The sequence below is a fragment of the Myxine glutinosa genome, chromosome 3 (genome assembly GCF_964187855.1).
Source record: "Myxine glutinosa chromosome 3, kmMyxGlut1.1, whole genome shotgun sequence".
Taxonomy (NCBI): domain Eukaryota; kingdom Metazoa; phylum Chordata; class Myxini; order Myxiniformes; family Myxinidae; genus Myxine; species Myxine glutinosa.
Window position 1 is genome coordinate 60,995,184 of NC_136263.1, and position 72,089 is coordinate 61,067,272.

The window sequence follows — 72,089 nt, forward strand, 5'->3', positions numbered from 1 at the left end:
AACAGGTTGAGATGGTTTGGTCATGTGTTGAGGAAGGATGAAAGTGACTGGTTGAGAAGAGTGATGGAAATGAATGTAGAAGGAAGTCGAGGATGGGGAAGGCCGAGAAAGACTTGGCTAAAGATGGTGGAAGAAGAAATGCGGGCAAGGGGGTTAACAAGAGGAGATGCAGAAAATAGGGCAAAATGGAGAAGATTGTCATGGGGACCGCAAGGCTAACCCCGGCTCTGGCAGGGAAAATGGCCTTAAAATGCATGTTGTTGTTGTTGTTGAAGTCGTCATGTGGGATAATTGTCAAAAAAAACTGGTCAGCTGGTACGGTTTGGGAAGCACAATTCCAATCCAGACACATTACATCCGGGTTCAAGGATTATCTCATTAACGATTGTGTCTAGCTCGTTTTTTCTTTTTGGAATCAATACAACGAAGAAGTGGTTCAGGATGATCTCACCATCACACATCTGACACAGCTACCAGTTTCTCGATCACAAAACGTTTTGAAATCTTACCTTTTAATCATCAGGTAGGACACGACTGCCATCCTATTTGGTGAAAACTATGCTCAGGCTTCCATAAGAATGGCACAACATATTATAGCAAGTAATTTACCATCTTGTGAAACAGACAGCTCAATAATGCCATATTCCAGATGTTCAAGCATTCCGTTTCCAGCCCACACACGGGAAATTCAATTATTTAGTCTTGGGATGGAAATTGCAGGTAAAAGAATCAAGTTTAAAGCAACAGTCGTCTACAAATTGAACCTCGACTCATAAAAGCATCCCTCTCCCTACCACATGGAAAAGCACTTTGGAACTCTAGGTTTGCACATCCACCAAGCTCTTCACTTCGCAAACCTTCACTACTCTCTTGCTCTATCCCAATCTTCACAAATTCATGAAATAGCTTCGTAAAAAAAATTAAAATAAATAAATATTAATAATGTAAAAGTAAGTCTCAAATAAATATAAGATATAAAATTGCTTCTTATTAGCTTGTCCAACTTCTTTTCTCCCTTACCGGGTTAATGGACGTAATGATCGTCTCAGCAGCCATCTCCGAATCCGGCGGCTCGATTTTCACCTCCAGTGGCATCACGTCTGCTTCCGAGGCAACGGCATCCATATTGACAGAAGTCATGCCTGCAGTCATTGCAGGTGGCAACATTTCCACCACAACTGCCTCAACTGCCTCCGACGTCGTTGTAAGCGGTGGGAGAGTTTTTGGAGGGAGCATGGCAGGTACAGTAAAATTAATGACAACCAAACTCGAGTTCGTATCTGTGCAAACGCTCTTCGGTGTTGTGGTGTCCGTCACAACATTGCTTCCAACCGTGGCCATGGTGGCTGACAGTTCTGCATTTCCTTGCGTGCCCATAACTGAGGGGGTAGGGTGTGTTACAAGTGACAATGCCATATATTACAAGAGCTGTTAGTTAGTCGTTATACATGCAATGTTACAATGTTTGGGTTCGAACACTCAAAGCACAAGTCTGAGTCGTGAAAATTTGCCTTTTATTTCATTTCTTATCTCATGACAGTTCATCGTGATTCAGTTGCCCTTATGCAGTGTCCATGCTAATAAAACACTTCCCACTTAAATTACATTTACGTTTAATTGAATCCTTACTCCGATAGTCTATACCATCTAATCACCCTTTCCACACCCCCTCCTCCAACACCCCTCCACCACCCGACCCCTCCTCCATCGCTCCCCCTCCCCTCCTCCATCGCTCCCCCTCCCCTCCTCCATCGCTCCCCCTCCCCTCCTCCATCGCTCCCCCTCCCCTCCTCCATCGCCCCCACCTCCTCCCTAAAGGACCACACCTCTCCCGTCGCCGTCAGACGTCAGTGCACCAACGCGGAGGCCCAGTACAGCCTCGTCAGTACAAAGCCTAAGGCCTGCAGGGCCGCACGACTTAATGCTTCCCCAAATCAGCGCACAGTATCGCCTAATTGTCTCATAAACTATGTACGAACAAGGTTTATCGTTTGTTAACAGATTTAAATCGCTAACGAAACCCGAACAAGCAGTACACCAAACAGGCCTAGGCTTCAAAACCTTTAAAAACAATCAAAATGGAGGCATACAATGAGAAACATCGATGCATTAATATCACGTGTAACGATACAAAAGTTTCCAGAATTCACTGAACATTAAACTTATGAAGAAACTTTTCTTCTTTTTTTTTACTGACGAGAAAATGGCGCCGGGCCTGGGTTGAGGCTCAGAGTCCGGCGCTTATCGCGCTCACCGCGGCGCCCTTTGCGCTCCTCGTCGCTCTTCTTTTGTTTCCCTCTTCGTTATAATAGCTTTCCTTCTTGCAACTCTTTCAACCTCCGCTCTCCCCTTTTCCTTACTCGTCAATGAGCCGATCAGGCCTCATAAATATTCCGGCCTACAAGGCCCGACAAAACAACAAGATGGCGCCTTGTAAGACAAATCGTACGTTCTGACGACTTTTCGTACGTTCTGACGACATTACGTACGTTGAGGAAGGGTGAACGCAAAATACATCACCGCGTTGGCGATCCCCGATTTAACGTAAAACGTAAACTTCTTCAAACAAAGGTAAATGTAGTGTAAGGCAAAAATAAATTAATTTATCACCCGAGACGTAATCGAGAACTTCATAAGAAAGGATCCACTCGAAATTGCTCTAAAGTCAACAGGTAACGGCGTTTACAGATTTCCTAGATCTACTATAATCTAGTTCTAACGCTACGACGCCATTAAGCGTGTTTTACAGTTGTGGAAAAACATTATCGCATCAGTCGTTTTACTGTGCAGTTTGAGATCAATCCCATGTTCCTACCAGTTTTGTTGAGAAATAATTGATAAGACCAGTGGTGTATCAAGTTTATATGGTGTGCGGACTTCGGATGGGAAATGCGGAGTGGGGTGTGCGGAGTGGGGTGTGCGGATGGGGAATGCGGAGTGGGGAATGCGGAGTGGGGTGTGCTGAGTTCGGATGGGGTAGAGGATTACGGTATGTATTGGGGTTGAGTTGGGGGTTTGTGGGATGGGGTTGTGGAGAGGAGATGGGGGTGGGGTGGGGTGGAGAGGAGATGGGGGTGGGGTGGGGTGGGGTGGAGAGGAGATGGGGGTGGGGTGGGGTGGAGATGGGGGTGGGGGGGAGAGAGGATTATGGGGGTGGGGAGTGGAGCATGGGGGAGGAGGAAAGGAGATGGGGGAGGAGGAAAGGAGATGGGGGAGGAGGAAAGGAGATGGGGGAGGAGGAGTGGAGATGGGGTTGGGGAGAGGAGATAGGGTGGAGGAGAGGAGAGGAGAATGGGGTAGGGGGAAAGGAGATGGGGTGGAGGAGAGGATATGGGGGTGGATGAGAGGAGAATGGGGGAGGGGGGAAGGAGATGGGGTGGAGGAGAGGAGAGGAGATGGGGGTGGATGAGAGGAGATGGGGGTGGATGAGAGGAGAATGGGGGAGGGGGAAAGGAGATGGGGTGGAGGAGAGGAGATGGGGTTGGGGAGAGGAGATGGGGGTGGATGAGAGGAGAATGGGGGAGGGGGAAAGGAGATGGGGTGGAGGAGAGGAGATGGGGTTGGGGAGAGGAGATGGGGGTGGATGAGAGGAGAATGGGGGAGGGGGAAAGGAGATGGGGTGGAGGGGTGGAGATGGGGCTGGGGAGAGGAGATGGGGTGGAGGAGAGGAGATGGGGTTGGGGGATTGGAGATGGGGTTGGGGAGAGGAGAGGAGATGGGGGTGGATGAGAGGAGAATGGGGGAGGGGGAAAGGAGATGGGGTGGAGATGGGGTTGGGGAGAGGAGATGGGGTGGAGGAGAGGAGATGGCGTTTGGGAGAGGAGATGGGGGTGGATGAGAGGAGAAAGGGGGAAATGAGATGGGTTGGATGAGAGGAGAATGGGGGAGGGGGGAAGGAGATGGGGTGGAGGAGAGGAGAGGAGATGGGGGTGGATGAGAGGAGATGGGGGTGGATGAGAGGAGAATGGGGGAGGGGGAAAGGAGATGGGGTGGAGGAGAGGAGATGGGGTTGGGGAGAGGAGATGGGGGTGGATGAGAGGAGAATGGGGGAGGGGGGAAAGGAGATGGGGTGGAGGAGAGGAGATGGGGTTGGGGAGAGGAGATGGGGGTGGATGAGAGGAGAATGGGGGAGGGGGAAAGGAGATGGGGTGGAGGGGTGGAGATGGGGCTGGGGAGAGGAGATGGGGTGGAGGAGAGGAGATGGGGTTGGGGGATTGGAGATGGGGTTGGGGAGAGGAGAGGAGATGGGGGTGGATGAGAGGAGAATGGGGGAGGGGGAAAGGAGATGGGGTGGAGATGGGGTTGGGGAGAGGAGATGGGGTGGAGGAGAGGAGATGGGGTTTGGGAGAGGAGATGGGGGTGGATGAGAGGAGAAAGGGGGAAATGAGATGGGTTGGATGAGAGGAGAATGGGGGAGGGGGAAAGGAGATGGGGTGGAGGAGAGGAGATGGGGTGGAGGAGATGGGGTTGGGGAGAGGAGAGGAGATGGGGGGAGGGGGAAAGGAGATGGGGTGGATGAGAGGAGAATGGGGGTGGAGGAGAGGAGATGGGGTAGAGGAGATGGGGTGGAGGAGAGGAGATGGGGGTGGGGAGAGGAGATGGGGGTGGGGAGAAGAGATGGGGGTGTGGAGAGGAGATGGGGGTGTGGAGATGGGGTTGGGGAGAGGAGAGGAGATGGGGGTGGGGAGAGGAGATGGGGGCGGGGAGAGGAGATGGGGGTGGGGAGAGGAGATGGGGGTGTGGAGAGGATATGGGGGTGGGGAGAGGAAATGGGGATGGGGAGAGGAGATGGGGATGGGGAGATGAGATGGGGAGATGGGGATGGGGAGAGGAGATGCCGGTGATAGAGAGAGGAGATGGGGTGGAGGAGAGGAGAGGACATGGGGGTGGGGAGAGGAGAGGATATGGGGGTGGGGAGAGGAGAGGATATGGGGGTGGGGAGAGGAGAGGATATGGGGGTGGGGAGAGGAGATGGGGATGGGGAGAGGAGATGGGAATGGGGAGAGGAGATGCCGGTGGTAGAGAGAGGAGATGGGGTTGGGGAGAGGAGATGGGGTTGTGGAGAGGAGATGGAGATGGGGTGGAGGAGAGGAGATGGGGTTGGGGAGAGGAGATGGGGTTGTGGAGAGGAGATGGAGATGGGGTGGAGGAGAGGAGATGGGGTTGGGGAGAGGAGAGGAGATGGGGGTGGGGAGAGGAGATGGGGGTGGGGAGAGGAGATGGGGGTGGGGAGAGGAGGGGATATGGGGGTGGGGAGAGGATATGGGGGTGGGGAGAGGATATGGGGGTGTGGAGAGGATATGGGGGTGGGGAGAGGATATGGGGGTGTGGAGAGGATATGGGGGTGGGGAGAAGAGAAGAGATGGGGTTGGGGAGAGGATATGCCGGTGGTAGAGAGAGGAGATGGGGTTGTGGAGAGGATATGGGGTTGGGGAGAGGAGATGGGGGTGGGGGGGTGGGGGGGGAGGAGATGCGGGTGAGGGGGAAAGGAGATGCTCGAGTACTTCAATGCATCAATTGGTATATCGTCCATGGGATAGGACGTTAAGCTGGCTGTCCGTTCTGCTGGAAATTAAAGCCCCAAAAGGGTCTTTTGAAAAGAGTAGGTAGACTGTCGTGTGCATGTGCGTCGCTAAATTCAAAAATCCTCCTCAAAATACAAAACTACCACTGGGAATGCCATGGTAAACCACATTCCTTGAGACTACCGTCCTCCACGCTACCTTCCTCGTGACTGATTATGATACCATGATACGCTACCTCCCTCCTGACTGATTATGATACCATGATACGCGACCTTCCTCCTGACTGATTATGATATCATGATACGCTACCTTCCTCGTGACTGATTTATGATACCATGATACGCTACCTCCCTCCTGACTGATTATGATAACCATGATACGCGACCTTCCTCCTGACTGATTATGATATCATGATACGCTACCTTCTCGTGACTGATTATGATACCATGATACGCGACCTTCCTCCTGACTGATTATGATATCATGATACGCTACCTTCCTCGTGACTGATTATGATACCATGATACGCGACCTTCCTCCTGACTGATTATGATACCATGATACGCTACTTCCTCGTGACTGATTATGATACCATGATACACTACCTCCCTCGTGGCTGATTATGATACCATGATACGCTACCTCCCTCGTGACTGATTATGATACCATGATACGCGACCTCCCTCGTGACTGATTATGATACCATGATACACTACCTCCCTCGTGACTGATTATGATACCATGATACGCGACCTTCCTCCTGACTGATTATGATACCATGATACGCTACCTCCCTCGTGACTGATTATGATACCATGATACGCTACCTCCCTCGTGACTGATTATGATACCATGATATGCGACCTTCCTCCTGACTGATTATGATATCATGATACGCTACCTTCCTCGTGACTGATTATGATACCATGATACGCGACCTTCCTCCTGACTGATTATGATACCATGATACGCTACCTCCCTCGTGACTGATTATGATACCATGATACGCGACCTCCCTCGTGACTGATTATGATACCATGATACGCTACCTCCCTCGTGACTGATTATGATACCATGATACGCGACCTTCCTCCTGACTGATTATGATACCATGATACACTACCTCCCTCGTGACTGATTATGATACCATGATACGCTACCTCCCTCGTGACTGATTATGATACCATGATACGCTACCTCCCTCGTGACTGATTATAATGATACCGTGATACGCTACCTCCCTCGTGACTGATTATGATATCATGATACGCTACCTTCCTCGTGACTGATTATATCATGATACGCTACCTTCCTCGTGACTGATTATGATACCATGATACGCTACCTCCCTCATGACTGATTATGATACCATGATACGCTACCTCCCTCGTGACTGATTATGATACCATGATACACTACCTTCCTCGTGACTGATTATGATACCATGATACGCTACCTCCCTCGTGACTGATTATGATACCATGATACACTACCTTCCTCGTGACTGATTATGATACCATGATACGCTACCTTCCTTGTGACTGATTATGATACCATGATACACTACCTTCCTCGTGACTGATTATGATAGCATGATACGCTACCTTCCTCGTGACTGATTATGATATCATGATATGCTACCTTCCTCGTGACTGATTATATCATGATACGCTACCTTCCTCGTGACTGATTATGATACCATGATACACTACCTCCCTCGTGACTGATTATGGTACCATGATATGCTACCTTCCTCGTGACTGATTATGGTACCATGATACACTACCTCCCTCGTGACTGATTATGGTACCATGATACACTACCTCCCTCGTGACTGATTATGGTACCATGATACACTACCTCCCTCGTGACTGATTATGGTACCATGATATGCTACCTTCCTCGTGACTGATTATGATACCATGATACACTACCTCCCTCGTGACTGATTATGATACCATGATACACTACCTTCCTCGTGACTGATTATGGTACCATGATATGCTACCTTCCTCGTGACTGATTATGATACCATGATACGCTACCTCCCTCGTGACTGATTATGATACCATGATACGCTACTTCCCTCGTGACTGATTATGATACCATGATACGCTACCTCCCTCGTGACTGATTATGACACCATGATACGCTACCTTCCTCGTGACTGATTAATCATATGATACCGTGATACGCTACCTCCCTCGTGACTGATTATGACACCATGATACGCTTCCTTCCTCGTGACTGATACGTTAAAAATATCTGCCGGCATGTTGGTGGATGTTAAAGATCCCACGGTGTCCTTCATGAAGAGTAGGCGAGTTATCTCCGGCACCTTGAACAAATTACAATTCCTGCCCGAACATACAGGGGGCACTGCATCAGCGGCACAGCCGAGCCCACAGTAATGCTGTAAACCAGCAGCCACCAAGCACCAGCCATGTAATTATATTAATTTATCATTATATTATATTAATAAACCGCATTATATTATGTTAAATAAACTAATAAAGTAAACCGCTTTACCGAGGCTGTCGACGTCACTCTTCCCTCCAGAGCTTCAACATTGTCAGCCCTCATTGCTACCAATGATCGACTTTTCTACCCACAATATCCATACGGAGTCCAACCCTCTCACTTGCAGATTGCCTGTTAATCTTCTCCCGTTCATTAATTCACTCGCTAATTGCTTATTTTGTTCAACTGTTACTCCACTGCCCCATTGTTAGTTTATTTACACTATCACCTTGCTCTTCCCTGATCCGCGATCTTATAAAGAAAATAACAAAAAGTGAGGGATGTTAAATGGGTCAAGGATCAAAATGTTATATACTCTGTTTGTCCGTCCGTCCGTTTGCTCCGCTATCCGTCAGTCCATCCGTCAGTCAACACTTGAAACTTCTTCTCCGAAACCTGCTGTTGGGATTGCGACCAAATTTGGCACAAATGATATTTGTTGTGTTTTGACTAAAATTTGTTCACGGCATTAAAAAAAATCGGGGCCTAAGGGGGTTTACCGGGGGTCAAAGTGGAATCCAGGTTTGCCCCCCCCCGCCCCCCCCCCCCCCCCCCAAAAGTAATTTCCTTTTTCCTCTGAAACTACACACACAATTTCGATGAAACTTGACCACAACCTTAATCACCCGTGTTGTAACAAAGTTTGTTCATAGCATTTAAAAAATCACCTTCTTATAGATGAAAGTCTACAAAAAGAACATAAATATTGTATACAAGCTCTACTATTGTCACACATACCTTATTTATACACAAATTATATGATGAAAATGATTAAAATATAACCATATAAAGGCCCACATATATGAAGGCCTACATATTCTACATAAATCCAGGTGTTTATTTCAGGATATTGTAGACGACTCTTAAATGAAAATATATGCAAGTAACTTCTAAATCGTTGAATCATTGTAGGCGTTGTTTGGGGTCTTCCGTTGCATTTAAAAAAAAAAATTTTGTATACAAGATCGAGGCTCGTGGAAGAGCTAACATGAATCACAAAAAGACAAACGGACACATAAGACAAAATGAAGGGAGCGGGAGACAAAATGGGGAGAGAGAGGGAAGCACACAAGTACAACATTTGAGACCAGAGACATCGGGAGATCTGTGGGAGGGAGAGGGCTTGGGGAGGAGGCACGGGAATGGGGGGGGTGGGGGGGTGGGGGGAGGGGAGAGGTAAAAACAAATGGACACTGATAGGACTTCAAGGAAAGAAGTCGGAATTTCAAAAAAGTGGATCTGGGGTGAATTAGCGGGGGTAGAAAAGATCAAGGTTTTGGATGGGGGAAGACAAGAGATAGTGGTGAACAGCTGTTTTAAAGACCTGGAGGGAGGAGTGGGATTGAAATTATTGATTGAAGTGGGATTTACACGCATTTGACCAGCAGACGTCGGCAGCATGAGGTGTTTCGAAACAGTGAATCATTTTCCGAAGCAATTGGTGCAATGCTTCAGAAAGCCTCGTTTCTTCCATTACTACCCAGGACCCGAAGATCTCAATTGTTTTGTGACGTCAGGGACGAAAGGTGATTCGTGAAGTGTTGCAAAGGTCGAAAGCAATAAAGGCAATGAGATAAGCTGAGTTATTAACCTTTAAAGCCCAAATCTTGAAACTCACGTAGGCTTACACGGGAATAGACAACAACCTGAGGATGGACCTTGGCAGGGCCAGATTTGGAGTTGTGGGGGCTCTGCGGCAGACAACTTGTGGCGGACCCTGCCATCAAAATTTTATTATCAAATTATTGATATAAAATTTAATGCACTTACCTATTATTTTTTTTCAAGGTTTTTGTATAAACATGAAAAACAAAACAAACCTTTTATATATTGCAAAATATGTTGTACCTTACTGCTTACACAGTAGGTATACATAAGCCATATACATGGCTGACACCAAACTCGGTGTGCGTGCTTTCCAAGAAGCAAATATTTGAATCACTTCTTTGAAATCAAATTCACGCAGCAAATGATACTCCATACTCAACAATTTGGGCCTTGAGAGACCACCTTGATTCAAATTGTTCTGTCTGTTCTTTATGATATTCTTCTTAGAAAAAGAACTGTTCGCTACTGCAATTGGACATCAGCACCAAGTACATTCTCAGAGCAATTTCAGCATCGGGAAATGTAGCTTTGAAATTTCTCAACTTTGTGGAAGAACATTTCCAATTTGGCATATTGTTATTGTAATCTTCTTTGTAAAGATTCACACTGGAAGGAAACTGCACTTATTCATTATCCAGGCAATGTCTGCCAGCCTCGGATATGCTGACAAGATTGGGTGTGGGGAGGGGGGCGCCCAGTCTTGTGGGAGCCCTGGGGATGACACCCCATGTGCCCCCCCACCCCTTTAAAACCTATTACTTACACAAGGGCTTCAACGGAATGAATAGACGTTCATCAGAACCCTGGCCTTGGACGGAGTGACATAATCAGCAGTGCCTGTGCAGACTACAGTAGGGGGTCTGGAGACTTGAAGTTGTTGTTGTTGCTGTTGTTGTTGTTGTACAGCCTCGACCAGTTTTCTTGAACAAGCCTGCGGCACCGAGACAGCTGATCGATCTGCCAGGTGTGACCCAGAGATTCCCCACATCCAAGATGGCGTACCTCGCCTTCACAAAGTCAAGGCCAGAGTTGGAGAGAGGGAGAAGAGACAAGAGGGAAAGGGACGGTCTGTGGGGACCGATCGGCACTCTGACAAATCCAAGCAGCAGGGAAGAAAGGGAAGGATTTGGCCCCCGACTTGCGTTGGGGAGGGGAGGGGGAACCGCAAGGAGGCATCCCTGATAAAGGAGGCTTGAAGTTGTTGATATGGCACAGGCCCGATGGAGGTAAATGGCCTCGTCTCAACTTGCAACGACCAAGTGATTTAAAAGAAATCGAACATGCCATAGAGAAAGTCCTTGTGATTAAAAACACGGAATGACATGGCCCATCTTTCACCTCCTGGATGACCACCAATCCTTTTTGCATCAAGTGCATAGGGCTGCCGAAGCAGTTTCTTGGCTTTTGGGAATAATCCTGCACAATCCCGCACAAAAATTGCAGCTTCTCCAAACCGACATATGAGCACATTCCCCACAAATTGACCTGCAAAGCTTGAAGGACAGGATAGGTTGGAGGGACGAATAAGCTCCAAGAGTATGCACCAGACAACCAGCCGAGTGTCTTCTTGAAAATGGCACCAACAAGGAGCAGCTTTGAAATTGTCGCCGATATGACAGCAGCGCAGTCTGACTGGTAGGTCCCATGAGTCCTGGGAGTTCCGCAAAGAATACCTCACAGGGTACAAGAAGCAAAGCTGAATCCTCCTTCACTGTATATTTTGGTTTTAAAATGATATGCACCACTTGAGGACCATTGAGTATAAGGGCTGTATCAGGTTTCAGAGCAATCAATTGGTAAATAAGGGGGTAGAACCCCTAAATTAAGGGGTAACCCCTCCCCCTACACTAGGAATCCCGAATGGTGGCAAAAAACCCAAAAACCAAAAAAAAACGAAGACTTAGCAATTGTATGGGCTACTCTTGTATTCAGGTGTCAGGTTTCAGAACAATCAGCCAGGTGATAAGGGAGGAGTAGCAAAAAAGTTTACGGACGGACATAACGACCCATTTTAAAGGTCATCTCTGAGATCAATACGAGTTGACCAGACCAGCTGCAGATTCAGCATCCCATCATTAAAATAGTTTGAAAAATCATAACTATTCACAGGCAGCAAGGGCTTCCTCCATCGTTCAAGCACCGCTCTCTCTTATTGGTCGTTCCACATCTTTCTCTCTCGGATTTTGTATGACTGGCATCTTCAACACAGAGGCAGAAGCACAATACCTGCACATTGATTTTACATTGCAAAAAAAAAAAACTTCCCAAAATCAATCACTGGGCACCTCCACGCCCTCGTTCATTTTTTTCCCCCACCCGTGGCACCAATATATCATCCCCCATCTGAAAACGTGACCTTTCCTCCTGTTAACCCTCACCAAGCACACCTCTTTTCAAGTTTCCAGTTTCTCCTTCCTGACAATTTGTGGCTGTATCCTTATTATTCACCCCATGTCCTCCAGCCCTCATCTATATAATAATAGCGTAAGGACTCGACTTTGTTATCCCTTTTACGCCGCACCCAGTGACCCGATGTCCATGGCACTAATGGATTTACGATCTACGAACCGCGCTCTTTGTTTATCACGTACAGACATACTCGAAAAATCTGAATTGGCCGACGTTGGGGCCCAAAAGCATCCGATTAACTGCATCTTACGACGCCATCGTATTGGCGTCTGCTGGGCGAAGGCGAAGCAAGCCGTCCGCTGATTGGACAGGCGAAGGTGAAAGCAAGCTGTCCACTGAGTGGACAATCCAGAGCATGTATTTGTGCCGGTGTCGGCGATCGTTGTTCATATACACACTCTTCATTCTCATCTTTCTTCCTAACTCTTACTCAGACAAGCAAATCCCCTATGCCATCCATAATGGTACTCTCTATCCATACAGCACATCCTCCCTTCCGTGGATGTTCCACGGGTTTCGGCTAGTATCCGTTATTTCTCCAAGTCTCACTCGATTTTGTTGGTTTAGGTTTGAACCTGGTGTTGGTTTAGCGGCTAGGGTGCCGGCTTAGGATCCGAGGATCCTGGGTTCGAATCCCGGTCGATCGCTGAATTAACGCCAGGGGGGTTGACTCAGCCTGTCATCCTTCTGAGGTAGGCTAATTTGAGTACCAGTTCACTGGTAATTCCCTGTTTGTTGTAAAAGGTGACAAACAGGGTTGGCGGCAGGAAGGGCATCCGGCCGTAAAACATTGCTTCAAAAAGGGGACCAACAACAACCACGGTGCCCGAAAAAGGCCAACCCCTGCTTTGCGGGGAAAAATGGCCTCTAAAGGTTGTTTTTTTTTTTGTTTTTTTTTCTCTCGATTTTGCCTCGATGCCTGCCGTTGGTGCTTCCCTACTCTTTAAAGTTCATTTTGCTGTTATGCCCTGATGAATTCCATGTTCGAGCTCTTCCACAAGCCTCATCAGTATATCCAAAAAATTAAAGGCCTCTCCTGTTTAATTAATTAATTAAATTGTTAAATTAATTAATTGTTAAATTAACTTAAATTGTTAATTAATTACAGACCATCTCATCCGATGGGAATTTGTCAACCAAGGTATGCAGGCATTTAGACACTTGTAGCATGATAATGAATGGACAAAATACTTTTGAACTTTGAAATACAATCTTTTTGTGCTTTAGTTGTTGGTGTTGTTTTGTTACATTATGTGTGTTTACGAGCAAAAAAAATTTTTTTAACCTACAGCATAAAATGAATTAACTTATTTAATGTGATTACATCTCCCTCCCAAATGCCCTCAAAGCATAACATTATGGATGGTGTGTACAACCATTTTTCTGAGCTGTTTCCTCAATTCGCCATTTTGATTCAATTCAATTGAGCTGTTTCTATTTCGAGAATATAAATTGATGTCATCGCTCACGTGGTCTGGCAGCCATATTGGATCCAAAAAAAAGAAACGTTCAAAAACAGAAGAGTTGGCTCACACCAAGTTGACTGCGCAGGGTATCTATTCTTTGAATACCATCTAGTTATTTATGTTGTAGTTAATGGGCCTTCCTCACTAGTGTCTATGGTGCAGTGCCAAAAGGGACAAAGGATAGATCACAGAGGTTTCACACACAGGAGAATTAACATAATCCCTACACTAGTTAACACGCCCCATTCTTTGTAATCGGCACAAATATACACTTAATCCGACATTCGGGCTCAACAGGTCCCTGACTTATGTACATCTAAATGGTTCTTTCTACCCCCGATCATCGGAGCATCAACCTATACAGATCTACCTGAATCTATAGATCACTACCCCAAATTCATAACAATACTTTCTCGATGTACTCACATTGTGGAGGTACAGCACTGTATATAATTTATAGATGTACTCACATTGTAGAGGTACAGCAGTGTATTTTCTTTACACACGATCAAACATCCTAATTAGTACATATGGTCAAATGTCTTTTGTGGCCCCCGCCCCCATCAGGCTGATTGACAGTCGTTGTCCCGCCCACCCCTCTTGGCACTTCATTGCCCAAAGTGTAAATATGCAGTTATGCTCACTTTACGTGGAATCCTACAGGTCGCTAATATTCCTACAGGTTGCACAAGATCTGCCTGCAACCCTCTTATGGTTAAACTGCCAAAATCAAGACTCTCTGATCACCTTCACTCCTTCATTCCTTCATTCCTCTTTTCTGCCACCTCTGGAACAAACTTCCTCACTCTCTTCAATCCCACTCCTCCCTCCAGGTCTTTAAAACAGCTGTTCACCACCATTTCTTATCTTCCCCCATCCAAAACCTTGATCTTTTCTACCCCCACTAATTTCACCCCAGATCCACTTTTTTTGAAATACCAACTTATTTCCTGGAAGTCCTTGCAGTGTCCTTGTGTTTTATACTCCTCTCCCCCCCCCCCCTTCCCACACCTCCTCCCCCCAAGCCCCTGCCCTCCCACAGATCTCCCGATGTCCCTGCTCTCAAATGTTGTGTTTGTGTGCTTCCCCTTCTCTCCCCATCTTGTATACCGCTCCCCTTATTATGTACTTTGTGTGTCTGTTTGATTTTTTGTGTGATAAATGTTAGCTCTTTCACGAGCCTCGATCCTGTATACAAGAAAGAAAGAAAAAAAATAAAAATTGTAATAAGGTATTATTTGATAAGCCAGAACAGAAAGAGTTTGCACACAAGTGAAACTGATTGGTACTGTACAATCAATTGTTAATTAATTAATTGTTAATTACTTAATTAAATTGTTAATTAATTGTTAAATTAATTGACTGTCCATTTTACCACTTCTCCAGTCTTGCCCCCACAGTTGTCTGACCTTCTCTCCAACTCCTCGAGCACACTCTTTCTTCCAGTAACCTCCACCTGATTAAGCTACTCTAATCGAAGTAAGCCTTTTTCTTATCACAATTTGTTCCAAACAGTTTTTTCACCTTTTTTTGGAAAACCATTGAAAATCATTAATCACGGTCCAATTTGAAGGGAATTTTTTTTGGCCAATCACAAATACCGAAAAGAGTCCAAAAGTGTCGATTTTCACTTTGCAAAACTAATGGCCAAAATTAAAACATGGCTAAACACAAATGGCACACTCAGCTTCCTGTTAAAACAAAACTACCATACTGCTGGTCAAACACTTTTAATCCATGGACAACTCAGGGTGAACTACAAGAACTGTCAATGTTGACGTGGTGTCAGGGCTATACCAGAACCGGAGGAGGGGTGAGGTGGGCAGAGGTGTTACTAAAAGACTATTTTCACCTACTACCATTTTTATAATGCTTCCGCAGACTCAATCATTGGCATAAACGTTTCAATTTCCTTAAGAATTGGTCATCTCTTCACAACTCACTAATGCCCTATTCAAAGCAAGAGACAGTGGGGAACAATCATCATTCTACGATTGCTTACCTGAGTGAGTAAATACCTGCACATAGCACTAAAACCAATTAAAATGTGTCTGCAAGGAATGCACAATAATGCAAGGAATCGATACAGGTACCTACCGATTGTAAATGGCACTAAAACTACACTATTTTACGTCACGACGTCGACCAATATGCCTCCTCCCACATTATTATTATTATACATACTTGTACCATACTTGATTGGGAACTGAGTACCCTCATCCCTCTATACAAGGGGAAAGGTGACCCTCTGGAGTGTGGCTCGTACCGAGCGATAAAGTTATTGGAGCATGGAATGAAGGTATTGGAAAGGGTGTTGGAGAGGAGGATAAGGAAGAAAGTGAAGATCGACGAAATGCAGTTTGGATTCATGCCAGGAAGAGGAACGACAGACGCGCTTTTCATTGTGAGGCAGTTGCAGGAGAAGTACATGGAGAAGAGGAAGAAGTTGTTTCTTGGGTTTGTTGATCTGGAGAAAGCATTCGATAGAGTACCACGCAAAGTATTGACATGGGCATTGAGGAAGTTAGGAGTGGAGGAATGGTTGATCAGAGTAGTGATGGCAATGTACAAAAGAGCGCGCACAGCTGTAAGGACGAAGGACGGGAACAGTGGTGAGTTTGAGGTGAAGGTGGGAGTGCATCAGGGGTCGGTACTAAGTCCACTACTATTTGTAGCTGTGATGGAGGTGCTGGCTCAGAACATAAAGGAGGGTTTACCGTGGGAGTTGTTGTATGCAGATGATCTGGTGTTGATTGCGGAAAGTATGGATGGACTGAAGGAAAAGATGAACACGTAGAAGGAATGTATGGAGACAAAAGGTCTGAAGGTGAATATCGGAAAGACGAAGGTGATGGCAAGTGGTAAAGCATGTGGTGAGGTTGAAAGAACTGGGAAGTGGCCCTATGCTGTGTGTAGGAAGGGTGTTGGAGTGAACTCCATTCAATGTACAATGTGCGCTGAGTGGGTTCATCAAAAATGTAGTGGTCTGAGAGGGTCATTAACCAGTGTGGCAGCTACATTCAAATGTAAGGTGTGCACAGAGGGAGCTGCAGATGGAGGAAATGTTGAGTTGGATCTTGGAGACGGCGTGAAGCTGGAAGGTGTGAAAACATTTTGCTACCTCGGAGACATGCTGAATGGAGAAGGTGGATCAGACTCGGCAACGGTTGCTCGAGTGAGATGTGCATGGAAGAAGTTTCGGGAACTGGGTGGCGTGCGCTGATGATGAGGGGAGTGTCGTTGAAGCTGAAGGGAAAGGTGTATGCTGCATGTGTGAGAAGTGTTATGATTTATGGGAGCGAGACATGGGTAATGAACGTAGAGCAGCAACGAAGGTTGGAAAGGGTGGAAATGCGAATGGTTCGGTGGATGTGTGGAGTATCGTTGAGAGAGAGGAAGACAAATGATGAATTGCGAAAGATGATGGGAATAGAGCCTGTGATTGATGCTGTGAAGAGGAACAGGTTGAGATGGTTTGGTCATGTGTTGAGGAAGGATGAAAGTGACTGGTTGAGAAGAGTGATGGAAATGAATGTAGAAGGAAGCAGAGGACGGGGAAGACCAAAAAAGACTTGGCTAAAGATGGTGGAAGAAGAAATGCGGGCAAGGGGGTTAACAAGGAGAGATGCAGAAAATAGGGCAAAATGGAGAAGATTGTCATGGGGACCGCAAGGCTAACCCCCGCTCTAGCAGGGAAAATAGCCTTTAAAATGCATGTTGTTGTTGTTGTATACATACTTGTACCAAGTTTGATTAAATCCATTCAGCTGGCCTCAAGTATCATATATTTACCTGGCATGACCTCTGACCTCAACAAAATCACAAAATCCTCTAACTCCTCACCTTTGATACCAAAATATAATCAGTTCATCTGTGCATCATAATGTACACTTTTACGAAGTTTGTTCAAAATCCCATCACTGGTTCACAAGTTGGTGTGGCAACATAATATTTACTTAACATGACCTCTTGACCCCAAAGTCAAATCAGTTAATGTTTACATTATTATACATACTTGTACCAAGGTTGATTTAAATCGCTTCAGCTGTTCTCAAGTTATCACTTTTTTTTACCTGACATGACCTCTAACCTTTGATCTGTTGATGCCATAATCTAATCAGTTCATCTTTGCATCGTACATACTGATGCCAAGTTTGTTCAAAATCCCATGACTGGTCACAAGTTAGCTTGGTACCAGAATCTTTACCCAACGGACGTCTGACCTTTGACCTCTGGACCTCAAAATCTAATCAGTTCATCTTTACCTTATTATACATAACAGCACCAAGTTTGACTAAGAACCCTTCAGCAGTTCTCAAGTTATCGCAGTAACGAAAACGTATCACAGACGGACGGACGGACAAACCAAAAACAATGTCTCCGGCGACTGCGTCCACGGAGGCATAACAATTTAGTTCGGGAGCGTATGTAATCCCGTGGGATTTTGATGTTTATTTTGTATTCTTTGCGGGAAATCATTAATTATGATGTGAGTAAGGGAAAAAAATTTGGCGCCAATTTTTTCGAGTATGTTTGCATATTTTTTTATGCAAATTAGGTATGACTTCATAATCCGTAAATAAAAATTAAACGATGTAAATTTTCTTTGCAAAATATGATACAAATTTAATTTTGTGGACCCTATGCATAGATTTTAGCGGACATTGTCTGTATTCAGTATCTTATCTATATAATAATAGCGTAAGGACTCAACTTTGTTATCCCTTTTACGCCGCACCCAGTCACCCGATGCCCACGGCACTAATGGATTTACGATCTACGAACCGCGCTCTTTGTTTATCACGTACAGACATACTCGAAAAATCTGAATTAGCTGACGTTGGGGCCCAAAAGCATCTGATTAACGGCCGATACGATAACCTTGGTTCATGATAACCTTCAAGTGGCTGCATCAATGGTCAATTCAGCATGTCAAGAGCGCAAGTATGACGAATTAGACAACCGACACAAGCAATTACTAGCTGTGGTAGATGTCTCTTTAATGGACAAGCTGAATGAATTTGATGCAAAGATGGAAACAAGTCATCCTACTTTCAAATTTGCCAGAGATTACATGAAATTTGTGGCTTGGATATGGATGTTCATTCGTGCAACACGGGAAGGCAATTGGAAATTGCATCTAGAATCGCTTAGAGCATTGTGTAAGTACTTCTTCACACATGATAGACAAAACTATGCCCACATGGTTCCACTGTATTTGGCACAGATGGAGAAATTGGAAACAAATGATCCCGATATCGATACAGAATTCATGGCTGGCAACTTCTGCGTCTACAAAAATGAAGGCCCTTTCTGCGCAATAGGCCCAGATCATGGCATTGAACAGGAGAACAAAGTCATGAAGATCCTTGGAGGTTTGAAAGAGCTAACACAGCAACCGGCAGCTATGGCCAGATGGTTTCTGATTGCACCTGAGCTAAGTCGCTTGGTCAATGAAGCTGAACATTTGGTGGGTAAAGTCTCTCAGAGATCAGTAAGGCATCATGATTTGTCAGATGCTAAGTTGGAACGGTATGAGGATAATGTAGGCAAATTGAGAGAGGTGCTGAAAGTGAATGATCCATTCATTATTGAAGATGATGAGCTCATCAACATCGTCACACAAGCGATCATGCCAGAGGTAGTAAAACAGGCAGTAATACAGCGAGATAGTGTTGGAGAAGAGATGTTTGAGAAATTTGTTCAAGAGCGTCTTGTAAACCTAGAGCTGAATATCTGGAGTCCTATGAAGAAGGCAAATCTCAAGACTTGGAAGACAGCAAGAATGGTTAAGAAGAGCAAGAAAGCTGTCGCTGTTACAGCAATTAAGAATGAAAGAGCACTGTTCGCCCGCTTCCTTGTTGTGATACTGTCACGGCCAGATATTGACCTGAAGGAGAGCATCAGTGAGTTTGAGTTTGCAGAATATCCTCATTCACTCTTCACTTTTGATGGTATCTTGCGGTCTTGTGTTGCCAAAAGTAAGCTGATGACTATCTTGGAACGTTTGCCTGACCAACAGCAGCTTGTTGTTGCACAAGGAGAGCAAACACAGCATGGCAGAGTCACAATCATTGATGGAATGGCCGTGGTCCAGTCAATGGGGAAACCTACATGGGTGAAAACTTGCTACGATCTCGCCAATCACTTTTTGCATGTCCTCGATTGCAAATCAAGGATTTCATGAAGTTCATGTCGTTTTTGACCGATATGACATTCCTAACTCCCTGAAGGAAAGAACACGCAATTTGCGCCTCGGAGATCATAGAAGCCTTGCTTACAATATCTCCGATGAGGCAATCATTGAAAAGGTGACGCTAAAGCAACTGCTGAACAACCAAGACAACAAGCAAAGACTCACTCTCTATCTGGCATCACACATCTTGAAGCATCGCAAGGAATCTGAGAAGATATATGTGACAACACTCAGTGAGGAATGCAAATCAAACAAGCTCATATTAGATCATCTGAACAGTACTCAAGAGGAGGCAGATACAAGAATGCTACTTCATGCTCTTGACGCTTCGCAGAGGGGGGCCACGTCGATATGCATTCAGAGTCCGGATACAGATGTGTTAGTTCTCGCCTTGTGGTGCTACAAGGACTTGTGTCCTGCAACATCGATGCTTGTTGGAACAGGTGGTCTACGGCAAACTATTGATTTAGGTCCTATATATGATGCCCTGGGCAGTCAGAAAGCTTCTGCACTCCCTGGCTTCCACGTCTTAAGTGGTTGTAACCAGACTGGCACATTCTGCGGGAAATCAAAAATTTCCTGCTGGAATACACTGCAGAAAGCCGATGGTGATATTGTTAGAGCATTTGGCAACCTTGGAAACACTCCAAGCATACAGGAAGATGACGTCGGTGAATTGGAGCGCTACGTATGTCAACTCTACGTTCCTGGCACAACAATCTCTTCTGTGAACGAGATGCGTTGGTTCCTCTTCAGTAAGCGCCAGTACACAGATGAGAAATTGCCCCCTATAAAGGCCACCCTAGTACAGAAGATCAACAGAGCAAATTATGTCACCATGATATGGAAACAATGCGGCACTGCATCTTCAACTCTACCTCCATCAACTTCTCATGGACGGCGTCTGGAAGGTGACCGGTTTCTTCCCGTACCAACAACAGTTTTGCCAGCACCTCAGGCTGTGCTTCAACTAGTCAAATGTGGATGTAAAGGAAGTTGCTCTACGATGATCTGCTCATGTCGGAAGCACAATCTCAAATGCATCACAGATATGTGTACCTGCGAAGTAGCTTGTGAGAACAGAATTGTTAACATACATACTGCAGGTGACGACAGTGACGATGATGATGATGTTCTTGAAACGTAGCTCATGCGGTCAGCTCCAGATATGTCCATGTACTTATTTTTGGTTTCCTTGTTTTAAAACCATTTCATGTATAATGGCATTATTGCATACATCAAATGCATGGTCAACACTATATTACTATGACATCATAACTAATTTGCATATGATGGTTTGATAGGTCCCCTTGAATATAATGAAGATATATTGAAAACCCCAGCACAAGACTTTAGTAACAAAAGCAAAGGAAATACCTTTATGTAAACGGAAGCATGAACATTTTCCATAGGCTTTTAAAAGGTATGACATATCATACTTGATTAGAAAGCAAAACGATGATTGAGACATGCTTTTTTCCTAGTTTATAAGTGATAAATATTAAACTAGAGGTATTGACACCATAATGTATGTATGAGAGCAGGAAAATTTAAAATAGCATTGTAGATGACAGCAAAAATGCTAATTTTTGCATTTTTTACGTGTATTCTATGGCGTCATAGTTCATATGCACAAAAAGGCGGGAAAAAAGTGTTCGAAAAAATTGGCGCCAATGTTTTTTTGATTCAGTGGTCATCGTAGATTAGATTCCAGTAGAAATTAGGAAATAAACATGAACGGGCCACGGGAGCCATTTTGGAGACATACTAATTCGCAAATTTGACTCGAACCTCTGCAGCGACTTAAAAAGCTTTAAGTGCAAATAATTATTCACTTCCAATTTGGCATGGATTATAATGCAATTTAATGGCCAACTTTCAAAATATAAAGTTGGTTATACAGATTTCATAATTTGTGTAACATTCGAACATGGAATATGTTTTTGGCTATTTGTAAAGACAAAGGTCAAAGAAGAGCAAGACTATTTTTTTCCCATCACACTGTCATGCAAGAAGTCATGATCAGATGTAGAAATTCTCACTTTTGCATTCGAGTTGTTTGGAATAAATCTTAAAAAGGATGCGGATATGATGCCCATGTAATGGGCTTGTATACCGCAGTACGAGGTACAAGATAAAACTAACAGCTAGATTTCACATTCACAGTTTCATCATCACTGTTGACTGACTGACTGCATTAAATCCCCATCAGTAAACCAACGAAGTTCATCAACAAATGCCTGATCGGATATATGCGTTGTGTTACGGAGTCCTCCACAATCTCCTGGTCTCGGTAACCCCCGAACCCCGAGAGGAACCCCGGCAGAAAGATATATTACCCTGTGTTGAAAATCAATAGTGAAACCACACCAATGATTATAAATGAACAAAATTGTATTAGAAATCACACACAGGAATAACGGGATAACAGATGGCCATTAAGAGTGCACTCTATATATATATATATATCTTATATAAAGTCAAGTAACTCACTGCTCTGCCAGCAAATGAACAGACACTCCTCAATGTCTCTCTATAACTTTTCCCAAGGCGAATGGGATTCGCCCCAGCGGTCGATAGAACGAAATCCGGTCGACGCCCGAATCCCGCTCTCCAGTCGATATCCGAAACGTGTACAGTGGGCAAGGGTGCACACCCTGCCAAACTGTACAATGGCACCCTCCAGAGGCGCACCTTCACCACTCACTCAGCAAACCGCAACGTAATTGGAGACGAATCGGTCGCACACACACATCCCCGACAGACGGTAGGATGTTGGGGTGAAGATGACACGAAGCAAACCTTCACAGGTGTCCGAAGCACAGGGTTCAAAATGGCCGACGGCTCTGGCTTGAGCCGATGCGACGAGGCAAGGATTCGTCGGAATCTCAGTGCCCCAAATCTGTCTATGCAGATTTCTCCACTCCAGCGAATATTCTTATCGCCGGATGTCCCTTCCAGGAACTCAAAATCCCCTCGTGGCTGTCGGTAAACCTTGCTCGTTACAGAGCGCTGACGTCACGCGTCCTCTCCGACTTTGCTCGCGCTGCCTCTTCTCCTTCACCTCATTGTCTTCTCGTTCGTCTTCCTGTATCATTTTAAGTTAACCTTTTTAACTTTTAATAACTGTTCATAATCAATAAACCTTAGGAAGACAATAATAGCACATAGAATCCGAAATCTTTCAAGTGGAAGAAAACCACAATAACGGAAGTTACGAATCCGTAAGAGTTGATAGAACTTAAAAGGATATCGAAGATGCACTTGATGGATAAAATCGTCGATTTTATTTTGTTGAAAGACAACAATCATTATAAGGTGACCGAAAGTCAGCGATAAGGATCGGCAAGGCCGAACGATAATATTTACACATTTGGGTGGTGCCTGGACAGCTGATCGATACTATTTTCTTCAAACCACACAATGACCATCCAGGCTGCCACAAAACTGCCGACAAAACGAAAGGCAACGTAACAAATAAAGAAGTGCAAAGTGGCACTTTGGAAGAGGTGTGTGAAAATGTACAAATTACACATCAAAAGTGCTATTGCAGGAGTGAATGTACAAATTACACATCAAAAGTGCTATTGCAGGAGTGATTGTACAAATTACACATCAAAAGTGCTATTGCAGGAGTGACAAGCTCTGCGCAAGTTTGGAGGTGCTTGGAAATCAACAGACCATCAAATGCAGTTACGGATGAACACTGCTACATATCCAGCCACTGTGCGTAACCTCGATCTCCAAGCTCCTTGTTGATAAAACAGGTCTAAGGGGGCGAAAAGACAAAGGGATTCAAAATAAACATGAAAAAGACTGAATAAGGCAACAAAAAGCTACGAGATAGATATTACGTGTCTGGAATAAAAATGTACCATTAGGTAGAGAACTAAAACCTTTAGCCTCGCTTTGCCTGATCAGCATGCCCACAAGTGCTGAAAAATTGCACATCATTCCAAAACCAATGTTATGTTTTTTCACCTTAAACCAATGGCCTTTAATACTTCAACATCTGATGCTTATGAGTAGTTTTAGAAAACTCCCAGGATCTGCAGACCTTGGCAGATGTTTCCAGTTTAAGAAAAAATGACTGTGGGTAAAGATGAGTGGAATATGCAGCAATGGCTCCGAAGGAGTGGAGAGGTATTTGGCACATACATGGCGATGCTAGATTAGATGACACTTTTTTCTCTTTGGCCACTTTCACATAACATTGAACTCTTGTCAATATGGAGGAGATCGTTACATTCAACAGGATGCTCTGAGGTTCCAAATCAGGTGTCTTAACCTTATACACTACGATTATCATACCCAAATAAATGACCATTCAGACCAGCAATGAAAGAAAAAATAAATCTTACACTATCTACCGTAACATTTTATTCAATGATAATCTTTTGCAATAGAAAGCAGCTGGTTACACATCGGCTCAAAGTGAAACAAAAGCCAAATTTTATGGATGTAAAATTTATAATGGAAAAGTGAAAAATACAGCAATGATGACACATCATAATTCAAAGTTTTTGAAATTTCAGTTTTGTTTCACTTTAAATCAAAGATCAGCCAGAACATACAAAATCCTCCAGCGATTAAAAGCAAGGAGCAACAAGTAACATTTTAAATGAATGGAAACTGTCTTTTGCAGCTGAGAAGGTGGACAAGTTTCTGTGAACCCTCGAATCTGATTCAGCAACTGGACCAGACAACATCAGCTCGTGTCCTAAAAACATGTTCTGCTGCTTTAGCACATGTTCTTTCTGGTCTTTACACTCAATCATTTGCCTGAGGTCATCTATCTGCTTGGAAATAAGCTAATATCACTGCATTGTATAAAAATGTGCAAAACTGATCCCCATAAGTACAGACCAATCAGCTGACTTCCAATCACCAGCAAGGTCATGGAATCCATCATTGCATTTGATGCGAAATTCTTCCTTTTCTCCAATGCCATAATCTCAGGTTATCAATTCGGATTCAGACATGGTCATTCCACTTTGGGCATGCTGCTTCTACTCTCCCAACAATGGATGGAGGCCCTCAATGCCAAACATGAGATTGGGGCAGTCTCTGCACATATCTTGTCTTCTATACAGTCTGGCATCCAGCTTTACTCTCCAAACTCTGCCTATGGCATCCAAGGCCAACTTCACAAATGGCTTCTTAACTTCATCTGCTCTCATAACCAACTTGGGGCACTCAACGGAATCCTTTCATCTCCTCTCCCTGTCCCAGCCCCAAGGCAGTGTTCTAGGCCCAGTAATATTCATGATCTTAATCAACGATCTCTCTGACTCTCTGGAAAATCCACTTTATCTATTTGCTGATGAGTCCACCCTCTGCCGTGACATCCCTCATCCTTCAGATAGACAGGCTCCAGCCTCTTCCCAGTCTTCAGACCTTGACAAAATCACAAGCTGGTCAAACACTTGGAATATATCTTTCAATCCTGAGAAATCTTGCGCTCTTACTATCTCTCCCTTAAAGGACAATCTGGCAAACCCTCCCATCTAGTTTCTTAACAATCCTCTTGAGGAAGTTCAGTCACTCAAACTCCTGGGCCTCACTATCAGCCATGATCTATCTTGGGCAAACCACATTTCAAATTTAGCCTCCAAAGCCAACAGCCAACCGGGCATCCTCAGTCATATAAAGTCCTTCCTTGGCACACCTGGACTCCTATCCACCTATAAGGCCTTCACCTGCAGCTTGACGGAGTACTGCTCTCACCTCTGTACTGGCTCCCCTACTTCACATCTTGCTTAGTTTCTGCAGGGCACACGCAATCCACCATCAAACCTCTTCTGGTGAACCTCCCGAAATGCAGAATCACTACTCACTTCTACTCATTCGTTGTTCTTTTCCCACCTGTGGAACCATTCTTTTTTATTCTCTTCAATCCAATTTTTCCCTCCAGGTTTTTCAAGATGGCTGTTCACCACCATCTCAGATAATCCCCCATCTAAAACGATTATCTTTTCTACCCTCGTTAACACCACCCCCATACCCTCCTTACAAATTCCCAGTGTTTCCTTCCTGAGAGTTTGCTTCTCTACCACCTTGTCCACCCCATGCATCCTCTTGTACCCCTCCCCACACCCATTATTTGTCCAACCCCCCTCTCCCTACTGCTCCTTTTGTTCTGTTGCATCGTGATCCATTCAGTATTCTTGCTCTTCCATGAGCCTTGACTCTGTCTATACACAAAAAAATGAAGCAAAAGAAATTGTGCAACTGTCGCAACTTGACCAAAAATGTCGGTTTACTTAAAAAGAATATTGAAAACTATTTAAAATGATCACCAAATGTGCTAACTAAACATTAAAAAAAAATAAATATGGAGAGGCCAGTGGTTTCACCCTTTTCACAAGTTCGGGTCAAAAACGACTTGTACAAGTTCCCTTACAAGGAACTTTGGCACAGGAGGCGGCCATTAGGCCTATAAAGCCTGTGCAATGGTTGCCAACCAATGGTTGTTTGTCCATGCTCTATCCTTTTCTTAATGCTGAGCATCAAGCAAGGAAGCAGCATGTACTATTTTTAGTCTTTGGTATGACTTGGTCATAGTTGGGTTTGAACTGCCGACCTCCCAGACTCGATCTACGCTCTAACAATTATGCCACAGAGTCTGGTTAATGGCATCAGGAGGCTCACCACCCACCACTGGCAAAAATGTGTGACACTAACAGAAACAATCGAAAAGGAAGAACATCTGTAAATTTTTGCTTTCTGGTTTGGGGAAAATCATTTGACTCTCCGTTGCAATTTGTAAAAAGCAATTCCAATACATACACTGTTATGGATCTTGCTTAAGGGATAAAATGGGGAATAAATTCGAATAGTTATTTCACAGTGCATGTTAGCATAAGTGTGTTGTATGTAATTGGAGAGATAGTGTCGAGTACATACATGTTCAGCAGTTCGTGTCCTGCCATTCCTGAGCGACTATCTTTACCCTGTTTCTCTACCTTCAATACATTATTCAACGTTCCCCGATATTAATCTGTCCTCATGTACGTTTTCCGCAAGCACTTATGTTAACTCCTCACTGCAAAAATACCAGAATTGTGCAAAAGGTAAAAACGCTTTGGGAATGTGAAAACGTGGTGATTTTTGGCATCATGCTCAAGGTCTGTGGACAGCACGTGATCAGAAAGTTACCGGTTCTCCTTCCAATTAGGGCAAGCCAACAAAGTCCTGCGGGCTCTGACATATCCTGTGGGAACTTGTAAAAGCACGTATGGGGCTCGCTAAGAGAGCAAGTACTGGGGCCTCATTCGATTTGTTTTCACTGCTGGTGTGGAGAACTTCGGGATTTGCATCGTGGCTGATGTACTGTCCTGGGAATTTGTTCCCTCTGGACCTCCTGGATGGATGCAGGGACCCTAGAGCTTAACGTACGCTGTGCGAGACCAACCGTCCCAAGCACAAAATAAACCCCAATGTCGCTGCGGTGAAAACTACCCTTCAGCTCAAGTTCATTTCTCTAATCTTTGACTTGTCCTCTCCTGCTTAATCTTAATCTTAAACTCACCCTGCACAGGTGAGTACGTTTAGTAATTAAGCAGTCGAGGAATCGTGTGCACATTGGGTAGTTATTTTACTTAATTTGTTACCTCCGTCAATGAAGGTGAACAGAGGTTATGTTTTCACCCCTGTGTTAGTCTGTCTGCAATGAGCATTTGTCTGTTAGTCTGTCTAATGACAATTTTTCTGTCTGTAATGACAATTAATGACAATTTTTCTGTCTGTAATGACAATTAATGACAATTTGTCTGTCTGTAATGACAATTTGTCTGTCTGTAATGACAATTTGTCTGTCTGTAATGACAATTTGTCTGTCTGTAATGACAATTTGTCTGTCTGTAATGACAATTTGTCTGTCTGTAATGACAATTTGTCTGTCTGTAATGACAATTTGTCTGTCTGTAATGACAATTTGTCTGTCTGTAATGACAATTTGTCTGTCTGTAATGACAATTTGTCTGTCTAATGACAATTTGTCTGTCTGTAATGACAATTTGTCTGTCTGTAATGACAATTTGTCTGTCTGTAATGACAATTTGTCTGTCTGTAATGACAATTTGTCTGTCTGTAATGACAATTTGTCTGTCTGTAATGACAATTTGTCTGTCTGTAATGACAATTTGTCTGTCTGTAATGACAATTTGTCTGTCTGTAATGACAATTTGTCTGTCTGTAATGACAATTTGTCTGTCTGTAATGACAATTTGTCTGTCTGTAATGACAATTTGTCTGTCTGTAATGACAATTTGTCTGTCTGTAATGACAATTTGTCTGTCTGTAATGACAATTTGTCTGTCTGTAATGACAATTTGTCTGTCTGTAATGACAATTTGTCTGTCTGTAATGACAATTTGTCTGTCTGTAATGACAATTTGTCTGTCTGTAATGACAATTTGTCTGTCTGTAATGACAATTTGTCTGTCTGTAATGACAATTTGTCTGTCTGTAATGACAATTTGTCTGTCTGTAATGACAATTTGTCTGTCTGTAATGACAATTTGTCTGTCTGTAATGACAATTTGTCTGTCTGTAATGACAATTTGTCTGTCTGTAATGACAATTTGTCTGTCTGTAATGACAATTTGTCTGTCTGTAATGACAATTTGTCTGTCTGTAATGACAATTTGTCTGTCTGTAATGACAATTTGTCTGTCTGTAATGACAATTTGTCTGTCTGTAATGACAATTTGTCTGTCTGTAATGACAATTTGGCTGTCTGTAATGACAATTTGTCTGTGTGCAGGATATCCCAAAAAGTTATGGACAGATTCAGCCAAAATTTAGTGGGCAGGTTGTGTGTGTGACAAAGACAAATGGTTAAGATTTTGGTGAAGATCCAGGTATGGATCCGATCATTTTTAAGCGATTCTTCACCATTGAGAGATGGGGCCAAAAAATGATATTGTGGCGGACACGAAAGCCCACTGGCGTGGTGACATCATTCCGCGCACCAAGTGGGCGGCGGCCACGCCCAAGGGGTAGGCGTGGCCTGAGGATATACACGGGGTGCGCAGCCCGGAGCGCGCTAGTGTTACAGTGAGCTCCTGAAATAAAGACGCTTATAAGTTACCGCTTGTCCGCTTCCTCCTTGCTCGCAAGCAGCGCGCGTAACGCCGCGCTTTACTGGTGACCCTCGACGTTGGATCTGCCGGAGCGATCCTTCCACACACGACGCCATTGCCAACAACGCAATGTCGATTAAACTTCCCGAATTTTGGGAAGCCCAGGCCGAAGTCTGGTTCGTCCAGGCCGAAGCCCAATTTCAGCTTCGGCGCCTCACCGGCGATGACACGCGCTATTGCCACGTCGTCGCCTCCCTCGGGCCCGGCACGGCCGCTCGAGTTGTGTCCGTCCTTCGCCACCCACCGGACGGCCACAAGTACGAGGCACTCAAGCGGCTACTCCTAGCCACGTTCGGCCTCACGGACGACGCACGGGCCGACCGCCTCCTGGATCTCCCCGAGCTCGGCGACATGCGCCCGTCGGTCCGAATGGACCATATGCTGTCACTGTTGGGCGACGAAGCCCCCGGTTCTCTATTCCGGGCGCTTTTCCGTCGCCAACTTCCAGCGCAGGTTCGCCTCGCGTTGGCCGGGACCGTGCTAACGGAACCCCGAGCATTGACAGCCGAGGCGGACAGGTACTTCGCGGCTTCGGACATGCGGGCGAGAGTCGGTGCGGCCGTCACGGACCTCGAGGCTGATGCTGCTGATGATGCTGATCCACAGCATCAGCTTACACAGCATACGCAGCATGCTGATACGCACCTCGTGACCGCCGCCCCGCCCACCGCCGCGGCGAAAACCGCCACCGCGGGGAAAACCGCCAACTCCACCGGCCTGGCAGAGCCAGCCACACTCCTCCAGCTCCACCACCTGGTGCTGGTTCCACGCCAAGTTCGGCCACGAGGCTCGGCAGTGTCATCCGCCATGCTCCTTCAACAGGTCGGGAAACGCCCGGGCCGGCGCTCAATAGTGGCGATGAGCGCCGGCCGTTCGAGCAGCCTGCTGTTCATAACGGACACCTTATCCGGGCGCCGTTACCTGTGCAACACGGGAGCGCAGGTGAGTGTCGTTCCCGCCGGTACGTCAGACAAGCACGCCGCGGGCGGGGGCCCCGCGCTGCTTGCCGCGAACGGGACGCCCATCCGTACGTATGGAAAACGCTGCCTCTCTCTGCGGTTCGGAGGGCAGGTTTTCCGATGGACGTTCGTCACCGCCGACGTGCCCATGGCACTGCTTGGCGCGGACTTCCTGTGCGCTAATGGGCTCCTGGTCGATGTAAAGCGCAGACGTCTTGTCCAGGCCGAGACGTTCAGCTCGCTCGCTTGTACGCTGCCCAGCTCGTCGAGCAGCTCAACGAGCGGCTCGTCGAGCAGCTCAACGAGCGGCTCGTCGAGCAGCTCAACGAGCGGCTCGCCAAGCGGCTTGCCGAACGGTTCGGTTCCGGCCACGTTGATCTGTACGCTTCCGGCAGCGGACAAATTCACCCGCCTCCTCGCCGGCTTCCCGGCCCTCACGCGGCCCACCTTCCTGGCGGGGGCCGTCAAGCACGGGGTGGCCCATCACATCCCCACCGTCGGGCCACCGGTCTACGCCCTGGCACGCCGCCTCGAGCCGACGAAGCTGGCGGTGGCAAAAGCGGCGTTCGCTACCCTGGAGCGACTCGGCATCGTTCGGCGCTCGGAGAGTGCTTGGGCATCGCCGCTGCACATCCCGGCGGGGGATGGCGACCGTGCGGGGACTATCGCCGTCTCAATGACGCCACCACTCCCGACCGCTACCCCGTCCCCCACATTCAGGACTTTTCCGCCCGTTTGGCGGGCATGTCCTTCTTCTCGAAGGTGGACCTCATACGCGGCTACCATCAGGTCCCTGTCAGGCCGGAGGACGTCCCGAAGACGGCGGTCATCACGCCATTCGGACTCTTCGAATTCCTGCGGATGCCCTTCGGTCTGAAGAATGCGGCTCAGGCGTTCCAGCGACTGATGGACAGCGTCCTGCGCGACTTGGATTTTGTCTACGTCTACCTGGACGATATCCTCGTCGCCAGCGCGTCCCGCGAAGAGCACCTACGCCTCCTCCGCACGCTCTTCGAACGCCAGGGCCAGCATGGCCTGATTGTGAACCCCGCAAAGTGCCGGTTCGGCGTCGCCGTAATCGATTTTCTGGGGCACCGTGTCACCAGGCACGGAGCCGTCCCCCTGCCGGCCAAGGTGGAGGCGGTGAAGGGGTTTCCGCGCCCCCGCACGATCAGAGGGCTGCAGGAGTTCCTGGGCATGGTGAACTTTTACCATTGGTTCCTGCCCCGTATCGCCCAGCTCCTGCGCCCCCTGCACGAAGCTCTCCGAGGTAAGCCGGACAAAGGCGACGTTACCTGGACCGAGCAGATGGACACGGCGTTCACGGGCGCGAAGCTCGCCTTGGCTAACGCCACCATGCTCGCGCACCCGGCGCCCGATGCACCGATCGCCCTCACCACCGACGCCTCGGACTACGCGGTGGGCGCAGTGCACGAGCAATGGGTGCGTGGAGCTTGGCAACCGCTGGCGTTCTTTAGCCGGCAGCTTCGCCCGCCCGAACGCCGTTACAGTACCTTCGACCGCGAGTTGCTCGGGCTTCACTTGGCGGTCAGGCACTTCCGCCATCTGCTCGAGGGCCGTGCGTTCACGGCCTTCGTCGACCACAAGCCGCTGATCTTCGCGATGGGCAAGGTCACCGAGCCGTGGTCGGCCCGGCAGCAGCGTCACCTCTCGGCCGTGTCCGAGTACACGACGGACATCCGGCACGTCGCGGGGAAGGACAACCCGGTGGCGGATTGCCTTTCCCGGGCCGTCGCCCACGCAGTCCACCTCGGCATCGACTATGCCCGGATGGCAGCGGACCAGGCCGCTGACCCCGACGTCCAGGCCTTGCGGACCGCCGTCACGGGCCTCCGCGTCACCGAGGTGCCGTTCGACGGCGCTGGCGCGCGACCCTCTTGTGCGATGTCTCCCTCGGGCGGCCTCGCCCCATCGTGCCCGCGGGCTGGCAGCGCCAGGTGTTTGATGCCATCCACGGCCTGTCCCACCCGGGCGCGAGGGCCTCCCAAAGGTTGATCGCCGACAAGTTCGTCTGGCATGGCCTCCGGAAGGCCGTCCGCGGCTGGGCCAGGACGTGCCTCATGTGCCAGCGCGCCAAGGTGCACCGGCACACCCAGGCCCCGTTGGCCCCATTCACGGTGCCGGAACGACGGTTTGACCACGTCCACGTGGACCTGTTGGGACCTCTGCCCCCCTCGCGGGGTTTCACCCACGTCCTCACCATGGTGGACCGCACCACCCGTTGGCCGGAGGCCGTGCCCTTGGCATCTACGACGGCGGCGGACGTCGCGCAGGTTTTCATCGCCACCTGGGTCGCCCGGTTCGGCGCCCCCTCAGACATCTCGTCCGACCGCGGCCCCCAGTTCACCTCGGAGCTCTGGGGGGCGGTCGCGCAGGGGCTCGGGGTCCGGCTGCACAGAACCACGGCCTACCACCCCCAGGCTAACGGCCTGTGTGAGCGATTTCACCGCTCATTGAAGGCCGCGCTCCGTGCCACCCTCCGCGACGGCGGCTGGGTCGACAGGCTCCCCTGGGTCCTGCTGGGCCTCCGGACGGCGCCCAAGGAGGACCTGCGCGCATCCGCGGCGGAGTTGGTCTTCGGGCAACCGCTGCGGGTGCCGGGCGAGTTCCTCCCCGACTCCACGGCACCATGGTCCGCGGCACAGCAGCGCTCCGCTCTGCAAGAGACCGCCCAGAGGTTCGCCCCAGTGCCAACGGCATGCCACGGGCACCCACCGACGCACGTTGCCCCGGAGCTTCGCACGGCGGCGTACGTCTTCGTCCGCCATGATGCCCACCAGACACCACTGCGGCCCCCGTACGACGGGCCTTTCCGTGTGCTGGAGACCGGGGCGAGGCACTTCACCCTGGACATCGGCGGTACTCCTGACCGCGTTTCTGTAGACCGCCTCAAGCCGGCCCACCTCGACGTGGACCATCCACCGCCAGTGGGCCGACCCCCGCGTCAGGGCCGCCCCCCTGCGGGCGGACCCCCGGCACCGCCCAGCCACGCCGCCCCCCGGTCCTGCACCCATCCCAGGGGCAGCCAGAGGCATCCCACCTGGCATCCCTGCACCCCGGACGCCGCCGATCGCCAGGGGGCGCTTCGGCCGGGTCATCCGTTTGCCCCGCAAACTGGCCCTCCAGGTGCGCGGGAATTCTGGGGGGGCGCGTGTGGCGGACACGAAAGCCCACTGGCGTGGTGACATCATTCCGCGCACCAAGTGGGCGGCGGCCACGCCCAAGGGGTAGGCGTGGCCTGAGGATATACACGGGGTGCGCAGCCCGGAGCGCGCTAGTGTTACAGTGAGCTCCTGAAATAAAGACGCTTATAAGTTACCGCTTGTCCACTTCCTCCTTGCTCGCAAGCAGCGCGCGTAACGCCGCGCTTTAATATACTGTATAGCATTTTCCAAAAGGTTGTGGGCAGATTATGACAAAACATGGTGGATGATTTGGGTATGTGACAAGAACAAGCTGATTAGATGTTGGTTCAGGTCCGGATGCAGATCTGGCCAATCAGTGAGATACAAAAAAACTTCAGCCTGGCGGAGGTTTGCGCTCTACCGAGTGCAGTTTTAATTACTGCCTGGTTTCTGGTTTCATGATGTGAGCAGTAATGTTCTTCTTCTTCACCCTCCCCCTAATTTAATGAGAACCTGTTTTGTGAACATTGGGAAATACAGGAGATCCACGGTGCATAGTTTAATTGACATATAAACCCGTGTGTGGGAAATCGAGCATCGGCCTGATAAAGCGCCATGGGTAACGATCGCCAGCAAAAAACTCTCGGTTAATTCGTTACTACGGTGCAGACTTACTGCCGGTGCATATGCGGAACCTATTGCCCAATTCTTGTCTAGCGAATGCCCAGTCTGTGAAGACCCAATGCGACTTACACTCTGACACTCGCTTCGAACAGCAAAGTCCTATTTTTTGTGGTTATGCATGCGGTAAAGCTAATCTTGTTAAAGGTTAAATTTACACCTTCATGTCATTCTGTGGAAGATATTACAAACACTACTTCATACCACAGTGAGTTGGGCAGTGAATAGCTGCTATGACGTTTTTCATCCGAGTTGATGGCATGTGAGTACAGACGGCACAAACATAGCACGACACGCACCACTACTTTACTCATTCAGGAATGAAAGATATTACCCCCAAATCATTCAATTGATAATTTACAAAATGGTTGCCCCTCTTTTAAGAACTTCACTAACCAAGAAGTCTTATTGCCTTACAATCTTAGCACCTTTTGCTTCAGACAAGCTGATGTATTTGCATAAAGAAGGTTTTGGAAACATTCCCATACCTCATCCCTTGTGCGCCATAAATAAATGCAAGGAAGACCACAGGGATCATAACAAACCACCTAAAGTAAACAAGAGGTGGGGAACAGAGGGAAAGGAAGAGAGAAATAGATAATTGAGAATCAAGTCAACCACAGACAAGTTGTATGGAACGAGATCAAAAAGATATACAAATTCATTTAAAAATCTGAAGGTAAATTGTGTTGGAGGGGATGAAAATGGGACAGACCTGAGCAAGAAGAGGTCCATCTGCTGTTAGCCGTTCCACAACGGCTAGAGCAGCTCGAGAAAAGCAATCCTCTCCTACAACAAGAGAAATTTGAGAAGTTAGTTGCATAAACCTTGTTTTAATTCTCACCGTCAACGAAGAAGGCATTGAAAAATAAAAACGTGGAATAAGCAAACCATACTCAGGCAAAATTTGACTCATTTAAGCTTCTCGAGACAGGTTGAATGTTGGTTTGATTCCAGAAGAAATATCCAATTCTGTGGGAATTATCCCATCTGTGAGGATGGGATCTTCGCTAGTATTTAAATCTTCAATTTTTAAAAAGTACACGCAGACTGTTCCATGAGGTAGGATGACGAAAGTTGCTCCAAAACAGTCATCACCAATATATGGCTAATCTATCCTATGGAAGATCACCCTACGGCAAAGCACAATCCACCCAATAATCTGCAACTAATTAAACAAATCAAAAAAAGTCTTCTTGGCTGGATTTAGCAATCACAAGAATCAATCACTTCCCACAAGGCCCAATCAAAATGCCATACTCTATCAGCTCACTTCCTGCAATACCCACCGATTTTAATTTTGGGCACTATCCTCCACACAAGATCCACAAAAGGCTATCTAAACATTTAAGATTACCCTAAACATCCATGTAACCAGCCCACGATGCATATCAGGTGCAAACTGCCATCTCACCACAGAGCCTGACAATTTGACTTTTGTAAACAACAAAATGCATTTATGGAAGCATACAAGTCAATTAGCTCCTAACAGTGTCAAAGAAAAATCACATAAGGCAGTTAGAAAAGGAGGAAGAGAGAATTACTTGACGCACCAGGCAGAGGTAAAACATTTGTAAGACAGACATCAATTGCTTGGAAAGGAAGCGATGCAAATTCCGTCCTGTGGGAGGAAAGGAAAAGCAAATTAATCGAGACATTAAATCAAATATGCAACAACAAAAAAATTAAGATGTGGAGAGCAAGAGAACACAAATAAGGGCTGGGGGTTGTGGGGATTTTAAAAGGTGGGGGTGTTGGGGTTCAGAGACAAAACAAAAACATCATGGGATGTTACCGAAGTCTTCGGAGAGATGTGGAAGGGAGTGATAGCACACGTCCATAATCAAGTAAACGGACTGTGGTGAGGGCCGGAGAGGTTAAGGGTGCCATGAGTTGTGCTCGAAGCCAGGAGTCTCCCACTCTCGCGGCGCACAGGGAACCCACTATGGAAATATGGTACAGGGTTAGATGGGGGAGGAGGGGAGAATGGAGAATGTTGTCCATTAGATACATCTCAAATCGGGAAAAGTGAAGACCTGAAGAAATGGTCAACTTTATTTTTGTCTCAATATGCTGGAGTAAGGGGGGAAAATAATTTTAAAAAAGGAACATCAAGGCCATGACAGTATAGTCCCTAATAATTATTTTGACTTGAGACAAAAAAAACAAATGGACCCATTTTGTTGTGCCACATCCATGATCCAACAAGATTCTCAACATGCCATAATGTTTTTTTTGGCAGTGACCATTTTTGAAAGATCGAGAAAGAATGCCGACAGATGGGGAAATGGGTAGGAGGAAGGGTGACATGCATTTTAAATATCCAGACATGATTGATGAGCAGACATACTAGCAACATCCCAGCAGCAGTCAAAAAGTTGTACAAAAGGGTATTTGTTGGCAGTCAGGAGCCCAAGTTTGTTTGCCAATCATAAACTTGGCATGCTTGTGCATTACATGCCATTAGTTCAACTAACATTGTTTGTTGTTTCAGAGTATAATACACTAATACAGACCTCATTTAAATATGGAATTTAGCAAAATTAAGCTTAGAGAATCAAGTTTTTACCCAAAAAGGGACTGTGTGTGGTAAAGCTGTGCCCACATTGCAAAGCTGGCCCCAAAAGCCAGCCCAAGTTGGGCATCCTCCATCGTTTAATGTTATTGCTTGACAAACCAGACATACTCTCAGCCTGAAAACAAAGCCTTTACCCATTGCTCAATGGGGTACTTCCTTCCCCTAGGAGCTGGTGCCCCAGCATCACATCTCTTATCGAGTATGTGGAAATTTTACAGGCCAACATTATTGGCATCTCCAACGATGACCTAAAAGCACCAATATCTCAAGTGCTCAATGGAGATCTCAATGGAGAAATCACAGATTTGACCTAAAACATCAACACTTGTGACAGTATCCGAATTTAACATCCATAATGACGCTAGATGGTTCCTCCTGAGCTTGGCAGGCAATGCGGACATACGTGGCGACGACGCCATGACGTTCGCTCATTAGGTTGGAGCACCAAATCACAGATACTAACTAGAACGCCACTCAGTAGAGCGCATACTCCCGCCATGGGTGGCCGCCATGGGTGGCCGCTACTGAGCCCTATCTTCCAATGGTAAAAAATCCTTCAAAAAATTCCTGGATCCGGAATAATATCCTGAGCTTCACCAAAAACTAATCAATTCTTCCTTATACCAAGGGCAATCATCTCACCAACTTTCATCCAAATCCATTCAGAACTTTTCCAGATATCTTGTTCACAAACACACACACTCTCACACTCTCACACTCTCTCTCTTAGTTACTCCCAACCGCATACAGGTCGACTCTATATAGTGAGTGGATACCAGAGATAATGTTACCGTGTAGCAGGCGGTGCTTATCGCTCCCAGTAAGGTGCAGCAGTAGCTGCATGGGACACCTTACTGGTGGTTCCCCGCTGATGGTATGAAGTCGCATAATGACTTATATATATATATATATAAATATATATATATATATATATATATATATATATTAACCTATGCTGAATTCCTTCTAAAATCCAATAATATTTCACTTTTTTGGCCACTTTATGTATTGACAATTCCATTTGGCACTTCTGGACCATTTAAAATTATAAATGAACCAAGTTTGTAAGCTATAGCTCTTTTATTAACTTGTGATTTTTCCTTTTTTGATGTCAAACCTCATTAAACATCAAATCAAATCACGTGATAAAACTAGACATAATTCAACATCGCAGCATCCAACGATACATCCACTCGCATTAAATCTTTGCTTACTCTAATTTTGACCTAAAACATCAAGACCACTTGACCTCAATATCTAATCTGCACATATACATCAGGGTACAAGTACTTAGCTTAGTTCAAATCCCTACCTCAATAACATTTTCACCTGTCATGATCTCTGACTTTTGACCTCTTGACCCAATAATCAAATCAGATAATCCTTAATCATGATACATACTTTTACCAAGTTTGACTTGCATCCCTTCAGTCATTCCATTCTTAAGTTATTGCGGTAACAAAAACCCATCACGGACACAAAAAAGAACGGACGGACAACCCAAAAACATAATTCCTCCAGCGACTTCTTCAGCGGAGGCATAAGAATTGCACCAATTCAAACATCTGCATCTACCCTTTTGACGACCTCCATACATGTGCCTCTTGTTGTAACAACGGGAAATTTTCTAGCTGATGGGTTTCCCCAACTCATTTGTTACAAACCTTTTAGAAAATCTGAATGTAGGTTGCAATGGAAGCACAAGGAATCACCACCACCCAATAAATATTGCACCCAACTTTTAGCATGCAAGATCATGGTCTTGATTTTCTGGGATGCCAAGGGAATGCTGTTCATCGACTTGGAAATCTTACAAAACCTTTGGCGCCTCACTCTTCCACGGGCCACAATTTTGTATCCAAATAAATAAATTAATTTTGTATCATTACAGATACAAGAAGGAGGGGGAATAAGTACACAAGGTACAGACAAGAAGACAGTGAAAGTTGACATTAAGCTAAATGTGGAGAAGAGTGCAGGTGAATTGGGGAGGAGACAATGAGAAAATAAAAGATTCAGAAATTAGAATAAGGGATATTACAAGATGGCAATACCTCACCATGTTTCAGAGGAGGTTAGAATAACAAGACGGAACAGCCTTAGGGATTTTATATCACAGTAGGAGGTAAGGGGGACAAAATAGTGTAGGTGAGCAGTTAGCAATGATTCAGGGCAGGCAACAAGGATTGCTGGTTGAGTGCAAGTGGCCTTGTGGGGCTCAAAAGGGACAAATGACTGAGAAGGCAGCTGGGGCAAGACCCAATGGCAGCTGAGGCAGCAAGTAAAAAAGCAACACGCATTTAATTCTCCATGCCCAATAAAAACTTCCACTCATGGCCCATTTTGAACAAGTAAACATATTTAAAGCCCATTTTATACAGCGCACAAATTTCCTAGACTCAGCAACAGAACAACGTATTTTTTAATCCAATCAGAAATCAGTGTGTATTGCTTGCAGTGACTATCTTGGCTCCTGATTTGATGAAATTGCATTCCATACACATACCGCCTGCACAGTGGAAAAATACCAAAATAGTGTTGGGCTCATTACCCTCTGCACTTGATGACAGGCAAGGAGCATTCATGGAGTGGTAGCAAATCGCCATGGATTGATGGAGTGCTGGGAGCTGGGCACAGGCTGGATGTCCGGAATGCTGAACACTGAGACGTACCACGGAGGAGACGCACACCACCCATACGCTAACAGCCTCACCCGCAGGTAAACGCATCTGCATACAAAAGTAGTGTTCCATTGTGCCATGCAGGTTTGACAGAGACCAAACATTACAAGAAGGATATTACAAAGGATGTCACAGACAAGGCATGGAAAAAGGAAATAGGGGCAAAACACCTGGGTGCTCACCTGGTAGAATAAAGCAGTATACTACACTGACAAAGTATTTTAAACAGCACCACGGAATTTTAAACCAATTTCAATGGTTGTTAGAAGACAAGGCAGCATGTACAGTCACGTGAAAAAGTAAGTACACCCCATGTAAAGTTTTGACATTTTCAACATATTTCAACATACAGCTCTTTGATCTTCATTTCAGCAATATTGATAGATAAAGGTGATATAATATAACAAATATCATGAAACATTTACATTTTGTAGTCCATTGTATAATTTAAATAAACATAAACGCAAATTTCGCATGTGGAAAAAGTAAGTACACCCTTGGCTCTAATAGGTGGTATTGCCCCCTTTGGCAGAAACAACCTCAATTAGGCATTTCTTATAACTGTCTACCAGTCTCTGACATCGACTGGGAGAAATTTTTGCCCAATCCTCCATGCAGAATTCTTTCAACTGTGCGATGTTTGAGGGGTTTCTTGCATGCACAGCTCGTTTCAAATCCCCCCACAACATCTCGATGGGATTTAGATCCGGGCTTTAACTTTGCCATTCCAGAACCCTCCATTTCTTTCTTTTCAGCCATTTCTTGGTGGATTTACTGGTATGTTTAGGGTCATTGTCATGTTGCAAGGCCTCACATTATCCTCAAGCACCTTCTGGTACAATGAAGAATTCATAGTGGATTCTATGATGGTGAGCTGCCCAGGCCCTGATGCAGCAAAGCTGCCCCAAACCATAATATTTCCACCACCATGCTTTCCAGTTGGTATCAGGTTCTTGTTGTCAAATGCTGTCTTTGGTTTTCGCCAAACATGTCTTCTGGTACTGTGGCCAAATAGCTCTACCTTTGACTCATCTGCCCAGAGCACATTGTTCCAGAAGTGCTGGTCTTTGCGTCGGTGTTCATTGGCAAACTTTAGTCTTGCCCTGATGTTCTTTCTGGACAGCAAAGGTTTCCTCCTGGCACACCTCCCATGTAGATCAAATTTGTGCAGCCTCTTTCTAATGGTAGACGCGTGCACTTTGACATCAACAGTGGCAAGAGCTACCTGTAGGTCCCGTGATGACATTCTGGGGTTCTTAGAGATTTCTTTCAGCATCTTGCGGTCTGCTCTCAGGCTGAACTAACTGGGGCGGCCTGCCCTGAACAAGTTGGCTGTTGTTTGGAATCTTCACCACTTGTAGATGATATTCCGGACAGTCGAATGATTGATTTCAAATTGTTTGGAGATCTTTTAAAATACCTTCCCAGACTCGAAGGCATCTATAACCTTCTTTCTGAAGGCCTCAGAGAGCTCTTTTGATCTAGGCATGGTGACGCCGCACACTTCAACAACAAAGAGCAAACGCAAACCAAACTAAATGTCTGAGGTTTAAATAAGACAGGTTCCTCCAAGATCCTCTCTAACGATGTTCTAATCATTTCCACCTGAGCTGGTGCACCTGATTCTAATTTTAGGTATTTGAAGTAGTGATAAATGGAGGGTTTGTTGATTGATCTAGAGAAAGCATTCGATAGGATTCCACGCAAAGTATTGACATGGGCATTGAGGAAGTTAGGAGTGGAGGAATGGTTGATCAGAGTCGTGATGGCAATGTACAAAAGAGCGCGCACAGCTGTAAGGACGAAGGACGGGAACAGTGGTGAGTTTGAGGTGAAGGTGGGAGTGCATCAGGGGTCGGTACTAAGTCCACTACTATTTGTAGCTGTGATGGAGGTGCTGGCTCAGAACGTAAAGGAGGGTTTACCATGGGAGTTGTTGTATGCAGATGATCTGGTGTTGATTGCGGAAAGTATGGATGGACAGAAGGAAAAGATGAACAAGTGGAAGGAATGTATGGAGACAAAAGGTCTGAAGGTGAATATCGGAAAGACGAAGGTGATGGCAAGTGGTAAAGCATGTGGTGAGGTAGAAAGAACTGGGAAGTGGCCGTGTGCTGTGTGCAGGAAGGGTGTCGGAGTGAACTCCATTCAATGTACAATGTGCGCTGAGTGGGTTCATCAAAAATGTAGTGGTCTGAGAGGGTCATTTACCAGTGTGGCAGCTACATTCAAATGCAAGGTGTGCACAGAGGGAGCTGCAGATGGAGGAAATGTTGAGTTGGATCTTGGAGACGGCGTGAAGCTGGAAGGTGTGAAAACATTTTGCTACCTCGGAGACATGCTGAATGGAGAAGGTGGATCAGACTCGGCAACGGTTGCTCGAGTGAGATGTGCATGGAAGAAGTTTTGGGAACCGAGTGGCGTGCTGATGAGGAGGAGAGTGTCACTGAAGCTGAAGGGAAAGGTGTATGCTGCATGTGTGAGAAGTGTTATGATTTATGGGAGCGAGACATGGGTAATGAACGTAGAGCAGCAACGAAGGCTGGAAATGGTGGAAATGCGAATGGTTCGATGGATGTGCGGAGTATCGTTGAGAGAGAGGAAGACAAATGATGAATTGCGAAAGATGATGGGAATATTGCCTGTGATTGATGCTGTGAAGAGGAACAGGTTGAGATGGTTTGGTCATGTGTTGAGGAAGGATGAAAGTGACTGGTTGAGAAGAGTGATGGAAGTTAATGTAGAAGGAAGTAGAGGACGGGGAAGACCGAGAAAGACTTGGCTAAAGATGGTGGAAGAAGAAATGCGGGCAAGGGGGTTAACAAGGAGAGATGCAGAAAATAGGGCAAAATGGAGAAGATTGTCATGGGGACCGCAAGGCTAACCCCCGCTCTAGCAGGGAAAATGGCCTTAAAATGCATGTTGTTGTTGTTGTTGTTGATAAATGTAGGGGTGTACTTACTTTTTCCACGTGCGAAATTTGCATTTATGTTTATTTAAATGATACAATGGACTACAAAATGTAAATGTTTCATGATATTTGTTTTATTATATCACCTTTATCTATCAATATTGTTGAAATGAAGATCAAATAGCTGAATGTTGAAATATGTTGAAAAAGTCAAAACTTTACTTGGGGTGTACTTACTTTTTCACGTGACTGTATAACCATACTTATGTAATGATAAGACTTTAAACAGAAAAAAAACTATTTGGGGGGGGGTGTCAACCCCCCCTCGCCATCCCCCATTGTACCACTTCGACCCTGATTTTGCTAATGCCATGAACAAACATTGGTACATCACGGGTGATGAAGGTTGTCATCAAGTTTCATCAAAATTGTGTGTGTGGTCTCAGAGAAGAGAGCAAATACCTATTTTGGGGGGGGTTGGGGGGGGGGGTAAAACGTTGCACGTCATGCGCACGTCACGCACACACGCAAGCACGCACGCACGCACACACGCACACACACACCCCTAGTTTTTTTGTTTTTTTTCATGGCGTGAACAAACATTGCTGCATCATGGATGATGAACAGAATGTTGTGGTCAAGTTTCATACACATTGTGTTTGTAGTTTCGGAGAAGAGACTTTGGGGGGCTGAAACCCTCTGTATACCTCTTTAGGGCTCGATTTTTACCCGGTGCTCATGAAGCGAAAAGCAGGGATAAGCATTCAGCTACATACGTACATGCGCCGTATGTGTCTGCATTTTAAAAATTCATTTTCTCGGCAACCGTTGGTCCGATTGACATGAAATTTTCACCATAGGAGCGCCTCCTCCTGTATAATATTTTAATGATTATTATGACGTCATAGGTCACGTGGTATAGGCGCCATCTTGGAAAAACTTCGCACCTCTATTTCTCTGAAACCACTCCATGGAAAAAATTGAGACCTGGCTCATTGTCAAGTACTCCCCATGGGGAATAAGATATGTTGGTGATGTCATCGGTGCCTTCGTTATGGTATCATAATTCGACAAGTACAACACTTATCCGATCATTATTTTAAAAAAAATTCAGCAACTGTTGGTCTGATGGACACTAAATTTTCACCATAGGAGCACCTCCTCCTTTCGAATATTTTAATGATAATCATGATGTCATAGGTCATGTGGTACAGGCACCATCTTGGAAAAAACGAAAAATGTTGCAGGTCTAAATCTCCAAAACCGCTGCATGGGAAAAATTGAAACATGGCTCATTGTGAAGAACTCCACATGGGGAATAGGTGTCGTTAACAATGACATAATTGGTGCCATAATTATGACGTCATAATTCGACAGGGACAACGCTTAGTCTGATCAGTTTGAAATGTATCGAGCGTGAACTATGCAACAATTATATTAGAGAATATAAATGTATGACGTCATCGCTCATGTGGTCTGGCAGCCATATTGGATCAAATTATTTTTTTATTTTTTTTAAACAGAAGAGTTGGCTTGCAACAAGTTGACTGTGCAGGGTAAGTATTCTATGAATACCATCTGGTTTAATGATGCGATTTAACTTCGGTACAACACGGGTGATGAGGGTTGCAGTCAAGTTTCATTGGAATTGCATGTGCAGTTTGTGAGAAGAGAGCAAATACCTTTGCCCCCACCCCCTGTAGATGGCTCTAAAGGTCCAATTTTTTTTAATGCCATGAACAAACCTTGGTACATCACGGGTGGTGAAGGTGTGGTCAAATTGCATCGAAATCGTGTGAGTAGTTTCAGAATATAAGCAAATAGCTATTTTTGGAGGGTGGGGAGGGGGGTGGGGTCAAACCTGGACCCACATTGACCCCCTGCAGATCCTCTTAGACCCCGATTTTCTTAATGCAGTGAACAAACTTGAGTTGCAACATACCAAATATAATTTGTGCCAAGTTTGGTCAGAATCCCATCAACAGTTTCAGAGAAGTTGCACATGTCTAAGGACTGATGGACGGATGACACGCCATCCAAAAAGCTCCCCGGAACTACATTCCAGGTGAGCTATCAAGAGCCATTCCAGTAAAAGTCACCAGCCAGATAGTAAATTCTCTGGCAAGGAAGCTCACCTCCATCCTTCATTCCACTTTTCTCTCATCTGTGGCTTTTTTACGGCGTAGCCCAAAAGGCAAAGCAGTCTAGAATAGTGTTTGTCCGTCCACATGTATGTATGTATGTCCCCTCAAACGTATGCCAATCAGAGCTGAGGATCTGGTCACATGACAGGGTGATGTGATTATGTCTGATGTCATTATGGCGATACGGCAGCTGGCTCTCCACACTCCGGCATTTTGATTCCAATTTCATTCAGGCTGAACATATTGTCGAACCTGTCATATATATCACAATCGCCATGCTCTACCTTTACGTTTTTCATTCAGGGTAAAACACAAACAAACTGTTAAAATGACCATCAAATATCGAAAGCATCGGTGTTAGGGCTTTTCCATCAAAACGGTACATATAGGCCTTAGGTTTTATGCCTCGCTTTTGGACAGCTTCAGACAAATTAAGCCCAAGTTTCTTAATACAGTATTGTATCATTTCAGTAGAATAGTTTTCGTAATAGTAATCTTACTATAATTCACCAAATGTCCGTCTGTCTGTTCGAAGGTATCGTAAAAACTGCTGAACAGATCGCAAAGATATTTTGGGTGGGTAATCCTGGGACCCCTGGGAGTAAAATAGGCTATTTCGTTTTCCCAATTTCAGCTTTGGTCTCCAGCATTCTCAGGTTTGGACTCCCACATAACATTCGCGTATGCATAACGTTCATTGTGACGATGTTCTCATTGTGACGATGTACGTGTTCACGGTAGTGTTTGACATGACGGTGTGAACGTAATTTCGTAATGTTTTTCGTTTCGTAATCCTTTAATGAACGTTTAATGTTTAATGAACGTTTAATGCCCTTCGATGTCCGGGGCTGCACGCAAGCTACACTGGGCGGGCCAGCGTGTACCTTGCCCTTCGCCATCAGGCTCGGGTAAACCGCTGAGCCCCATCTGTGATGGGGACTGGGGCTTGAGACAGTGTCCCACGAACGAGGAATTCCCAGTAAGCGCAAGTCATCAGCTCGCGTTGATCAAGTCCCTGCCCTTTGTACACACCGCCCGTCGCTACTACCGATTGGATGGTTTGATGAGATCCTCAGATCAGCTCCTGCACGGGCCGTTCTCGGCTCGTGCCGGTGCACCGAAAAGATGAGCGAACTTGACTGTCTAGAGGAAGTAAAAGTCGTAACAAGGTTTCGGTCGGTGCACCTGCGGAAGTATCATTATCGGGACAACATGAGAGCGAGCGAGACGTACATGGTGCGTGATCGTCCATGTACTGTTTAGCCATGTACTGTTTAGATTTTGATGATTTGCGTGTGATACGATTCAACGGATGTTTATATGAATCGTTTAAAATAAAAAAGCCTTCAATTTCTGATATTTTACCTTTTCATTTGGGCTTCCCAATTGAAGCCCCGCCCATAGGGCGGGTACTGTTGCTAGTAATACTAATATGGTAAATATGACCACAACACTTTAATCCCAATGTCGTGAATACAAAGTTAATGGATTGAAGCGGTGTATGGTTCATGAATCGATTATAAGCGGTGTACGGTAATAACCGCGGAAGTAATGAATTTGCCTTGGTTTTTTGATAGCATGTTATTAACCCAACCACTGTGAGGTATATTGATTACAGTAGATCTTCCCTCAGTTCTGCAAGTAAAACCTACCTCACGGATGTCGGGATTCCTCCAAATTTCTTTGTTTAATGTTATAAACAGCATTAGCGACTGTTTAAAAAGCTAATCATGTGTGTTTGTGGTTTATAATATATTACAAGCCCGGCTACGCCGCTGTTAGACTTTCGGTCTTGTTTTTGTTTTCTTCTCTCTATAGTCTTACAAGATTGCTACCAGTCACCCACCTTTTCATTTCTCCTGTACCCATTCCCGATTTCATCTACTCTCCGACTCCATAATCCCAATTCCTCCCTGCCTCTTCTCCTCTTGTACTCAAAAGTATGTACTTTTATGTCTGATTCTGTCAACCTGCCGGCTGCCAATCTATTTATCTCTTCCAAGAGCTCTCACCACTCCACCCCTTCCAATAACTACATATTTTATGTAAAGTTCAACGAATAACTCTTCGACAGTAATCAGCCCCTTAACAAAAGTTTGGTAAAGAAATCGTTTTCACAAACTTCTGACCATCCAGTTTGTTCTCAAACGTGGTTGCAACACAAGGCACACCCTATATGGTTCAACAGTGAATGGTGAATGAGTATGCAAGCAAAGACTTACCCAAGATAAAGTGGGAAATGTTGGAGCAGAAACTGTTGGGAGGTGCGATTGTGAAACGATGTTTGCAAGATTCAAACTTTTGAACTTTTCCCGAATGAGAACCAATGCTTTCTGCACCTGGCTTGGTGAACCTAGGAAGGTAGTGTGCAATTGTTGAGCATTGAAAATGGTTCGTTAATATAAGTGGAGAACAAAAATAAAAAGTTGATTAAAGGAAATTGGCAAACTAGAACGTCGCTCGGTAGAGCGGATACCTCCCCATCCAACAGGCTGAACAGTTTATGTTTAATATCTCAGTGATAAGGCAGATCTGGATCCGGACCTAAACCAAAATTGAATCGGTTCATCCTCATCACACCCAACCTGTCCATCAAATTTTGTCCGAATCTGTTCACAACTAAGATATCCTGCTCACAGACAGAGGTGAAAAAAACCTCCATCCACCTTCGGTCGTGGAGGTAATTATAAACTTTTGTTATTACCTCCACCACCGAAGGTGGTCGCAAGTTATTTTCACCCTTGTCTGTTTTTGTTAGTTGCTGGGTTTCATTTCAGAGTTAATTTTTGCTACAGCTGCAAACAATTTTCTTCACATTTTACTAAAGTCTAAAATAACCCAATGTTGATAGGGTAACAACTCATTAATGATAACAATCTTTGAACAAATTTATCAATACTCTGGAGACTCGTGAAAAGTAATTGTCAAACAAATTTTACTTAATAGCAAGAAGAATACCTTCAAGTAATTTATTTACTAGCTATAACTTTCCATGAATATACATCAATGACCATTCCTCCTAACGAGAATTTATTCCATTACATTCTTAAATTTATTCCAGTACTTTCCCCAAAAGCAGACAAATGTTTTTCATTTTGCTTGCAAAATGTTCTTTCAAACATTTGATTCCTGTAGTGACATCCTGAGAAAGTCAGCCCTCTAGTCAGTGAAGTCAGTCAAATAACTGGTAAGTTTTAGCTAAAAGTGAGGGAATCTCCAGTTTATAATCTGAAAATAGAGATGCACATTGCTTCTTACCCTCCATATGACAAACTTGGAACGCAGCCACCTGAGGGACCTCACAGACGAACATGGATGCTCCAGACTCATCCATCAAATACTTGATGAATCCACCAGCTTTTCCAATAAGCCTTCCAACCATAGACTGCACAAAATCAATGAAAACTCAAACATTACTCATTAGGGTGCGGAATATGGAGGAGAAAGAGGAGAGAAGCAAGTGGATGCAGTAAAGAGAAGGGAAAGCTGAAGAATTCCTTTAGCTTATTATATAGAAGAATATACACCAGTCAAAGAAAGGTGATGGTATGGTATGGCATTTGATAGGATAGGAGGGTCACACAACATGGTAACTAGGATGAAAACCAACGACAATCCCAAGACAAATGGAACTAGATGGGCACTCGGTAGAGCGCATACCTCCGCCAGGCTGAACAGTTTACGTTTTGTATCCCACTGATAGGCCGGATCTGGATTCGGACCCGAACCAAAATCTAACCGGCTTGTTCTTGTCACCGAACCAACTCATCCACCAAGTTTAGTCATAACTCATCCACAATTTTTTTTAATCATGTTATTTAGCGCTTTTAGCCAAATCTCTAAATGGTGAAGAATCACTTAAAAATTAAAGAATTCTCATATCCGAATCCATATTCAGATCTTCACCAAAATCGAATCGAATCGACCTTGTCGCACACCCAACATCTCCACAAAGTTTCTTCCAAATCTGTCCACAACTTTGAGATATCGTGCTATGTATAGTTTTTGGCCCCATTTTCCAATGGTGAAGAATCACTTAGAAAATTCTACTAGCCGGATCTGAATCCGGATCTTCACCAAAATCTAATCATTTCGTCCTTGTCACATACACTACCTCTCTGCCAAATGTATTTCGTCTGAATCCGTCCACAAGTTTTTGAGATATCTTGTTCACAAACAGACACAGACAAACACACAGACAGGGGTGAAAACATAACCTCGATCCATCTTCGGTGGCGGAGGTTATAAATGGAGATGATGAGGACTACAACCCTGTGACAACTGGATGTGAAGTGCTGGCAATGGGAATGACAATCTTGCATGGCCTAACTCTGACAAAGGTTAACTTTTTGACTTGGACAAATGGCATAAAAATAGTTTTAAGTAAATTTACATACTATAAACATAATTGCAAGACATTGTTAACTGTGCCTGTGAGTTTTGGTGACAAAGCATGAATCGGTGAGACGAGATAGGAAAGGGAATACACAGACACTGCCCTTGTATTTATAACACACTTACATCAAGACATCGACAAAATATAACAATTACGTTGAAACCAGTTAACCGAATGACTGCTTTAATGACCATCTGGATCATCAGCTGGGCTCCGTTCATCAGAAAGGTTTTAGACCGTTTAAGCTCAGAAACTCCACGAACAGGTGGTCGACAACCTCAATAGGTTCAAAAGGTCACAACGTCGGGTAATAATATGCAACATGTTTTTATTATTATTATTATTATTTTTGGATACTGAATCGAGGCTCGTGAAAGAGCTAACATTTACTTCACAAACAAATCAACCAGACAAACAAAATACATAAAAAGAGGGAGTGGAAGACAAGATGGGGAGAGAAGGGGAAGCACACAAACACAACATTTGAGAGCAGGGAGATGTGTGGGAGGGAGAGGGCTTGGGGGGAGGAGGCGTGGGAAGGGGGGGGGGGGGGAAGTATAAAACACAAGGACACCAAGGACTTCCCGGACAGAAGTTGGTATTTCAAAAAAGTGGGATTGGGGTGAAATTAGCGGGGGTAGAAGAGATCAAGGTTTTGGATGGGGGAAGGCAAGAGATGGTGGTGAACAGCTGTTTTAAAGACCTGAAGGGTGGAGTGGGATTGAAGAGAGTGAGGGAGTTTGTTCCAGAGGCGGGAGAAAAGACGAATGAAGGAGTGAAGGTGAGCAGAGAGTCTTGATTTTGGCAGTTTAACCATAAGAGGGTTGCAGGCAGATCTTGTGCGACCTGTAGGAATATTTGCGGGACAGAGCCCAGAGAGAGCTGGGGGGGGGGGGGGCAAGGCCAGGGAGGAGTCGGTAGAAGACGGAAAGACCACCAACCTGCCTGCGGTGAGTAAGTGAAATGCCCTCGGAGATAGCGTCATCGCGGGAGATTCCAATGATTCTGAACGCTTTGGTTTCAACAGCGTGAAAACGAGCTAGGTGTGAGGCAGGAGCACCAGCCTAGAGGGGAGAGCAGTATTCCATTGAGCTGCGGATGAAAGCCTTGTATGTGGTGAGGAGCTCAGGTGTGCCAAGGAAGGACTTCGCACGACGGAGGATGCCCAGTCGGCGACTGGCTTTGGAGGCCAGATTTGAAATGTGGTTTTCCCAGTAAAGATCATGGCAGATAGTGAGACCCAAAAGCTTGAGTGACAGAACTTCTTGGAGAGGATTATTCAGAAAGTGGATGGGAGGGTTGTCCAGTCGGTCTTTTCGGAGAGACATCGTAAGTGTGTGAGATTTGTCAGGATTGAAAGACATGTTCCACTTGTTTGCCCAGTCTGTGATTTTATCCAGGTCTGCAGAGAGTGAGGAGGCTGCAGACTGCCGATCTGAGGGATGAAGAATGGAGCGACAGAGAGTAGAGTTACACCTGTCATTTGCTTTACACCTGTCATTTGCACCTGTCATTACATTACACCTGTCATTTGCTTTTTTATCAAACATTTGCCTGAATCTTCACTCTGGAAGTGATCTTACATCCTCGACATACACTACTCACAATAAGTTAGGGATATTGTGCGAGTGAGTTTATTTCTTTTTCTAGGGGTTAGGGTTATGGTATTGAAATCAATAATGCTGTGTTTTTTCACACTCATTAATAACCATATAATTAGGACCAACAACTTTTTTCAACATAATTAATACACAAAATAAACCACACCGAAGAACCTGCCAATATCCCTAACTTATTGTGAGTAGTGTACATTAGAGCATTACCAACTAGGATGGTACTAGGTAGGGCACATATGATATTTCGACTACTCTTTGTGAAGGACAGCATGGGATATTTAACGTCCACCAACGAACGCTGGCAGGCGGGATGCCCTTTTATCTATCATCCATCCGAAGGATGGCACACACTTTGATGAAGATTTGTCGGGATTCAAACCCAGGCTAGACAGCTTAGAGGAGAGTGTGCATACCTCTACCTCTAGGTCTAGGCCATCCTGTCAGCCTTTTTATCCCACTTGTTACGTGTTCCTCCCCGACCTTCTGGTTTTGGTATACCCCCCGAACTCCGAGAGGGGTCACGGCAGAAAGAATAGTTATTCAGTTTCAAAATCCATCACTAATGAAACCATTCATGAAACCATCAAATGAAACAATCAAATCAATAAGGAAACCACACCCTTGGTTGTCAATGAACAAATAATATATTAAAAGAACACAAGAAGAACCATATAACAATGGTGGCAATCAACCATTCAATCAAGATCTTAAGAGGGTAACCTAGCTCAAAATCATGGTACCCCCTCCGCCACCCCCCCCCCCCCCCCCCCCTCAGGGACTGAAACCGAGCCCTTCTCAATGTCTCTATAACTCCACGGAGATGAGGCGACGGGGTGATGGCGAGTAAGGAGATGTAGGCAAGGCGTGGACTGTCACGTGATCCACACTAACAGCAAATGGGCAGTGGAAAGGGAACTCCCAAAGACGCGATCCTGACGTGCACCTGCACCGTTCAATCAGCGAACCGCTGTGCAATCTTCAGACGCCGCTTTATTGCACAGCCGTCCCCGGCAAACCACCGGAGGATAAGCCCAGCCGATGCGACAAAAACCTTTTCCGATGAAGGCAGCGTGCGGGGCGAAATGGTGGACGGCTCTCACTCGAGCCGCGGCCTCGCGGCAAAGATTCTCCGGAACCTCACGCCGGTACCTGACTTCACAGGCTCTTCCACACTCCAGTGATAACACCGATCGCACGAGATTCCTTTCAAGGACTCGAAGTTCCCTCGCCATGTACGCTCGACCACGCTAAGTACGGAGCTTTTTCAGAACCTCGTTTTCACTCCTCCTGCCTTCTTCTTCTTCACCGCCTTTTTCTTCTGGGTCACGATCCCTGTATCATTTTACGTTAACCTTTTTTACTTTAGATAGCTGTTCCTGAATAATAAACCTTTTGCGAATAATAATAATACATAATATCAGCAACATGTCAAGTGGGTGAAAACCACAACAGCGGAAGTGACGAATCCGTAACACACTGATAGGCCGGATCTGCATCTGGACCTTATGCAAAATCTAATCGGCTTGTTCTCATCACCTACTCAACTCATCCACAACCAAGTTTGAAATATCGTGCTATGTATAGATTTTGGCCCCATCTCTCAATGGTGAAGAATCACTTTTAAAATTCTAGTATCCAGATCCTAGTCCTGACAAAATCTAATCGATTTGTCCTTGTGACACACCAAACTGTCCACAAACTTGTCCAAATCCGTCCATAACTTTTTGAGATATCCTGCTCACAATTAGAGACAGAAAGAGCTGAAACCATAACCTCCGTCCACCTTCGGTGGCAGAAGAGATGGGAAGGTAGTCGACGCGATGCAGAGGATGGGAATTTAGAAAAGGAGGAATGAAAGCGGAAGCAATGTGCACAAGGGAGATCGCCCCACAGAAGATTCCCATGGACAACCATTCAAAAGGGCAGTGGCAATGGTCATAATGATTTTCACAAGTTCACATTAACACCAGTCTTGGGCAGTAATGTTTCTCAACAATAGGCAGTGAAACTGTCAAACAAAATAAATAAAAATAAATAACTTTGGAACAGTTTTCACCTTTGGAATGCGAAGTTCCCAGATGATGCATTCTTCAGAATCGGAGTTTAAAAAACAACAACCTGCAACACATCCCCATCACCACTTGGAGAATAGAATTTGCACACTGACTCATGGAGGCAATACCACAAAATAATGACCACCCAAAACAAACACTCACACTCAAGCAGAGAAAAAGTTTTGGGAGAATGCAGGAAAACCCGAAAGCAGCTTACCATGCCTGCATTTGTCGATAGAAGGAATGACGGAAGCGAAATTTTTTCTTTTGGATTTTTCATTCACATTTCTCTCACAACATCCCAACTCAACTGATACTTTGTCATGTTCACAAACTCTGTCCACCCATCCACTTTCTCTCTCTCTATCCATTTCCACTGGGCTATCCGGAAGGCCCGTGTCCCGAGACCACTTGCTGTCCCACAATCCATTATTCTCCTCAAATTCATAATTGACCTCGTTTTTATCCTTTACCTCGTCCACCACCCCACCAACCTTGTCTAGCCCCTCTCTCCACATTTGATGTCCCCCTAAACTGTCCCCCTCCAAGTCCTCATTACTACAACTCTCTTCTGTTAATACAACTGTTAACCTTCTTTCAACTTCATTCACCGCCTTGAAGTGTCTCTCCATTTTCTCATTCTCCTCCACCTCAACCTCAACTTCAACCTCAACTTCCAATCCTTCCCTCAACACAACATCCTCTGTATCAATTAATTCATTCTTTTCCGAAAACATATTTTGAATTTTGTCCTCCTCTCCTATTTTGACTGTATTTTCCTTCGAGCCTCCCTCTTTATCTGTTGTTTCAGAATCAAAGGTATCAACCAAGCACTCCCTCAGCGTTTCCTGTAACCTCAACCTATCCTCTTTCAGATAGTCACTCATACTTTTCAATTCTTCCAACATATTCTCTTGCCTTTTATCCTTGCTTCTTGTTTTGATGTTATTAATTTCCTCATAGCTTCCTTGGTTCTCCTCTACTTCAACTCTCAACTCGATCGCCAATCTCTTCTGTAACCGCAATCCACCCTTTTGTAATATACAGCGACACAAAGTGGTTGGCATTTTCAATTCAACTTTTTCTTCCTTCAAACCTACCTTGGTTGTTTCTTTCCACACCATCTCAGTATCTCTTGCAAGCAAAAAAATGGTTTCAAATTCTTCATTATTCATCCTGTCATAAACAAGGAAAGATTTCTCAAACAAAGAAATCTGCAATCCATCCTCTCCTGCACCATGTGACAATCCAACCTCACTTACTTCCTGGATTTCATGATCATCCCTTCTAGTTTGTTTTTCTGCTTCTGGTGTTCTCAACATCTCAATACATGGCCTCGATTTTTTCATCAATCTTTCTTTTAATTTGCCATTAGATTTCTCCTGGCATCCTTCCTTTGGATTACATTTTTCCTGAAATCCCTCTTCTGGAGCTTGAATCCAACTCCTCCTGGTCAACAATTCATCTTTATCACCATCTTCATCATGCCTACACTTCTGTTTGTTTTTTATTTCTCCGTCAATCAAGGACCGCGTTTGTGCATTTGGCCCCTCACTCTCACCCTTCTGTCTCCGATCTTCTGCAAGTCTGCTTGCCTGTTTCACTTTCCCTGCATTTACGGCCGTTCTCAGAACCAGCCATAGGCAAACACCAGCAGCAGCTACAGACAGGGACGTAGACAGCACTGAATGCATTCCTGAAGATAATCTGCAGACACACAAGGATAAATGGTTATAAAGTAACATCGGAGGATGGGGGAATATTGCAAAGTAGAGGGGAAAAAAACATTTGAAAAGCAGGCAACTACATGCAAGAACTCTCTGGAAATAAATTCCAGAACTGTCAACCCATTCCTCATCAAGTCAGTATTTGCTGGAGGCTACCAACCATGGTATATGAAAAAGGGAAATTGTTACAGCAATGTCAGCACCGTTGGCTTATTTGCAATACACCATTGGCAATATTTGCCAAATGAGCTCCCAATTCCTCAAATCACCTGTCTTTTTCCAAAGACAGGCTCTCTTTGGAATCTCCCGTGATGAAGCCACCTCCGAGGGCCTTTCACTCACTCACCGCAGGCAGGTTGGTGATCTTTCTGTCTTCTACCGACTCCTCTCCGGCCTTGCTCCTCCAGCTCTCTCTGTGCTCTGTCCCCCAAATATTCCTACAGGTCGCACAAGATCTACCAGCATCCCTCTAATGGTTAAACTGCCAAAATCAAGACTCTCTGCTCCCCTTTACTCCTTCATTCCTCTTTTATTCTGCCTCTGGAACAAACTCCCTCACACTCTTCAATCCCACTCTTCCCTCCAGGTCTTTAAAACAGCTGTTCACCACCATCTCTTATCTGTCCAAGTTTTGTGATTTGAGATATCCCTCCAGATCTATTTGAGTGACCTATGACATCCATGTATTTTTATACCTCTCCCCCTCCTCCCCACCCCCCCTTTCCCATGCCTCCTCCCCCCCCCTTTCCGATGCCTCCTCCCCCCCCCCTTTCCCATGCCTCCTCCCCCCAAGCCCTCTCCTTCCCACAGATCTTCCGTTGTCCCTGTTCTCTGCTGTTGTACTTGTGTGCTTCCCTCTCTCACCCCATCTCGTCTCCCGCTCCCTTTATTGTATGTTTTGTGTGTCCGTTTGTTGTTTTTTTTGGTGATTAATGTTAGCTCTTACACGAGCCTCGATCTTGTATACAATAAAATAAAAAATAAAATAAATCTCTCGAATCTTTCTCTGCGTTTCCAACTTTAGCTTTGCTCCCACCTAATGCAGGGGGGCGCTGCTTGTACAGACAAGGAAATATTTATTAAGTACGCAAATATAGCAGAGACGTTGAAACACCTACCTGGTTGTACACAATACGCTACTTACAGAGTGTGGCCTCCCACCCCCATTCTTTGCGTACGTAATAAATAAATATCAGAATTCGTGCAATCAATGGACAAGTAATAAATAAACGGCGTTTCACACGCAAGGTGAACCCACGGCATGCGGACAGGTATGGTGAGTTTCGTACGGGACTCCGAAGTACGAGTTTCATCACATCATTGCCATTAATAACCACATGACGTTGTAGTGTGGTGCTGGGCACTATCGTGTCCGCCACAACGTCATCGTAACGCGGGACATTCAAACTTCAACATTTTAGTTTTACTACCCTCTGCATTGTGGGTAATATTACGAGGGACAATCAAGTTTTCCAATCACTTTTTTTTACCGAGCGAGACGAACGACGAAGTCAATGGGGCACGCCATTGATGGAGGCGGCGAGATAGACAGGTAAACAGTTATAGTTACCTGCTTTACCTTGAGCCACATAATCTCGTGGCTGACCGGAATTAGAGGGACACAGGGGAGTCAAGACTCGAGAGTAAAATCCGAACGTACCGCATCGCTGGCAGCGCCATTCTCGGCTCTTTGAGTTCGTACAGGATCGCTCCTTCCAACACTCGATCATTCCACGTGCGCGCCGCAGAAGGGGCGGTGCCGGGACGGAGAAGGGGGAGGAGCTGCGGAGAGGAGAGTTCAAAAAATAAAAGGTCTTGAGGACCCAGTCCACCTACTGGTGTTACAAAAGCAATAATCACACAAATAATCAGTAGTAGCTAATCCGTACTAATGCGAAATAAGTTTGATCCGGAATGGAGTTTTGGCATCCACATTAATACATTGATAATAATACGGGCCAGGTGGCAGGTAACGAATTAGGTGATTAGTTGATCACGTGATTATTGTTGCCACGAGAATTTGGATAGTCTGCACCCTCGGAGGTCTGAGTAACTCCCTATGAGAGTGAGTTACTCCCGAGGTAGCGCAAACGATACTAACAAGGAACTTTAATAACACAAGAGGCCATTTGGCCCGTCACGCCTGTGCTACATCAACAACCCCATTTGTCCAATCTATTGGAATGGGGACATCACCAAGGTGTTCAAGTTATCATGAGCTGTTAGAATGACCAAAAGGCATTCCCAAGTACTGGAGTTGACGACTTGGTGAGCAGTGAAACGTTGAAGATACGATATATAACTAGATGGTATTCATGGACTACTTACCCTGCGCAGTGAACTTATTGCGAGCCAACTCTTCTGTTTTTGAACATTTTTTCCCTTCGATCCAATATGGCTGCAACACCACGTGAGAGATGACATCATAAATTTATATTCTCTAATATAATTGTTGCATAGATCACGCTCAATACATTTCAAACTCATCAGACTAAGCGTTGTCTCTGTCGAATTATGACGTCATAATTATGGCACCAATGACGTCATCGTTAACAACACCTATTTCCCATATGGAGTTCTTTACAATGAGCCATGTTTCAATTTTCTCCATGCAGCAGTTTTGGAGATATAGAGGTGCAACATTTTTCGATTTTTCCAAGATGGCGCCTGTACCACATGACCTCTGACGTCATGATTATTATTAAAATATTCTACTGGACGAGGCGTTCCTAAGGTGAAAATTTCGTGCCCATCAGACTAACAGTTGCTGAGAAAAAAAAATCGCAATGATCGGATAAGTGTTGTACTTGTCGAATTATGACGTCATAACGAAGGCACCGATGACATCATCATTAACATATCTTATTCCCCAAGGGCAGTACTTGACAATGAGCCATGTTACAAATTTTTCCATGGAGCGGTTTCGGAGATATAGAGGTGCAACGTTTTTCGATTTTTTCCAAGATGGCGTCTGTACGACGTGACCTACGACGTCATAATTATCATTAAAAGTTCTACAGGAGGAGCGCACATATTCTGAAAAATTCGTGTCCAGCGGACTAACAGTTGTAGAGGAAATTTTGTTTTATTCATACTGATCAGATCAAGCGTTGTACTTGTCGAATTATGACGTCATAATTAAGGCAACGATGACATCACCATCAACATATCTCATTCCCCATGGTGAGTACTTGACAATGAGCCATGTTTCAATTTTTTTCCATTGAGCAGTTTGGGAGATAAAGAGGTGTAACGTTTTTTCCAAGATGGCGTAGGTACCACGTGACCTATGACGTCATAATTATGAATAAATAAATTATACACGCGGAGGCGCTTCTATGGTAAAATTTCGTGTCAATCTGCCAACGGTTGCCGAGAAAATGAATTTATAAAATGCAGACACGTACGACACACGGCACACGGCACATGTACGGCACACGGCACATGGCACACGTACGCAACTGAATGCTTACCCCCGCTTTTCGCTTCACGAGCGCTTCACGGTAATAACCTTGCTCCCCTAGCTCTATCTGTGCTCTGTCCCCCAAATATTCCTACAGGTCGCACAAGATCTGCCAGCAACCCTGTTCTGGTGAAATTGCCAAAATCAAGACTCTCTGCTCACCATCACTCCTTCATTCCTCTTTTCTCCCGCCTCTGGAACAAACTTCCTCACTCTCTTCAATCCCACTCCTCCCTCCAGGTCTTTAAAACAGTTGTTCACCACCATCTCTTGTCTTCCCCCATCCAAAACCTTGATCTTTTCTACCCCCGTTAATTCACCCCAGAACCACTTTTCTAAAATACCAACTCCTTTCCTGGAAGTCCGAGCAGTGTCCATGTGTTTTATACTTCTTTCCCCTCCCCCCCCACCCCCCCTTCCCATGCCTCCTCCCCCCAAGCCATCTCCCTCCCACAGATCTCCCGATGTTCCTGCTCTCTACTGTTGTACTTGTGTGCGTCCCTCTCTCTCTCCCCATCTTGTCTCCGGCTCCCTTTATCATATGTTTTATGAGTCCGTTTTTTTATTTATGATTAATGATAGCTCTTACACGAGCCTCGATCTTGTATACAAAATAAAAATAAAAATAGTCACCAAATATAAAAAGCTGACTCTTCTAGACTTTAGAGCACATTCATTGAAACAGTGCAAAACTAATTTAAAATATATAGCTACAGAGAGAAAGTAATTTCTCCCAACAAAGATTCGCTTCCCAAACATACTCAGAACGAACTACCAAGCCAATCCAATCATAGTCAGGGCCTGAAAAATAACCCAGACAGTCCATCTCTTATTCCAAAGTCCCAAGCAGGATAACCATGGTTTTCAACAGGTAGATCATTCCTTGCGAAATCTAACATTCGCAAGTATTCTTGTATTGTGCCCTCCATAAGTATTGGAACAGCGAAGTCAAATTTGTTATTATTACTATATGCTCAAGAAATTTGGATTTGAGATCAAAACAAGAATATGAGGCGAGAGTACAGAAGGTCAGTTTTTATTTCTTTGTATTTCTTTGTGTATATGTTTTACCATTGCAGAACAATAACACTTTGTATGTTCAGTCCCCCCATTTTATGTAAGCATAAGTATTACTGTGTGGATATTGCATTGTTCCATGGAGGCTTCTTCTTTTTTTGCTAAAATATCATCCCTCCCCCCTGAGTAGTGTAATAATGTTGCTTCTGGGACACCTCCGTTTAACATGTGAAATCCCTATCTAATGTCATTTACCCCCTTGTCTTTTTCAAAAATCATAAACACCTCTATTTCTCCCACCCTCATCTTTATGAACCTTTTGTCTGTAGTACCTATCCTTAATGTTGTTCATTAGACCACTCAAACACTACAAATATTTGTTTTCTCTTATAGACCTATCATCCTTCTTCTACATATCATCTGGCAGATTAATCTTTGACCCACTCAAACATTGACCCATTCACTTCCATATTAATTCTTTCCCTCCCTCATTGCCCCTAAACACCTATATTTCTCTCACCCTGTTCTTTACGAACCTTCTAACCTTTTGACATGTTATCCTTATTCATTAGACCACTTAAACACCTGTGATCCTTCTGACCTCATGGACCTTTTAACCTTTTACTCTTAATATCATCTGGTGAATATAACCCACTCAAACAACGACCCTACAAATATTTGTTTATGCGTGGGAAATAATTTAATTCTCCTACAACTCTCTTCACCATCTAATATATTAACAAAAAATATGTTTGAGTTTGGTTCTTTATTAAGATATTTTAACTGAGCTAAGATAAAATGGTAAACCTCCCTCAATGTTCTTGTTTGAGCGCCTCCAGTGCCACATACCATTTTTTGGTAAGCTCCGCCCACTTTTTGGTAAACCACGCCCATTTTTTACTAAGCCCCGCCCACTTTTTGTTAAGCCACGCCCACTTTTTACTAAGTCCCGCCCACTTTTGCTAAGCTCCTCCCACTTTTGCTAAGTCCCACCCACTTTATAAACTCTTCAGCATTGTATCATTTCCAGGTAATACATTACATCATTTTCAGGGAATTTCCATCACATCATTTCCAGTTAAGACACGCCCAGGGAATTTCCACAGGAAGACACACCCAGTCCTTATAAAAGGCACCGACCACACAGGCTTTTTCAAACACGCTTTCTGCTTCACTTGAGAATGGACTACTATGCCGAAATGGAATGGGATAACTTTGCTATTCCATGGAGTCCTACTACCTGTGTAGAACTCAACCTTCAGATTGATGAACTGGACTCGAACCTCTTATCAATGGAGGTAAGTTTGTTTATTTATTTATTTATTTATTTAATTTTTTTTTTAAGATGAGACTCGTGTAAGAGTTAACAAAGTTTATTTTAATATTCATAGAGCTTGATTTATACAAATAAAAAATATTGTATTAAATTAATACATTGTTATTTTCTTTCACAGGAAATTGTATCTGAGATACGAAATGAAAATTCTGCTTTTAACACAACTTGGGATGAAGTTATTTTTTTGTTTGAAGACATTTTGAACAACCAAGACCCCCAGAACGAGTTCTACCTTGATGACCCAGCCAAAGAGTTATACCTTGGAGATCCACAAAATCCTGAAAAAGAGTTTTACCATGATGATACTTGTTGTGAGTTATCAAAACAAAACCCACTGAACAAGTTCTACCTTGATGAGCCAGAATACAAGTCATACATTGGAGACCCACAAATTTCTGAAAATTGGGAAAGGAGAGTTCTCCCTGATGGTCCGCAGTTATACTATGTGAGACACATCATAGAAACCCTAAAAAATTGGGCAAGGAGAGTTCTCCCTGATGGTCCGCAGTTATACTATGTGAGACACATCATAGAAACCCTAAAAAATTGGGCAAGGAGAGTTCTCCCTGATGGTCCGCAGTTATACTATGTGAGACACATCATAGAAACCCTAAAAAATTGTGAAATGGGAATTCTCCCTGATGGTCCGCAGTTATACTATGTGAGACACATCATAGAAACCCTAAAAAATTGGGAAAGGGAAGTTTTCCCTGATGGTCCGCAGTTATACTATGTGAGACTTATCACGGAAACCCCCAATATTTCTGAAAATTGTGGTTTTACCTTGGAGACTTTGAAAACTGGTTTCGTTTTGGAGACTCGGAATGGGGGTTTTGTTTTGATGACTCGGAATGTGATACCTATCTTGGAGGCTCAACAGGAATGTGGTTATACCTTGGGAACTTGGAAAGTTGGTTTTATTTTGGAGACTCTACCTGTGGGGTTCCTCTTGGAGACTCTTTGGATTCTAAAGCAATGAACAATGTTCTTTATTTAATGACGCTTGATTTAAGCAATATCAAGAAAGTTCGAGGAAGAAAATGCTGGAAAATTCTTTCTTCCCATTTCTACTTCTTCAAACTTAAAAGCCTTGAAAGACAGAATTGGAGGAAGAGGAAAAAAAAAAAAAGAAATACGTATTTAAAAAAGAAGAAAAGAAAGATTATGTTAGGGTTTGGGTGGGATTTTGAATGTGAGGGTTAGGGATGGGGTTGGGTTAGGGTTGGGATTTTGAATGTGAGGGTTAGGGTTGGGGTTGGGTTAGGGATGGGGTTGGGTTAGGGATGGGGTTGGGTTAGGGATGGGTTGGGTTAGGGTTGGGATTTTGAATGTGAGGGTTAGGGTTGGGGTTGGGTTAGGGATGGGATTGGGTTAGGGTTGGGATTTTGAATGTGAGGGTTAGGGATGGGTTGGGTTAGGGATGGGGTTGGGTTAGGGATGGGGTTGGGTTAGGGTTGGGGTTGGGTTAGGGATGGGGTTGGGTTAGGGATGGGGTTGGGTTAGGGATGGGGTTGGGTTAGGGATGGGGTTGGGTTAGGGATGGGGTTGGGTTAGGGATGGGTTGGGTTAGGGATGGGTTTGGGTTAGGGATGGGGTTGGGTTAGGGCTTGGGTTGGGTTAGGGTTTGTATATTATTATGACTCACTCGCACATACACACACACACAAAAGTTAAGCCCCAACTAAAAAGTTGTGGGATTCTGTGTTTGGGGTTCACAGATTTAAAAACGTATCCCCATTATACACACACAAAAGTTAAGCCCCAACTAAAAAGTTGTGGGATTCTGTGTTTGGGGTTCACAGATTTAAAAACGTATCCCCATTATACACACACAAAAGTTAAGCCCCAACTAAAAAGTTGTGGGATTCTGTGTTTGGGGTTCACAGATTTAAAAACGTATCCCCATTATACACACACAAAAGTTAAGCCCCAACTAAAAAGTTGTGGGATTCTGTGTTTGGGGTTCACAGATTTAAAAACGTATCCCCATTACATTTTATTTATTTATTTATTATTTTCAAGGGTATTATCTGCTTACTTGTGTTTTTTGTAATTCTTGTGAGTAAAATGAACCCAAGATTTCTTCTCCATTTAAATCATATAATTTGTAGGTCCAAGGGACTGTATCCATTACATCAATGATTTTAAATAATTCACGAGTCCATTTTTGTGTATAACCTTTCTCAAAATGACTTTTCCATTTGTATATTCTTACAATATCACCAACTTTAAACTTGGGCTTTCTCAAATTAATCTCCTTTTCATATTCTAATTTTGTAAATGTTTCTGATGGTTTTGATTGTGTTGATGAATGAACTGTATTATTGTAATTATCTACAATATCCTGAATTAAATACACCCATTTTTGAGAACCGAGTTGTGTGAATTTTTTATATAATTTCTCTTTTAAAGTACGATTAAAACGCTCAATAACAACTGCCTTTCCTTCATTAAAGGTGCTGTATAATTTAATACCCTTCCCCTTAAGAAATTTCATGAATATTTTGTTATAGAACTCTGTTCCCTCATCAGTCCATAACTTCTTTGGTTTCCTTTTATCCCGATCAAATATTAGCTTAAAGGCTAACATTAAAGTATCACCCCTTTTATTTTTTAAAGGGACAACCCAGGCAAATCTACTCCTCAAATCAATAACGGTTAAAGCATACCTGTATCCCCTGTCATTATTCAATTCAATTAAATCAGCGGACCATATGTGGTCAGTGTATTTAGAATAAACCTTCCTTCTTTTAAACTTTGTGATTATAGGTTTGTGTAATTCTTCAGCCAAAAGCTCCTCAGTCTTGATGACATCATTAGAGCCTAATAGTTTTTTGAGGAATAACCAAGACCAAGTTTCAATTTAGCATTTATCAAATTTCTCACAATAAACCTATCAACTTTCTCTCTCAACGTTGGATTTTGTATCAAAGACAAATTATACAACATTTCGCTGTCGGCTTTATGTTTTTCAGTCAACGTAGTGGTTTTCCCATAAGCAATATCATGCTTCATACACACTTCGTCAACCCTATTTGTAGGTTTAGACCAAGGTTTAGGATTGTCAGCCTCATCTAATCTTTTATCCAAGTTTGTTCCTGGACCACAGAAAGAATACCCTGGAAGGTGTAATTCCCCTGGAATTCCAGTTGTTGTAAATTTACTTCCTGACAGAAACTTTTGTATGTCTCCTCCTCTTTTAGGAGAGATGAATTGGCACTTTTTAGAGCCACATACTTGACATATTCCTTTTTGATAAACTCTATTATTTTTAGCTTTAACATAAGAGATATTTTTAGATTTAGTTTTCTTTTTACATTTGAGACAATAACTCATATTTATTTATCAGAAAAATTCCGACAGAGTATCAAAACCTTTTTGGTTTTCAACATATACATTTCAATCTTTATTTTTAAAACATAAAGAATCCTAAGGAATGCCTTCACTCTCTCCTCCATTTATTTACAAATAAAAACTAACTAAAGTCAATGACACCAACATCATCAATCACATAATCTTTTCCTTCTTCTTCTTCTTCTTCTTCACCACTTTCTCGTTTAAATCTCCTCCCTGAAATTGAAGACATTGACGTTCTTATTTTTGAAACCATTATCTTCATAAGAGTTGTTAATTCTTTAATTTCCTCTTCGGTGCGTTGAGATTGATTTATTTGCTTTAATACACTCAATCTTTTATGAATCTCAATGATTTCCATCTTTTTATATTTTTCCTCCCTCTCTCTTTGCTCCCTCTCCTCCTCCTCCATTTTCTCCCTCTCCTCCTTCTCCTTTTTCTCCCTTTTCTCCCTTTCCTCCTTCTCCCTTTTCTCCCTTTCCTCCTTCTCATTTTTCTCCCTCTCCTCCTTCTCCTCCTTTTTCTCCCTCTCCTCCTTCTCCTCCCTCTCCCTTTCCTCCTTCTCCTTTTTCTCTCTTTCCTCCTTCTCTTCTTCAACTCCTTCCTCATCCCTTGCTACCCTTGAGTTTGAACCCCAAAGAATATTATACATATACTCATCTGGATTTTGAGATATTCTTGTATCTATAATTATTTTTCTCATAATAGGATACCAATAAGATTTGTTGACGATTTCTAAAAGAGTTTTATATTTCATAACTTTGAGAAGTTCATTTTTATTTAATATTTTAAACAAGTCTCTATTTGTGGGTTTAACAATATCAGTATAAGGCCAGTTTTTAATGACAAAATTCCCATGTATATGCTCCAAATCATAAGGTATGTAATACCGAGCACCCTTTTCTTGTAGGTATCCTTGAATACAAAAATTATAATTCTCTTGTAGGCTTCTTCCTGCCATTTATGTATCAGAAATATATGTGAGATTAATATTATGACAGGTAATACCACCCCATCTTCCCACTACCAAATCGGTTTGTATTCCTCGGCTTTCTATCCTTATCTCATTACCTTCCTTCTTTGTCATGCGAACCATCGCTATACTATCATATATTTTTCTTTTCTTAAAATCACGTATTTGTTGTTTACTAATTGTACTTCCACATAAATCCTTATCCTCACCAAGTGGATAATATTCTTCTTTACGAGACTGATTTAAATCATGTAGGTCTTCTATGTTTATTGAAAAAGACCAATTATACCCTAAATCAGGCATATCATACCCCCATTTATTAATTCGCATATTAACTAAATGTCCTTCTTTATAAAATTCAATTGTAAGCAGGTAGTTAAATTCAATGAGGAAAGGTGTATGGTCAGTATAACCAGGTGTTGTGGTTGTAAATTTTACTTCTTTCACAAAACGTGCTGTTTTCTTAAAAAATATATATTGTGATAAATCACTTAATCTAATTAAGTCATTCGCATCTGTAGGGTTTGGATAATTGATTAATTTATAAGTATTCTTCATATTAATATTTTTACTTACACTATATTTTTGTCGTTCAGCCTGTGCCTTTGTATAATAATTTGATAAATCAATATCCTGAGAGGATTTTCCAAAGATAGAACCATCTTTTCCAACATAAGTCATTTATATTAGATTAAAAATGATATCATAAAAATTTTCATTATTGTTGAGTTGAAATAATACATATAAACATAATTGACCACAACATTTAGAATTAATTTCTTGAACTTGAAATGTTTGATAAACACCATTCTGTAAGAATTGTATTACTTCAACAGGTGGTGGCATACCATAACTATCAAAATAATATTTATCCTGACTATTATGAATACAAACCCAATGAGAACCATTCTGTGTGTCTAAATTCATAATAATATTCTTTGTATTCTTATTTATATGTATTAATTCATCTCTCATACAGATTACCACATTATCAATTTTTAGTGTTTTACAATACTTGGCTAGTTCTATATTTGACGTTGTATTCTTTCCAAATTGTTTAAACCATTTATCCATTTATTTATGAGAAAGATACAATCCATTACCCCGTTTAGTTAGTTTAACACCCGCTTGAGCGATAGAGGAAAGCATATCACCAACCAACAATCTAGCTTTATCAGGTAGACTTTCAAGTTTTTGAGCAAAATCTACAATTACACCACTTCCACTAATTTGTTTCTCCAACTCCTTGTTATGTCTTTCCAATTCTTTTTGAGCTTTTAGTTGTGCCTTCCTTTCGTTAGCAGTTTTTACCGCTGCTGAAATACCACCAGTCAATGCTCCCGCCGCACTTAAACCAGCAAATAAAGGAATTAGAAACGGGAGAAATCCTCCTCTTGACTCGTCTATTGAATATTTCTTTAACATAGGTTTCGTCATTTTAATTTTAAGTGATCCAACATCATTTAGTGTTTTTACTTGTGTGTGTGTGAGTAAAACATCAATTCTTACAGCTCCTTTTCTTTGAATTGTATTAACATTAATAATACAAGGCTTTTGATTTTGAATACAAGATGTTAATTTATTAAGATTGATTTGATTAACATATACCCCAACCATTTATTTATGAGAAAAAACCTATGTGATATTAATCATAACACCATTATCTGTATTAATCTGTAATTCTGTTTCCTCCAAAAGCAAACAATAAGCATCAACTTCTTCATTCTCCCCTCTTTCAATGTATAGAGAAGTATCCACTCGATTAGACTTTATAGTTTCCTTTTGAGAACTCAGGTCAATTGCGTAGATTGTATATAAACCTTTAAATGCAACCATATCCAAAATAGGATCATTATTACCATTACTTTCACACACCTTTTGGTAGGACTTGTAGGCTTCCGCATAATCATTTTTTTCCCAATCAATTTCCAATCTATCTCGCGGATAAAATGTGCCATCAAGAGAAACCCGAAGTTGTTTCACCTTAGCATTATCACTCAGCGCATTATTCTTATTAGTACCGTCCTCTCCATCTGGTTTTTTAAAAATGAGCCAGAGGTATCGTGGCTTTCCTTGAAGAACACCCAAATTCCAAGTGTAGGTAGTGTGTTCCAGTTTAACGTGTTGACATCTTCTTTTAAGGTATGATACATTTAGCGGTTTCTTTGAGTTAAGTCTTCTATTTAACATCTCTTCCGTTTTAAGATTAGGAGTATATTCACTGATATACCAACACAAATCATTAATAACAAATTTATTGTTGTCTCCAAAAGCATTTTCATCCCCAAAAAGCAACCTATTTACATTATCATTCCTTTGTAGTTGAAATCTAATTTTAAGACCATACAAAACTTTATCATAATCGCAAAATCCAAATATACCTTTAAGAGGTACTGCTACGGTAAAACTATTCACTGCTTTTGTTTCATCATTATACATTGACTTCCTTTGACTATAACCAGGGTCTGCGTTTGTACCCGTTGACATATCAGGAATAAAACCTTCAACAGCTCCCTTACCCATTCTATCACTAAACGAATATAGTGTAAATTTCATCATTTCAGATGTAGCAGAGACATAATCAACCGCTTCAACCTCTTGTGTTCCAATATACAGGCGGACACTGTCAAACATTTTCCAGAAGAAATCATTTACGAGTGTAGCATTAGTATTATTCGCAGCCTTAGTGAATTTAAATTTACACAGCAAGAAACTATCAGCTATATTCAAGTAAGTTTGTTGATTATTTATTTCAAAACTTTTTGTTCCGTTTGAATTCCAGTCTGTTCCTGTTATAGCATTTACCTTAAAATAGTCTTCCTTTTTAGTGGAGTTTGAAATGATAATCGTATCATCCAAATCATAGATACTATCAATCGCTTCCATACTTGTATTTATATAGCATTAAAATTGTTGAAACCCTGACCCAAGTATTTTAATGATTTTTTGTCGTTCTTGTGAAGATAGTTGAGTTTTACCTTTTTTAATTTCTTTGATTGCTTGTAATTTATGGGACTCCTTTTGAGCATCTTTTATACTCTTTACAACACCTGCTACATTTCCCATGAGAGAAGCAGTTGAACCAATTAGGTCTTTATGTTTAAGAATGGTTGAACCAATACCCATTAGAGTATCAATTATCCCATCTCCTTTATTTCGAAATTGATGACCTACACCTCGTTGTCTCTTAGGTTTATAGTATCCTCTACCCACATACCTTGTATAGTCTGGTGAAAGGAACATGCCCTCCCCTGTAATTATTTTATATTTTCCCAACTCGTGTTTTCTCACAATAACCATTATTTATTTATTGAAAAACTTCACGTAGGTGAATTCTGATGGATATAATTTCATCATTAAAGGATATCATACGATTATCTTGGTCGGTTATCCTAAAATTTACTCTGTATATGGTTTTTCCTGACACAGGTAAATAGACAAGATTTTTTGGTTCCATATTAAATTTATAACCAATCGGGGTTGAGTATGCACTGAATGAAAATATTGTATTTGTTCTTATTCCATCGTTATAAGCACCATCAATCAAATCACAATGAATTAATACTGAATTTATACCGGAGGATATTTGGATAACATTATCACTGTAAAACGTCCCGTTATTTTCAATCTTTTTTGAAGAGAAACCCAATAGCTCTCTAAACGAATTTTCAATCGTGAAATCAACTTTATAATTATTTTTAAGTTTAATAGTTGATTTTGAAGTGTGTTTTTGAATATCTATTACAATATTTTTTGGTTCATCACCTTTTTCTTTCATAAGGCGAGAGACTTCTGAAGATATTTGAGAAATCTCGTAAGCTCCAGGTGAAACAGTTATAGTTTTGTAGGCAGTGCCTGGATTATAACTAAACTTGTTGTTTTTCTCTGTGATATTAAAAAGGGTATTGTAAGTTTCCATTGACAACAAAGATGCCTCATATGAGGTAAGGGGGTCAAGTTGTAGTGGGTAAGGGAATGAAGCTGTGTAATCGCTCGTTGTGAAATTAAAACTAAGAATTGTGCTTCTCATCTTATTTAATATCTAATAAAATATCTTTGTATTGACATTTATTAATTATTTTCATATTCATCAACTGATCTAAAATGGCTGAGGATTCATTAAAACAATTGTTGTTTCCAGCCTTCTTACTACCTAACAACAATAATAGCCTATTAACTAATTGTGATGGGTCATTTGGAAGAAAACTAACACCTGAACCAAGTTTACTTAAAGCATCAATAATATGTTTCTCCTTCTCATTCTTCTTACTTTTACCAGCAACAGAAACTCCATAATCAAGTGCATTTAACAACTCAATATATACCCTATCTTCCTCTCTTTCCATATCAAGTGGTTCCTCAAAATATTTTGAACCGCTGAATCCGGGGTTTGTTAGAAGAAACATTAATCTTGGAGTTAATTTAACATTTGGTTGAGTAGAACTCAAGAACATCAATTCATCATTAAATATCAATACCTTTTCTTCCACAAGATGAAACACTGCTGGTTCTTCTGTTGGAATGAGACCTGCTCTGGTTTTTGAACCTGCCGAATATTCATTGTTTTGAAGAGCTTCCACAACATAATTAGGGGGTTGATTTACCTGCTCAAGTTTCCGAAATAATCCCTCGTCATCATATTCTAATTCACCAAGTTCTTGTTTTGTTATCTGACTAAAATCTTTGAGCATTTGAAGTTTTTTCGGAGTAAATTCTACCGTGGGAACTGTAGGTGAGTGTTGAGTTTTCAAAAGTGGTTTAAAGAATTTCTCTTGTTTTCTTTCAAAGGCTTCTTCACCAGTTAGTTTCTGTCTCCGTTTCTTCTTTATCTCTTCCTGTTGTTTAACAACTTTTGAAACTAATTGTTGATGTTCCTTAAACTTTCTTTCTCTTTCTTCGGTATTCATTTTCTGTATTTATTTATTGAAAAATATCATTTAGTATCTCATCTTGTTTCACAACAATATATTTATATTTTCCAATCGTGTGTTTCATATAATTTTCAAATTCTTTTTTACTACATAACGTAGAGCAATTATCTCTCCAAAAATTATTTACATCTATTGAATTTAACTTAAATAAAATAAAAGTATTGGCATTGTTTCTTATTGAGCGTCGAGGGAGTTGAAAATATGATTGACTAAGATATATACAATTACAAGAAGAATGTCTCCCTCTTGTATAGTAGCTATCCATTACTGTTTGGTTTCTCTCATTAACACAATCATCAAAGATGACGAGGTTCTTTTTTGATTTATCTAAATCTTGAGGTGAAGGTATATCATCCGTATTATCACTGAGAATACAAGTTATGGGTTTCGATTTTGATTTCTGTGTATCACAAAATAATTGTATTATATCTTCAATATTATAATCATTCAGTTTGTTTTGAAGTTTAAATAAACCGATAATGTCTTCCTTTTTAAGACCTGCATTAAAACCCTGTGAGAGTAGTTGATACTCGGGTTGAAAACTTGACTTTGTAAAAATTATTAAATTATCATAATCTAAAAAATTAGGACCAAGGAGCATCTTTAAAAGTAAACAGGTTTTCCCACATCCGCTTGAACCAACTATTAGACATCTCAATGAATTTGGAATGTTTTTATGGTTATTAAACTTTATCTTATTTTCCCAAACGGGTAAAAAATCATTCATTTATATATTTGGAAAACAAGTCATCTAACTTTTTTTGAGCTATTTTAGAAACTCTATATTTTATCCTGAGTTCGGGTTTAATTTCAAAATAATTCATTATTTTATTTATATAGTATCTTGTATTAACATTTCCATTAAAATTATTTTGAATAATAAATATCATTAAACCCTTATACATTTCCTCAATACAAAGAGTCTCTTTCCTTGTAAGAAATGGTGTATTATCACCATAATGCTTAACATTCATCTCTCTTATTAATCTTGTAAAGTAATTCATTTTTGGTTCTAATTTAAAAGAGTTATATGTTTTTTTATATTTCTTATTATCATTAATTAGAATATAATCACAGAATAAACATTGTTTATATGAACCCTCATTATTAAGCCCTATTCTATCACAAGCTGGACAATTCTCTAATTTATCATATGGAGAGTCTGGAAATTCTAAATATCCTTCAGAACTTATCATATTTATATAGTAAATTTTTACTTAAACTAAACGCAAGTTTATTCATTAATAAATACAATGTTTCAAAGCACAAAAGACAAATTTCAATCAATCTCTACTTCGGTGGAAGATATAGAAAAATATGTCAAAGATGTTAAATTGAACAAAGATAAATATGGAAATTTTTGGGTAAAACCAGTTATGGAAAATAACATTAGCCCCTCTATTTCATTTAAAGGAAGAGCTCTAACTATACCTGGAAAGACATCCATTAAAGTAAATCTAACAAAAGTTTCTCCTCTACTCCTGGCAATTTATTCAAAGCTTGAAAAAGTGATTGACCACGATACTTTGAAAAAGAATGATAAGACCATTAATAATTCTAGAGGAGACATTTGTATTTTCTTTAATAATCCAAAGGGTGTAGATCTAAGTAAAATGAATGATGTTAATATTTCTGGTGAAATGTCATTTCGTTCTATGATAGTTAGAGATTATTTAAAGATAACTTTTGATATTAAAAATGTAGAGATTGAATCCGTTAATGAAAGAAAGTATATTGGTATAGATGGAAAGGTTTTTTCTGCTAATTAAATATGAGTCATTACAGCAGTGAAGATTTTACTATTTCATTGAACTCGGACGATAGTGATGATAGTATTTCATTGAACTCGGACGATGGTGATGATAGTATTTCATTGAACACAGATGATAGTTATGATACTAATAGTTTGTGCTCAAATGATAGTTATGAGAGTAGCTTTATTGATGACTCTGAGTATGATTCTGAGTATTCATGTGATAGTTATGACTTAGATGATTCTGAGTGAAAAAGTGTTTTAGTTTAAGCACAGCGATATATATAAAACGGAGCTGTAAAGCTCAAAAGTGTTTTATTTTAAGCACAGTGATATATATAAAACACCACGTTTTCTCACGCTATAAATATGGTTTATTGTGATACTTGCGAGAAGGAAGTAAAATATTATAAACAACATATTCTCACCGCAAAACATACATACAACATTTTAAACAAACTTTCCCCTCTTCCACCTGAAACAAAACACTGTTCTACATGTAATAAAAATATCCTCAAGAAAGGCTTCAAAATACATCTTAAAACAAATCTACATTTATCAAATTTTATCACAACTAAAAACTCTGATGGAGCATTCAAAGGACATATTAAAATAAGAGTCTTTAACTTCAAACCTCCTGAACCAGAGTCTATAGTTGATGCTGTAGAAATAGTTAAACCTGCTGTTCAAACGTTGATTGAAAAAACACTAAAGGAAATGAAACCACTTAAATTTTATATGGGAGTAAAATTAGAAATGACAAAGGATGAAGGAGTTATAGATGCACCATACATGAGAACTGAGCCACACTTTATATCTTCATATCAAGATTTTAAAACATCAGGAGTCTATGATGAACTTATTAAACAAGAGCAAGATGTGGATAATTCAATCGTAGGAAGTGGATTCAATATAGGAAAAATTATTTACATAGACATTCATATTCTTAAATCAGATCCTCTAAAAGCTTCTTCTTACATTGATTTACCCAGTGTTATCAAAAATAGAAAAGCAGTTATCAATATCAAAAATAAAGACAATAAATGTTTTCTCTGGTCTATTTTAGCACACTTACATCCTCCACATTTTCATGATGAAAGAGTATCTCATTATAAAAAATATGAGAATACATTAAATACGAAAGATCTAAAGTTTCCGATGACTTTAAATGATATTCCTAAATTTGAAAAGATGAATAATTTATCAGTTAATGTTTATGGTCTAACAGAAACAAACAACATTCAGGTTTTAAAGCTTTCTGACAATTGTAAACAAACTCATATTAATCTTCTATATTTTAATTCAGACGAAAATTCACATTATACATACATCAAAGATATTGCTAAATTAATAAAACCACAAGTCTGTAAGAGAACAAATAAAATATATATTTGTTTGCGTTGTCTTAACTTCTTCAATTCACAAGAAAGATTAGATAAACATTCAAATTATTGTGGCGAACATAAATCAACGGTAATCAATATGCCTAAAGAAGGCTC

The 72,089-nt window shown here is 43.0% G+C and overlaps 2 protein-coding genes across 2 annotated transcripts in view; both read right to left on the reverse strand.

Moving 5' to 3' along the window:
- LOC137416134 (zinc finger Y-chromosomal protein 1) overlaps nt 1-2,834 on the reverse strand; it is a 76,280-nt gene extending 73,446 nt beyond the window's left edge. Inside the window, exons 1-2 of the mRNA XM_078774081.1 lie at nt 2,816-2,834; nt 1,021-1,379 (exon numbers count right to left, since the gene is read on the reverse strand). Of these exons, the coding sequence (XP_078630207.1) occupies nt 1,021-1,377 (357 nt within the window). The 5' untranslated portion in view covers nt 1,378-1,379; nt 2,816-2,834. The remainder of the gene's footprint in view (nt 1-1,020; nt 1,380-2,815) is intronic.
- Nucleotides 2,835-22,990: 20,156 nt separating this feature from the next.
- Nucleotides 22,991-55,509, reverse strand: LOC137416129 (uncharacterized). Its single transcript, XM_068101655.2, has 11 exons — nt 55,424-55,509; nt 52,254-53,743; nt 52,039-52,100; nt 47,229-47,355; nt 46,193-46,323; nt 38,786-38,963; nt 35,452-35,599; nt 35,210-35,277; nt 34,372-34,445; nt 34,145-34,204; nt 22,991-23,493 (listed from the first exon to the last, which is right to left on the reverse strand). Exons 1-11 carry the CDS (start codon nt 55,441-55,443, stop codon nt 23,434-23,436), a joined length of 2,418 nt encoding a protein of 805 aa, XP_067957756.1. The 5' UTR covers nt 55,444-55,509; the 3' UTR covers nt 22,991-23,433.
- Nucleotides 55,510-72,089: the final 16,580 nt, after the last annotated feature.

What these genes read in the sequence shown, in the direction of transcription:
- LOC137416129 (XM_068101655.2), bottom strand. Translation starts at nt 55,443, where the DNA reads ATGGCGCTGCCAGCGATGCG. An exon ending in CCAAGTTTGTCATATGGAGG is followed by an intron (nt 46,324 to 47,228) that starts GTAAGAAGCAAT and finishes CTACCTTCCTAG; the next exon opens with GTTCACCAAGCCAGGTGCAG. An exon ending in AAATGTTTTACCTCTGCCTG is followed by an intron (nt 34,446 to 35,209) that starts GTGCGTCAAGTA and finishes CTCTTGTTGTAG; the next exon opens with GAGAGGATTGCTTTTCTCGA.